Genomic DNA, 70,289 nt, shown 5'->3' with positions numbered 1-70,289 from the left:
ATCACAGCAGTGCACAACCAGGCACGAGAGTCAAGCACTGTGGGCAATAAGAAACGCAGCATAGCCGCCCCTGGTGGGGAGTCCGCAGGCAGATGATGCACAGGAGGGGTAAAAGAGCTGTGGTTTCGGTGGCCCCCAATGTGCCAGCCAAAGTCAAGGCTTTGCCTGTTATTTTAAATCTTGACATTAACAGTGTTACTACATTTTTAACAGGATAAAAAAAGTCATTTCTTTTTCCCAGGCTAGGGTTTATACCTTTTATAAAAAATATTAAAATGCAATCTGGGCTTTCTTTCCCAGGGCTATTTACACAGTGCCTATTTTAGTGTCTTAACTTTGAACAGTTCAGAGCCTAACATAATAAACAGCAGTAAAACCCTGTTTATTTTGGCCATTTAGGAATATCTTCCACTTCAGTGGTTCTGTCCTGGATTAACAACTTTTGGCTAATCTTCCATTTTCAGACAGCTCATACTGTAAAAGGCTAATTTTCCATTTTTAATGACAGTTTTTCCCTAAGCCACCGGCGCTCACTGGGAGGACAGGGCGTTCCCTCCTCCTTCACTGATGAAGTGACATGCAGGTGAGAATCCACCCGGGCAGCCTCTCTCCCCACTTCTCAGGGTCCCCTGAGGCCTCTAGGCACGAGGACGCCTTTCCAGAAACTGCCTGTGTGTCTCGAGGTGGGCTGCATGCTGCACGCACCCTCTGTACCTTGCCTTTCTCGCTTGCTCTGTGGGGGTTTAGGGTGGGGTCCTGGCCTCAGCTCTTCTGGACTGGCTCCATGCACTGTGACCAGGGCCAATGGAGGCTGTCACCACCAAACCCACCCCAGAGCAATGCAGCAAAAGTGTCCTCTAGACTGCAAAGACATGCACAACAGTGAGCAGCATTTGTAGCTGAAACGGAAAAATCCAGAAACTGAAAAGAAGCATCATCAAGATAATACCACCCCTAAGGACCAGACTCACTTGAGCAAGTTCAACATCCTCAGTGTCAAGATCTGAGACCATGGTAACAACAGCTTCTTACCATTTTTAATCAGCAAATGCAAGTAACCACTGAAGTCCCATGAACAGACAAGCTATGTCTCAAACCCACACTGCCATGTGGGTGACAGCTGTTTTTTAAAAACTAATTTAATACATCTTTCCTAACCTGTCTCCTGTCATCAAACCCCACTGTCAGGGACAGAAAAGCAAAGGCTGTGCAGTTCTAAATACCCTGTAAAAACCTGGTTGGAAGGGGCAGGGGAGGTGGCCTTGCTGGAATCCTAAGGAAAATGCCCTGCAGAGCTGTTTTCCAGCCCACCCGGTGTCAACTTCCCCTGGGTTCCCATGCTGACAACACAGTGCTATGACTGGACAAGGTCAGAGACCCTAAGTTTGGGTGCTGCTGAATGAAGAGCTTGCAGCAAGCCAGTGTCTGCTTAGAGGAGCCAGCTGGGGCCAGCCGTAGGCATACACCAACAGGCTAGAAAAGCCAAGAGGAGCCCCAACAATGTAGCATGTTCATACGACAACCTTGACAAGATCTACACTGTATGCGACAACCTTGACAAGATCTACACTGTATGCTACACTTCCTATCACTGATTTCTACTTCCACCAATGGACAGCTGAACACACGTTTACTTTAGATCCCAGGACAACCCATCTGCAAATAAAAATAACCCTGATGAGTCTTGGGCCCCACCTCAGAACGTGGAGGATTAACGAACTTTATTCCAGAATGTCTACCCTCTTGCTCAAGATCACAGGCATTTAAATGTACTGGGGAAAAATTCTAAGGCGCTGGCTGAGTCGTACCTCATAAGTCAAGTGGGCTATGGACAGAGTCTGAGCCACGGGACCTCATGGCCACTAAGTCCCTAACTGACCTGCCGGCCCATGCCTCTCTGCCCTTGTTTCCCCTTCCGCCATTCCTGTTCAAAGGGCTAGGAGAGAAGCATCTACCACAATCCTTAACAACTGAGGGAAAACCCAGGACACACAGTCCCAAGACATAGGTCCAAGGTTTACGGGCAAGCCTCTAAGGTCTAATGACTCTATAGGAAAGACCTAGACAGTTATCAGTTGTAGATTTGATGATAAGTAAGTAGGAACAGGAAAAAGCCCAGCCCAGGGCTCACTTCTTTCCCGACAAGGTCACCTGATGCCCAGCCCACCTGCTGCTTCCCAACAGGGTCAGACACTGGCTAAGTGTGGGCCCCACGACACATTTTCTACTCCCCAATCACCTGCTACAGGAGTCAAATCATGTATACTGATTGTGCTCAGGTGGTGTCTAGTTTTCATGAGAAGGCTTAACATGCCTGAGAAAGGCTAATATTTAATAACGATCATGAAAAATACCTCCACAAATCCCAAATGGCAGAACCCTTCAAACACACAAGCATCATCTTTACAACCCAAGGAAGGGCGTGCTGGGTGGGCTGGAAAACAGCGCTCTGCGGTGCCTTTACCTTAGGATTCCAGCGAGGCCACCTCCCCCACCCCTTCTGAACAGGTTTTTACAGGGTATTTAGAACCACACAGCCTTTGCTTTTCTGTCCCTGAAAGGGAAGTTTGATGACAGGAGACAGGCCAGGAAAGATGAATATAAATCCAATTCCCTGGGTTTAGAGAAAGCGGGTCTGATCTTGGATTGTGTTCTAACCTGACTGCTACTTACAGAGACGTTCTTCAGGCACTCTTCACAGGTTCTGTTTGTGTTCTGAGAACAAGCTGTAGGGGAAAAGACAAATAAATCACTGGGAATCATGCAATCTAAGTATTATAGCTCAGGAGGGCAGGGAGGGGCACTAGTAAGAGTGGCTGGGATCAAGAAGATGAATGCCATCTCAAGACTCTCCTGGTACCCAGCCTTCTTCAAGGCACAAGGAACAAACGTTCCCCAAACCCTGCTGCACACAGGGCACCAAGAATAGCAAACACATGGCTCCTACCCACAAGGGATCTTCTGGGGAAGAAGAGACCCCAAACACAAAAGGCTTTGTTTTACATCTCTCCTTTAGAGGAGATGAACACGTGGGCACAAAATCACTAACCACTACCTGGCTGAGACTTACCACTCATCAGCACTCACTAGGGAAGCAAAAAGCTTCCATCCACAGCCACAGCAATGCCAGCAACACTGCCAAGAAGCACACCCGTGTTGCCAGACTTAACCTATAGACCTCATGGGGCTAAAGCAAAATCTCAGCCCCCAGCCAGCCTCCCACACAGGGCTATGCTCCTTGCATCCAACAGAGATACACCACTGTATCGACCTATTCCAATCACAGGGAACACCCTGGGACTCTACCCACTACTCACAGCACTGCTGCTACTGGAAGGGGTCCAACTCCACACAGCTACAGCTTTGGAACACAAGCTAATCAGAAGTAAAGAACTACACTATGAATAAAGAATGTCTACCAAGCTGTCAAGCAGCTGCCAACTGCCTACTACTCACCATCCCTTAAAACACACACACACACACACACACACACACACTCTGAAGAGAGCTCTGGACTCCACATCATTAGTCACCAGGGAAATGCAAATTAAAATCCAAATGAGATATGACTGCTCACCCACCAGAATGGCTAAACAGACTGACAATACTAAATGCTGACAAGGAAGTACAGCAACAGGAACACTCATACAGTGCTGGTGGAGTGTAAACAGTGCAGCCATCTGAGAAAAAGCTCTGGCAGTCACTCACAAAATAAACATGTGCCCACCCTATGATTCAACAATTCTACTCTTACATATTTTAACCAAGCGAAATTAGAACATACACCCACAGAAAGACCTATGCAGGGATGTTCATAGCAACTGTACTTGTAATAGTTACAGGTTGTGGGGAGCACAATGGGGAAGGGGCCTGAACTTTCTGGACTGATGGTTCTGGGTCTGGGCAGGGTGTGGGCTACACAGGTGTAACTCATCGAACAGCACACTTAAGTTTCCTGCATTTTGTTGTATGAAAAACTTATCTTGTGCACTGACATCTGTTCGTGACTCAACGCATTCACGGAAGGCCACAGTGGACACTTGGACAGATGTAACAGCAAAATGTGGTGATGAAACCTAAGTGGTGGGTATATGAGTGTGCACTACATGGTTCTTTCAACTCTGCTGTATGTGTGAAGACTGTGATAATGAAATACAGGGGAAAGGAGCTTTAGCTTTAAGTTAAAATTTTATTCATTATGTTTACTAAGAGGGACTAATACATAGAGTAAACCAGTACTTAAGTTGAAATAGCCAGGGTCCTTCTATTCAAGTCTAGTTCTTCTACACTCCATTTTTCTATATAAAATCCCATAATTTATTTCATTTTATTTAAAATAAAATGAAAGCACATCTTGTCACATATTATTCTACAGTAATTGTTATTTAAATAGTACTCTCGGCACTATTACACTTATTTTGAAATTTCTTTTAAACCACTTTAAAGACTCGGAATGCAGCAAGGTAAAGAAAACTGACAACCACTGAAGTACCTCGATTTCTTACAGTGCTGCTTGGGAGGCAGGGTACAGTGGAACTCAGACTGGGCAGTGTGGAAGAAGGGAGCCACAACTGTGGCCAACAGAAGGCAGAGACCCCTGTGGTGGCGGGATGCAATCCAATACCACTGTGAAGTCTTGGTTTAAAAGCTCGATTCCTAGCACTGCCCAAAGAAAGGGCTGAGAACGAATCACACTGAGGGCAGTAGAACATGCTTAGTGCACAGGTCGTGGTTTTACATGCTGTTGTTCCCCAATAACAGGAACCAGGACTCTTTGTAGAAATGGCCGATTCCAGAACTGGGCAGGAAAGGTCAAGATGAGCCTCAGACAGGTTGCTGTGCCAAAAGGTGGCACAAACATACGTGTAAACAGCAAAAGGACCTGGTAGACAGCTTGAAGGTGGGGTCCTCTGGGCCCAATCTGGAATAATTTAAACATCAAAACAAATAACGACTGCCATGGAATCTAATCCCTTGAATTAAATAGTCCATGTTCATACTGACATGAAATAAAGAGAAGGCCAACTAGCAAATGTCAAAGAAATGATGAGTTGAGAAGTCTCCATCTTACAAACATCACAGTCAACACTGATCCAGGTCGAGACCTGGAGTGACAAGACACTGACAGTCTCCCAGTGTCTCCCTACAGGCTAATCATTACCTATGAAGGGAAAATGGCATCCTCAGGGTGATCAAAGTTATCACAACAACCTGTGAACACGAAAATGGATCAAAGTGGCCCATGTGCCTCCTGTGGGGATGCTGAGAGGGACACAGTCACACAGTTGCTGTGCGGTGCTTTTGTCAAAACACACCTGAATCAAATCAGAAGAACCACTGGGCAACACCAGATTGAGGGTCCTCCCACAAACTGACTTCCTGAAAACAAAGACTAAAGAGCTTTCCAAACCAATGGAGTGAAAGAGACATAAAATCTGTATATGAACTGTATATTAAATCAGGTATTCAAGTATCATATCAAAGTTAAGTCTCCAGATTTTGACAATTATATTTCAGTTTCGTAAAAGAATGTCCTTGTTCTTGGGAGATACACCCTAAAGAATTAAGAGGTAAAGGGCCACTTCAACAATTTATTCTCAAATGATTTGGTCAAAATAACACAACACAACTATAATATGTCAACTTACAATAAAAAAATGAAAAACAGAATACAAACTACTGTATTATAAATTTTAAAAATAACAATAAGCAGATAAAGATGGAGTGGCAGAGCAAGTGCAGCAAATGTCGAGAGAATGGAAGGGGGTTCAGGAGTTCATTGCACTGCTCCAGCTTTTCGGCAGCTTGATCTTTCTAAATAAAGTTGGGGACGGGAGGCACAGGGTGTGTCCAACACCCACCCTCAGTCCTTTCTAAAAAGTCACTTCCTCCTCCTCAGTCTGACGAAGTGGCCATAGGGGAGGAGGGGGGTGAGGTATGGGAACTCCTTCATGGGGATTTTCACTTTTAAAGCTTCTTTTTCATAACTGGTCTTGTGTGAACTCAAAGAATTGAGTTCTGAGATACACACCATGAACTAAGGCCACCCCTAGGCCTACGGATTATGGGCCAGTCTGAGTCCACTGAGGTCCCAGAGGAAGAGGCAGAGGAAAACTGCAGAACATTCCTCCTGCTCCCAGCCCACCAAGAGCAGGGAGGGCTTTCAATTTGGGGGAAAACATCAATGTTAAAACAGTCCTCACCAAAATATCTTCAAAATTGGGAACAGGTCTCCTTTGAAAACAACACATTATCTTGCCTAGCAGGAAAAGAAATCCATTAACCATTTGTTATTGTTTCAAGACAGGCAGTATTTTATTTCTCTGAGAAGCCACTGTATCTGTTATCTCATCACTGGGTATAGAAAACCACGTGCTAGACAGCCAGAGATAAGAAAACTGCCCTTGTACTTCTTAAGCCTAAAATTGCGTGCCAGTGTCTTGACTTCTGAGGTCCTATAACTGCAAGGCTTCAACTTAGGTGCTATTTATCAATTTTAAGACAACTTTCAATCTCATTCACTTCAGAAATTAAGTGAAAGTACCTGTCAGGATACACTAAACCACCATGACTTATTTTTGAGTGCTTCCTGAAGTTTAAGGTGAGTCAATTAACTCATCAAGTACAAAAGGATGCACTAACATGTGTTAAGAGATATACTTTTGAAAAATTAGAAAACAAGTATATCACAGTATTTAGCGTGCAACTGTTACATAGCCGGTTATGGCTGCAGTCAGCCATGCCCCTCAGTGGCAGAACAAGCCCCTAAAAGGGGTATTGTGCCCACTCTGCACAGTGATAGAGGCACGGAGAACACCTACATTGTTAACTTCAGGTGAGAAGAGAGGTCGGAAATTCATTTAGACAAAAAAGTCCTCTTCACCCCATTATTTCAGCAGAAAATGGAGAGATGAAGAGTGGTAGTATATATCAAAAGTACGTACCATGTGTATACTGTAACATTTTCTACAATTTACCTAGACAGTCATGGTTTTTGTGGTGGGGTGGGGGCAGAGGAGAACTGCAGATTCCCCCTCCTAATCGAAAATCCCCATGGTAAGGAGCAGTTCCCCACCCCCACCCTGTGCCGACCACCACTGCACGCCTTAGGATTTCTGTTTAGGACAGCAGACTGTGATCTATTCAGAGGTCGTCTACCCTCCTACATGAAGTTTTTGGATTGAACCTGACCCCATACACAATTAAAGTGGGGACCAAAAGCTCTGCCAAGTTTTCTTTAATTTCATGAATTTTGCGAGAAAGATCTTCAATGTATCATGGGTTCCTAGCGTCTTCTTTCCACCAAAACACACAAAAAGACATTAAAAAGTGTTAGTTTTCAATTGGTGTGATGTATTCTTTAAATTTACACAGTATCCTTGTAAAGAAGACAAAATGTTTTAAACATTAGTCACATTCCTATCATATGACAAGCAGTAAAAACCTCATAATAATCACATACTCTGTGGGAGGAGGGGGGCATCATCCTTCTCCAAGGGCAAGGCAAATGCAGACCCCAGGGCACCTGGGCGATAAACAACTACATGGTATGACATCATTCCTCCCATTTCAAGGTGTCCCTGATAGAGAAACAGCAGCCCACCGTCCAAGACTTGGTGATTATTACAATGGAAGCAAACAGTGCAGCCTCCAACTGCAGAAGGAAGTGCTTTTTAGCTGACACACTAGAATGACAGCTCTGGTTTAATTCCCAAACTGTCACAGTGCACCCCACTCACCTCACACCCATCTCTGCACCCTTCAGAATCCAGAACAGGATGAGAATCAGAGCAGCCAAACGACCCACTCTAATAATGCAAGCAAACACACCTCCGAGCCATTGATATAGTTTCTCATACAGTCACAAACCCTCTTGGCAGACACCTATTCTGTCTAGTGAAAAGTACTCTTCGCACATTTGTGCTTAGAACTAAATTTAAATGTTCCCTGTACAGTGCTATTCCTCTCCTTTATTAACAAACTTCAAGAGAGCTGCATTGCTAATGTCACAAACACTAAGCACACTTGGAAGCAGATAAGAAACTCAAAACAATCCTGCGCTGGCATAAACATTCAATGAGGTCACAAAGAAAAGGTGCTTTGCTAGCTACAGCTAAAGAGAACTTGACAAAGCCTGGGCTAACATGAGTTGTGAAAAATATGAGCCCCTCAAGCTGGGCCCAGGTCGACCCTGATTGAAAGGGCCATGATACTGAGATTAAGGGACCGCCTGTGGCTGATGACCAACAACTGGAGATCACCTGGACACTCCACACTCAGACGCCAGCACATTTCTGAAATAGTCCTATCACGATTCTCCCCAGCTTAAAACCTTCCAACCTCCAGGCAGGCCCCGGACGCCCAGCCCCGCCCAGCCCCGCAGGAAGCCTCCTTCCGCAAGCACTTCAGGACTCTGGAGATCTGGGGGCTTCAGGTCACGCACTTTGGAACACCCGAACTCCCCGACCAGCGCTCTAACTGCTTTTTTCTAGGCCGGTCTCCCAAGGGGTTCGGCTCAAGGACAGTTACTGTCTGTGTGTGGGTCACCGCCGTGCCCAGCTCCCTGTACCACAGGTGGGATAAACGAATGAAGAATGCCCACCTGCAGGCCTGGAGGGCGTAGGAACGGAAGCAGCTCACTTCAAAAGCAAATGCTAAGCAGTCGGTTTTGACAAGGCCTTCCCTTCGCGCCTTAAGGCATGAAATCGCCCCAAGTGTTCGCTGCTGTACCTGGAACTGCCGGCTCCGAATCTCAGCCTAGCAGGGCGACCACTGGTGCCGAGCTCGCCGAGGCGGGGGCCGCCCCGCATGCTCACGCGCGAGGAGCGGCCGCCGCGGCGGACGAAGCCAGGGGTCAGCCCTTCCCGCCGCCGGCGACCGCGCGCCCGAGCCGGCCTCCGAGGCCCAGGCCATGACCCTGGCCCCTCACTGGCCCGGCCCTTCCCGCTGCCCCGGCCCGGCGCCTCACCCGCTGCGGACGGCTCCTGCGCGGCGGCCGCCGGTATGAGCAGCAGGAACAGCGCGGCGCCGCCGAGGGATAGTCCCCTGCGCGGCGTCGGCCCCTGAGCTCCGCCGGGCGCCATGGCCGGTCGCTCGGTCAGTCAGAGCCACTCCCAGACTCCGACGCCAGCCCCGGCCGCCTCTGACCGGAAGTGGGCCGGCGAGGCGGGGCCAGGCGAGTGCGCAGCGCGGAATCCAGATCGCCCCGCCCCCTCGCCCTGCAGCTGGCCTCCTGGCGCGGATGCGGCTCAGTGCGCCTGCGCAGCGGAGGAGGGCTGAGGGGCTGGCTGAAGCCCAGCACGCCTGCGCGGAGACGGGCTGAAAGAATGGGCTGCGGCTCAGTGCGCCTGCGCGGCACAGGAGGGCTGTTAGGCGGCGGGACTGAGATGAGGCGCAGTGTGCCAGAGCGGGGCGGTGTTCCGGGTTGGGGCTCTGTGGCCTTGACCCAGGGTGGCAAGGGTCCCGTCGGCGGCCCCCAGGGCTGTTAATGCTGCCGACGGCGGGCCCTGAGAGGGACGCGTGGGGCCACCGTCAGCAGAGAAGGCTCCGTGCCCTTGGCGCTTTGCCGCGCGGCCGAGGCGAACGACAGGGTCTCTGCGGGCGCGAGTCTTCCGGTGGCTCTCGGTGTAGGGCGGGGACGGGCCAGTGGACGCTGGCCTCTCCAGCTGCCCATTCCGCGTGAGGCGCTTCGCCAGCGCCCCGGCCACGGATCCTGGAGCCGCGGGGCCGCGCCTTTGCCTTCCTGGCCGTTCCAAGACGGAGCCCGGCCGTTTGCACCTACTGAAGCGCTGCTGGGCGCCGGCCGGGCTCCGAGCCCTGCACCTTGGTGTTCGATCATCTTCACTGAGCTCTTCAGCTACCCTCACTTCGATCGTCCTCTCAGAGTTGTCCTGAGCTTGTGTGACTGAGACGATCACTCGAAGGCCTGGGCGGGCTCGGTCCTGTATGGCTGGGCCGACGGTCTCTGCGCCCGGCTCCTCCCTCACCCGCCGCGCTCTCCCCGTCCAGGCCAGTCTGGTGTAGAAGTCCGCACGCGGGGACGCTGTGTGCGGGGCGGCTGCCCGCCCCAGGAGAGCCTGGGCGCCCGCCCGCATCCGCTCAGTGTGCAGCTCTGCGCGGAGGCTCGCCAAAGTCTTTTCACCGAACCTGAGTCCGGCTGCCTGCCCCCCCACCCAAACAAAGGACCCCAAAATCAAATGCTGGTGAAAATGGAAGTCACCTTGAGTTCAGGAACACCGGTGACCTGAAGAGAGATGTTGGGTTGACCCATCTGTTGAGCTAGAGCTCAGACCCTTCAAACCCGTTGTACAGACTGGGTCACAGACCCCTCACATGCAGGTCATGAGCTAGGTAATTGGGAAAGATCCGGGGAGCCGTTGGCAGAGTTGACAGGTTCATTCCAACGCGAGCTCAGTCCTCAGCGTCCTCAGCTTCTTCAGCAGCAGCAGCAGCTTACAGCAGCCTCCAGCAGCAGTGGCAATGGCTTTCCAGGGGCACTGGCAGCAACAGCATCCAGCAGGTGTGGTGTCTGCCCAGGTGGGCTGTCTGCCATCTTGGATCTTTAGGGCTCCAACAGCATTGCTGGGTCGTGTTCCGTTGCTGCCCCACACCTACCTTAACCCTCGGGGAAGCATGTGGTGAACTCTGGGCAGGGGTTGTGGGCTCTACGTCCATCCTTCTGTTCCAGCTTGCTGAGAGTCAACTGTGTGGCCCGTGAAGCCATCTGTACTTCCTCTCTCTGAGAGGCTCGTAAGTGGTTAGAATTTAACCTGCTTGCACCCCCAGGGTCAGTGTGGACAGCAGTGTGCCCTGGCCAGGAGAGCACTGCTGGTCACTGTGTATTCCTGCCTTCTTCCATGTGCAAGGACCTAAGGCACCATCACCTCGTCCAGCCGCATCATGGCAGTTATGGAACACCAGACCCAGAGGGGTGCAACTGCCCAAGGTCACTGGGCCAGAGAAAGGCTCTTCAGGGGCTGTGCAGCTGGTAGACCAGGCTTACATCCCAACTCCATCAGTACCTACTTCCATGACCTTGCCAGGTACTCAGACTTGGAGATCAGCCATGGCTCACGTCACAGCTGAGGAAGCAAATAAGATCACAGGATCACACATAGAAACCACTGGTGGGTTGTAGGCCTGGCCCAGTGTTAACTTCCCTGTTTCTCCCCTTTAGGGCAGACCTGAACTAACAGAGGTCCCCAGAGTGCTAGGTGGACTCTCCTCAGGTCTGGCACAGAGGGTTAACCAGAAGCTCACATGACTGCCCTGCACAAAGACAGCAGGGTGTGGGCACATCTGTGTGCATGGCGAGTGTCTAAACAAGCAAGTCTTCAGCTTTGCTGTGCTCTGGTAAAGTGATGAAGTTCCTTCCTATCCGCTGTGAAGTGCTCTTAAGGACAGTCACCTGCGTGTCTGACCCCACCGCCCAGTTCAAATACTTTGTATCTTCATTGAGATCTTCTATTATGTAAAAAGATGTTTAAAAATCCATTTGCAGAAACAGAATAAACACAAGCCTGACTTTTAGACTATACCTCTGAAACATTTTTTTATCCTAATAATGCAATCACACAATTCTAATTTAATGATACTTGAAGGACCTTTGTAAACATTTTACTACTACATTTAAAACTATTACATTTTAAACAGTGCCATCAGCAATGGCATTTTAAAATACAACTGAATTTTGGGACAATTCAACAGCACAGAAGTTCAAAAAAATACTTAGTAATTATAGGCCAAGTTTCTGTTTTATCCACATAGGAGTCAAGATTTAACAGGAGGAGGAGGGTGCATCTGGAATTCACAGATATATGTTTAATTGTCAAAGAGCTTTGAGCTAATAGGAATGACCCAAATGGCACAATGGCACATTATACAGAAAGTACAAGCTATAATATATATATATATATATATATATATTTTTTTTTTTTTTTCTTTTGGCGGTTGGCTGGAACAGGGGTCCAAACCCTTGACCTTCGTGTTACAAATGGTGTTTTAACCAACTGAGCTGACCAGCCAGTCCCTAATGACTTTTTAGAGAAACAGAAAGATTACATAGAGCCATCTGGAAGTAAAGGCGCATAGGTTTTTCCAAGAAGAAAATGTTTAAGGAGTTAGATGGACAGACTCACAATGGAATCAGCTTAGGAAAAATAATAGCTGAACCTCAGAGCCATGGAAAGAGCTGTTCATTTGAGGTGAGGCCAAATTCCACAGTTCTGGAATTCCCAGCCCCATCCCTAGAATTGTGCATATTGGAGTCACCTGCTGAAGATTTTTACCAGAGTTTTTTATTTGGTGGTCAAGTGTCCATGCTGTCCGATTTTTTCATTGTTACGTGTACATTCTTTGGTAGGTTAGAGAATTTCTTGCAGCGGCTGCACAAAAAGAGCGAGACTTCTACCTGAGTGGAAATCACTTTAAACCACCAAGATCATTAACAATGGGGAGGACAGAGGGAGCACTCAAGGGCCTCAGATGCTGGACGTGCTTTGGAAGGGAGCTGGAAAGCTGGGGGTTGGGGTCTGTGGGAGCCCTTGGACAGGCAGGGTTTGGCAGGGCTCTAGGGCAGAGGGAGGGATAGAGGGAGAGCGGGCTGTGCCCACAGGCCAGAGCCCATTTTCCATGGCTGGATTAAGTGACAGTTTGGAACATGCATCCTGAGTAGACAGATGGCTCCGATGGGGCTGCAAGTGGCTGTTGGCTGTGTGGGTTTTGGATCTGGCCCCTGCCACGTGGGGCACCTTGGGTTCAGTGATTCATTCTTGACCAAAACACAAAAAACTGCTCACTCTTCCCTTGCAAGTGGTTGTTATTCTTAAAGTGCTTCCTGTGTCAGCCTCTCTGAGTCCTTCCAGGAACAGGGACTTTGGTGACCCCTCCACCCGTCCTTTTAACAAGACAGAAAACACAACTTGCTCAAGGTCGTGAAGCCAGGAAGAAATGGAGCTGAGGGTCTACCCTCGGGCTACTTCCTCCAGTGTTGCCACCAGCTCTGCTCAGCTCCCCTGGGACAAGGTTGGAAAATGTCAAGAGGATTGAGGGTAACTGTCAGGGTGGGTCCCAGACTCTTCAAACACGTTGAGCTGACTGGGTCACAGACCCCTCATATGCATGTCGTGAGCTAAGTAGTTGGAAAAAGATCCTAGGAGCCATTGGCAAGGTTGACATGCTTTATTCAGATGCAAGCTCAGCCCGCAGTGGATCAGAGCGGTTGTCTTTTATACTAGAGTCAGATAGCCACCTGGGCACACATGCACAGTCAGTGTATTTACATCAGACAGGCTGAATCATGCTCAGCTAGATATGAGGTGAGGGAGCCTGACCAGTCTGTCTCCATTTTCCTCATAGCAACTGTCCCTACTGTGCATCTTGGTGGAGGTCACTTCTGAGTGTCAGCCTGGGCCATCACCTGACTGGCTGGATCAGAACCAAGGCACACAAGATTGGTAGCTGATCTCTGCTGGACACCCTCCCTCTGAGTCAGGGCCTCTGATTATCTGGGAAGCCTTACCTGGGGTGACCTTCCCTTCATCCCCTTGCTGAGAGAGCATCACTACGCTGCTCATGCATAACCCCAGCAGCCTCTACTCACAGACCACACCTTTATGTTGACAATTAGATCTTCATTTTTTAGTTCATCTGGTGGTTCTCAAACTATAGCGTACATCAGAATCATGGGAGGAATCTTAAAACCCAGATTGCTAAGCTCACCTGCAGTGCCACTGATTCCGCAGGTCTGGGGCCAGGCCAATAATCTGCATCTGTAGCAAGTTCCCAGGAGGCTGTCCCTGCTGTCCAGACCAGTGGGTCTCACCCTGGCCACATAACACCATGGCCCAGGGAACACTGAAAACTAGCGATGCTATCCACCTCCACAGGGTGGGGGCGTCTACAGCTTCCCAGGCGCAGGCGGGGTTGAGGACCTCTGAGGTGGGAAGGTGTTGGGAAAATTAAGGTTTACAGTCTTGTTCAGGCTTCAGAGGCATTGCTAGGCCTCTGACCGAAGAATGACCCTGCATAGGCTATGTGCCAGACTCAGAAGCTGTGTGCAGGCCTCCGGGATAGGTGCTTGGTAACCATCTGATAAGAAGGAAAGTGAGTCCTGGAGCTTCTTGGACCTTGGGAACCTGGACAGTTCCCAGGGTTGAAGAACATCCCGAAGACTTGTGAGAAAAGATCCAAGCATTAATGAAATAACCACAGCTGCATGTTTGCATGCAGACTAATGGTATCAGTCTGCAGCTGAGTGATATAAGCAGGATTTCTCCAAACTGCTCTCTGAAGTCTCACCCGTGTAGGGGACGTACTGCCCGGGACAATCCCAGTTGGGATTTCACTGTTCACGGGGCTTTCCAGCACTGCTTGGATCTGGATGTAGGTGTTTCCCCAATTTGGTGATGTAAACACTGTTTGATTCTTTTTTCTCTTCTCTTTTTAACATGCCTGCACAATCTTGCTTTCTTTGCTTACTTGCTTATTGCTGTATCTTAGTAAATATCATAAACTGGCTTATTAGTGTGATGAGTGGTTTCTTTTAGCAATGAGCCGTTTGAACCTAAATGAAAGTAAAAACTTTCTGCAAAACAGAAGTGTCCCCAGTGTGGGCAGCGATGGAGCACCTGGCCACTTCTAGTTCCTCCCACCTGCCCAGGTGAAGGGTCCCAGGCCACATACAGTGAGTGGCCCTCACACAGTTAGAATTTTACAATAAAAGCAGTCGTCCCAAAGCAGATGCCTCCCACTTGTGCCCATTCCCAGTATGCAATGGCCCTGCTAGGGTGGCCAATGGTCCCAGTTTTCCCAGACTGAGGGGTTTCCCAGGGTAAGTGGCTTCTTGTGCTAACAGTGGGACATTCACCAACTGCGGTTGTGCTCAGCGGCCTGCTTGTGTCCTGAGCTCCCAGGTAGGACCAAGTGGAGCTCAGAACTGAATTCTGCTCAGGGCTGTGAGCTGCTTTGGCACAGCTCAGGGTTCTTTACACACATCCCTGAAAGTGGCCATTGTTCCCTCCCCTCTGAGCCCCACTCAAGGGAGGCAGAGGAGAGCTAAGTTTTGAGGACTCCAGGGATAGGGTGGTGGCCAGCTGGTCCCAACTGAGTGGTGGAGTTAGTAGCATCCTAAGACTAATCCAGGTCCTCTGGACGCTGTGACCAGACAAAGAAGAAACTGCTGAAAGGCACGAACAGCACACAAGGGAGGCTTGCTTAGAAATGGATGAAACAGAACCCACACAATGTTAGTTCACTGAAAGGTGCCACACTCTAAACACAAACACCAAGTTAGCTTAAATATGCTACCCTAATTAGGTCTCAAAGCCTGTCTTTAAAATAGGAAGGCAAGCTCTCTCTCACTCTTGTGAATCTTGTAACGTGATGCCCTGTGTCACTGTAGAGAGGCATCATCAGGAAGAAAGTCCTCACCAGATGCGCCCCGTGGACCATGGACTTCCCAGCCTAGAGAACAGCAGACACACGATGCATCAGACACCCGAGGAAAGAAACCACTCATCTCTGGGAGTCAGGGGAAGTCTCCCAGAAGATGACACTTGAACATGATTCTTGAGGAAATTCTGAACTCAAGCTAGCCAGGTTCTATAGCAGCTTGAAAACAAGATTGTTGTCAGTAATTTCTGCCAAGACATTGAGTCATTTACCTTCATCTGTCAGCAGTGAGAGGAGAAAAACCCTGCATCTTATATTATTATGTAATCAGTCAGAGCCAGATGGGAGCAACCAAGGTATCCTCATAGGAATGGATAAACTGTGGTACATCCGAAGAAACAAAGGGCAAATGAGGGTGCTGCTGAGGCTGGGAGGTGCTGCCAGCACTGGTTGACAGAGAGCCGACGTGCTCCAGCCAGAGGTATGGGGATAAGGGTGGGGTGGGCAGCAAGAGAGAAATCCAACCCTGTTTTGTAAGAAAGGGAAGTTTGTGCACCTGTGTTTGTGTAGACATTGCTGCATTGCAAAGGGGCTGGAGGTGCCCACCAAGGGGACCCCAGAGGAAGGAGAACAGTTTGGGGGAAGATACCAGGCTCCCCTTGGATGTGCTACTTCCACAGTGCCTGTGTGTAACAAGGGTTGGAGGCATCTGCAAGGGACTGGAGTCCAGAGAGTGGGGACTTGTGGCGTGCAGACCATGTGTGAGATACGCTCACCTGGGAGGGCACTGGTGAGAGAAAGGCTGAGACCAGGTACACTCAGAGTCACCAATGTTTACAGGGTGGGGAGATGAGGATAACCTGTGGCCCAACTTTGTCTGAAATGATTTGATTTTGTTCAATTGGTTTTTAACATTTCAGGTAGATAAAATAAAGTCTTATTCTTTTTTCAGATGTGGAAGGACTTGGCACCACTAATTGGACTGCAAGTTAACCTTTGCTTATTCTACTCCAAACATGCTTGTTTCCAAATAGGCTGTCTCAGTACCCTGGGATGCTACAACAAAATACCTTAGACTGTGTAACTTACAAACAACAGAAAGGTATTTCTCACAGCTCTAGAGGCTGGATCCAAGATCGAGAGACAGGCAGATGGGTGTCTGGTGAGGACCGGCTTCCTGGTTCATAGATGGCGCCTTCTCCCTGTGTCCTCACACAGTAAAGGGACAGGGGAGCTCTCTGTGGTCTTTTATAAGGACATGAATCCCAGTCAAGAGGTTCCATCCACCCTCATGTCTCATCACCTCCCGACGGCCCCACCTCCTAAAACCATCTCCCTAGGAGTGAAGATTTCAACATACGAATTTGGGGTGGGGGCACAAACATTCAGACCCTAGCATAGGGCGAGTCTCCAAAGTGGGGAATGAATGACACGTGTTTGCTGGCTGAAAGGTCTAAGCTGGGATGGGGGAGGTGGGGTGACACCAACCTTCTCCACACTCATGGCTGGGCAGAGGTAGAGGTGTGATGCCTGGGAAGAGGATTGCTGCCTTCAGTGGGATAGGCCGCTCAGGGCAGGAGGTGATGTCTCTGAGACTCACAAACAGGCTGCCGCTGTCAGAGCAGCTCTGAGCTGGACCAAGCGAGAGCCTCAGGTCAGCCACAGCAGGAAGAGCTTCCTCCCCACAGAGCGAGGTGGGCAGAAGTGACCAGCAGCAGTGCTAGCAATTGGAATTTAGTGGGTGAGGTACTCAGGTCTATTTCTTTAAATCTTGCTCTAAGTTACATGCCATGTGCTTGTTCTTGGCAGCACACACAGGTTTAATTGTGTCCTGGCCTGCATGCTTGTTTTGTGTAATCCCCATGAGAAACAGATCTATCCTCACTCTGTTTCATCCACACTGCCTGGCACATAGCAGTATGCCATAAGTAATTTTTGAATGAATGGATGTTGTTTAATTAATAGTTTTGCTTGAATTTAAACAAAGAATTGTTATTTTTTTTAAAAAAGGGAGGGCAAGTGTCTTCTGAAAATATGTTTACATACACAAATATAGACGCACAGAAAAGCAGCCACACTCACGTCTACTGGCCTGAGTCAATCTGTGTAATACAGACCTGAGACAAAAAGAACACCGTGGTGCAGAGCAGGTCAAACACTGCACACTGGGTACCCTGGGCCTCCCCACCCCAAAGGGCCCCCAGGCCCCGCTCATTCCAGGGCCTGCTTCAGCTGTTCTGATTGGTTGGCACACATACTGGCTAGTCCTGTGTAGGTTAGCATCACCCTCGGATACTGCCATATGCTGTAATTACACACGACTTTGGCTCATTCACTGATCACATGACATGGGATCAATGGCGACATACAGGTTGCCCCCCCAAAAATGAGAAAGATGCTTCTTTTAAAACTCTCCTCCTGGCTTGCATTCCACCCACCCTCCCATTCTCCCAGGAGCAGGCCTGCACCTGATGGGCAGGAGGAGACAGTGGCAGAGGAGAGAGAGAACCCGTTTCCCGGCTTGCTTTGGCCAGCGCAGCAGCAGCCCTCTTCTGTGCAGCTACCACCTGTTTCTGGGAAGCTGCCTAGGATTTGGGACAGAGAGCTGGGAGAGGGGATCTATATGCTTGAGCCAACAGGCAGGGAAGGAGAAAAGCAAACAGAAAGTGGCCTGTGGTCGGAAGTCCATCCATCTCCTCAGAGCAGCAGGCAGCAGGTGGGACAAGCCCACTCGCACTTAGCCCACCTTGCCCCTGGTGGAAGGGGAGGGGAGCAACCACAGAGCCCAGTTTCCATGGACAGCCTGTACGAAAGTTTATTTTATTTTTTTCTATACACAATTGGCTTACAGTATAATCAATGCAATGTAGTTTTGTACCCTGATTAGTTTAAATATAGATACATCTGTGCCACCTTTAATCCAACTCCTGTCCCAGCTTTCACACAGGGAAATGTGTATCTGCCTGTAGGACGTAAGCATTCCCTTCTCAAGTCTCTAGCGCAAGACTATATGGATGTCCCTCTTGATGAGTCCACGTGATCACCACGTGAAAGCACGGTGATTTTCTGGTTGATTGTGTTTATGTCAAGAGTGGTTAACCATGTCATGGTCGTATGGTGGAGAAGGTATGGTCCAGGGGTCCCATCTGGCCAGTCCTGACCGTCTGTCTTCCCCAAGTGCTCCTAACTCTCAGCAAACTTAGGGTTCATGACCGTCGTGGTGGCACTCTTGAAAAGGGGGTTATCCTGGTGGGAAATGCATACAAGGACTTGTTAGTGCAGAGAGATTCTCGGGAGCCCAATTTTTCTCCCTGAGGTCAATACAGAAGTATCACTTTGAGGAAGAGCCAGATTGGGGCGGCTTTCCCAGGGCTCTAGCCACGGTGACCATGCTGGTCCACAGCAGTGGACATGAGCTGTGGGGTGAGGTGGCCGGTGTGCAGCCACACACCAGCGTCCACAGCCTCCCGCAGTGAGAGGTTGCAAGGTACATGAGGCATGTGTCCCTCTGCCTGGGACCCCCAGGAACGGCCACTTACGTTGTTCCACTGGGACTTGAGCTTCTCCTTCTCGAAGCGCTTGTACTCCCGGAGGTCACTAAGGTGGGTCAGGGCCTTCCAGATGACCAGCAGGAGGACGCCAATCAGCACAATGCCTGCCACGGTACCCCCTACGATGGCGCCGATGTTGGGGCCCTTCACGCACTCTGAGGAGGAAGCACAGGCACCAGAGTGCTGGTCCCTCCCCGCCTCGCCTGGCTGGTGTGTGACCCCAGGTGCAGTCACCACACAATGCTCAGTAGGACAGAGGCTCCCACTGCCCAGGCTCATGGCGACGGGTTGATGAGAGAACCCAGCCTGGCCCCTGCTGGAAACAAGGACAGGCCCTGTGGCTGCGGATGAGACCCAAAGCACCTGGCAAAGCCCCTTGTTCACAAAGAAGGTGGGGCCCAGGTCACCGCCTAACCAGGGCAGAGGCTGGACGAGATACCAGCCTCCCAATTGGCGGTCACCACCTGCCAGGACAGCTAATTACCTGGTCCCCCAAACCCACAGATACTGCATTAATACTCAGAGCAGGAAATGGTTCCTGAGGAACCCCTCATGTCCCAGCAGAGTTGAGGAGCAAAAACTCACAAGGTCCCCGCTCACCCTGGTAATGGCGTCATGGGAGAGGCAGCTGCAGGATGAGCAGACAGAGTCCAGGGCCCACAGCAGTGGTGCTGGCCACCTCCTGAGCATGAAGGCTCTGGGCTGCAGTGGGCCGCGCCCCAGTCCCTGACCATGGCACAGTGGCACTAGTGCTCTGCACGAACCCGTTTGCCTGCCCCGCAGCACTGACTTTCTTGTGTGCCTTGTCCTGCATCCTGGCCTTTCCAGGGGGACTGTTGTGCTTGTGGGGTGAAGTAACTTGGCCAAGGCTGCCCCAAACCAGACATAAACCCACACCTCTCCATCAAAGTAACCCAGACAGGGCCATCGCCCTGGCGTGCCAGACTCTGCAGCCCCCAGCTGTGAATGAGCTGGGAGCTCTAGGCCCGTCCCCAGAGGGCCTGAGCCCCACCCGCCTTCCACGGTTTCCCAGGTCTCAGTCCTGCAAGGAGTCCTGGTGGGTCCTCCTGAATGGATTAATCCATTGATGGATTAATGGCTAATGGATGAATGGCTTATCATAGGAGTGGCACTAGTGGCTTTATAAGGAGAGGAGGTGCTCTTGCTCAGCCCTTGCCATGATGCACCCCTGGACTGTAGACTTCCTAGTCTCCAAAACTGTAAAAAATAAATTCTGTTTATAAATGGCCAGTTTCACATATTTGGTTATAACCAATGAAAAATGTACTAATACACACTCCCAGGACGCATGGGGCCTTGGCATGACCCCACCAACTGCCCCACCACACACCCTTCCAGTACCCCACTAGACACTCCCAGCCTTCCCCTCCTGGTGGCCTCTGACCTCTGGGACCACCCCTTTTCTTTGCCTCCTTGTGGCCCTGGCGCAGCCCCACCCCATGTCAGGCACTGATGCATAAATGATGCACCAGCAGCCATCCCTGGGGGTGGAACTGGGGGTGGGTGGTAGGGAAGGAGCAGAATGAACGGACAGACTCGCTAACAGCGACTGGGAGACAGCGGTGACTGGCTCCCCTCAGACCCTCCCGGCTGATCTGATCAGGTGGACTTCCGGATCCCCACAGGTGACCCTGATGCAGTCCTTGGGACCCGCGGATCCAAGCCTCTGTCCCTCGCTGTCAAGCGGGAACTAACACGGCCTGGCCGTGTGGACCTCCAGCAGTCCTGTCCCCCAGTGCTGTCTCCCAAGGAGGAGCCCCGAGGATGTCCCGGAGGCCCCCTGAGGTGGACGACAGACCCCTCCCCCGCAGCACCCTCCTCTGCGGAGACCCGGGGGCCTCACCTCGGCTCTCGTCCACGTGGATGTAGTAGCTGTCCTTCCCGTCCCGCTGCTGCAGGGTGTAGGTCATCCAGCAGCCCTCAGAGTCCCGCTCCTTGCACGTCCTGCCCCTCACAGGGCTGTCGCGCAGCTTCAAGGTCGCACACTCCGCGCTGCAGTTCTTCCCGAAGGGGCCCTTGTCGAATTTCAGGCACTCGGCGCAGGAGCTGCGAGGAGCCGGAGCCGCAGCCTGAGCTCGGGCGAGGCGCGGGGTGGGGCGTGCGGGAGAGGACGCGGGGGCGGGGACGGCGTGGGGGTCGCGTGGTGGCAGGAAGGTGCGCGGGGCCGCTGGGTTGGTAGGCCGGGGAGGGGGGATTTGGGGGGAGGCGCGCACCAGGTGGGGCCTCCCTCGGGGGCCTGGATGCGGTGGGGATGAGGCGAGGCTGGAGAGCAGCGCCGGTGGGCTCGGACCCCCGACCCGAGGGCTCCAGAGGACACGCAGGCCGGAGGCCCCCTCCCCCGCCCGGGCGCGCCGAGGGACCACGCGCGAGCAGTGGGTGTTGGCCGGGGACTCCCAGGTGAGCCGGGACGGGACACTTACATGTACCGGCCGCAGGGCGAGGGGCAGCCCGGGCACTCCGCGCACAAGGGCGGCTGGTAGCCCACGTCGCACTCGCACACGTTGCAGCGACACCGGCCGCGGCCGCTGCACTCGACGCGCCGCGCGTTCAGGCAGCCCTCGGTGGACCTCCAGCACTGGCACGCCGAGCCCTCGTAGTGCTCGCTGCAGTGGCACTTGCCACAGGAGCAGCGCCCCCTCTCTGGGGAACAGCGGGGCCACCAGAGACTCACCTACCTGCCGGGGCCGGGTCGCCACGAGCCCTGCGTATCCAGCCTTGCCCACCGCCCCGCTCCCTGCATGTCGCCCCCTCCTGCAGCCCGCGGGGCACCTCCCATAGGCGACCGGGCCTGAGCAAAGGCCACCGGGACCCCCCGCCAGGCCCTCCTGGCCCCCACCAGCGACATAGCTACGTCCTGGACGGTCTGGGCCTCCAGCTGCCCACTGTGACTAGGGGCCCCTGATCGGGTTGTGACCGCCGTTTCCGGGGGACCCACCCCATGAGGACGCCTGACCCTCACAGACAGTGAGGCGGCAGGGAGGAGGGTCGCCCCCGCCCTCGGTTGCACTGCCCTGCCCGGTCTGTCCCCGGGACGCTCACCCTTGCCGCCGCAGACCTGGCCGTCGAAGCGCTCGCAGTTGACGTTGTCACACTCGCAGTACTGCCCGAAGATCAGCTTGTCAGGCACGTCGCTGGCGTGGCACACGCACTGCCCGCAAATGCAGTCCCCCAGCCCGGAGCAGATGACGGAGTTGTTGTCCTTGCGGCAGCTGCCTTCCAGCTCCTGGCTGCTCCGGCCATGCGTCTGGCACTCACAGCTTTTCCCGGTGTAGCCAGCGTCGCACCTGAGGGCGGGAGGGGCTCCGTGGTCAGGTCCTTCCCCCGCGATGCGGGACAGCCACCCCTTCCTGCCGGGTCCCTCGCCTTGGTTGAAAACATCTACTGCTGCTCGCTGTGTTTTCTTTCCTGGAAGGTGCTCTGAATGCATGGTGTGAACTGAGTGTGGGCCGGTCCTGAGCATCCAGCCGGCAGAGAGCTGTGTCCCCTCCCCAGGACCTCCCCAGAGACAAAGCAGACTCTTGCCCTCAGCCCGTGAGTGGTAGCTCCACAGGCCCAGCAGGGAGCTGTGTTGTAAGCTCTGCTCATGGCCACTGCCTGCTCCCACCTGCCCCAGGGTCTCAAGTGGCTGGTGGGGACCAGGCATTGCCACCAAGCCACAGTTCCCTCCAACTCTTGTCTGCCGCTGCCTGCGTTTGTGCACTGACTGGGCAGGTTGGCAGAGGATGTGGGGACAAGGGGTTGAGTATGACACAGAAGACAGTAACCACGCCACCAGCATGCAGGCACCAAGGGCACTCCCAGGCATCCTCAGAGATGACCTGCGATGGGCTGTCCTGCCTCCCAGAGGAAGAGGTTGCGGGGCAGAGCGTTTGCGTGACCACTGCAGGGCATGTGCTGACCCACGGCCCGGGTGTTCCCAACTGTGTCATCCCCACAGTCCTGTTTGAGGCGCCCCAGGGCTGCACACTGGGACAACTGTAGGGGGGCACTGAGACAGAGCACAGGGACAGCCACAGAGAACACCACCATCACAGAGCTGCTGGGAGCCGTCAGCAGTGCGAGAAGGTGGCCGATCCAGCTGCTCTGGCCAGGCAGGCTGTGGCTCTGGGCTCCGCAGCAGGCGGGGCGAGGGCATGGGGAGATGGCTGTGCCCCAGGGCGGGCAGCCTGGCAGGGCACAGGGTGCGGGCTGGGGGTGGACATCACCAACAGTGCCCTGGTGTCCTGGGATGGGGCCATAAGGGTGAGGTCAGCTGCCTGGAGAAGTGAGCGCTCAGCAGGACTGTCCCATCTCTTACTTGGCCACCCCCTCCACACTTCTGCCTACTCTCCTGCAACCTCCATGTCTCTCTGAGCCTCAGTCTCCCCAATCTCTCAGATGCGGAGCAGTTGGTGGAGCTGTCCCAGCCGTTTAAGGGAACACAGTTGGGAGGGAGGCACCTGACCCTGGGTAAGTGGGTTAGGTCTTCACCGTTGCCACCATCACGTTTAGCAACAGTGCAACTGAAGGGGATCACAGGAATGTGAGGGCTGTGGGACCCCTGACAACCTCACCATGTGATGTCTGAGGGGCCAACGCCAGGAGAGGACCTTATAGTGGAGGGGGCGTGGGGACTGGAGGGAACAGCGATGGGAAAAGGATATTCCTAAGAGAAGGTGGGGCACATTCCTTTGTGGGTTCCTACTGGAGCGCCCCAGCCCACACTGTATAAATCTCACTGCCCGGCACATCCATGCCCGCCCTTCTGCCTGAGGTGGGGCACCCATGCCAACTGCACTCTGGGTCTGGGGTCTGTGCGTGCAGGTCCGAGGGATGGCCTACCGGGCCCAGGCTGCTGGGAGTGGTCATCTGTGCTGGGTGGTGGTCTGGCTGTGGAGCCAGCCTAATGGCCCTGGGTCACCAAGGTCAGACAGAGGCAGGCCCATAGGGGACAAGGAAGCCTGGGCAGAGCAAGTGACCTTTCCACGGCTACAGGCACACCCATGGGTACTCCTGGCACCCTGAGATGAATCTCCATTCTCTAGTTAAGGGTCCCCCTGCCTTGGACCACCAAGGCCAGAGAAATGGAGAGCCAGGTTGGCATTGCTGATGAATGCCCTGACTTGGGACCAAGAGCAGGTAGGGGCTTAGGGAGGGGCTCTGGGTTGGGGGTTAGTGCCGTGGCTGCCTGTACCTGCCTCACCTGAAGACACCTGTCCTGTGGGATGGGGGTGGGGTGCTGTGGCTGCCTGCCTCCGCCTCACCTGCAGAAACCTGCCTCATGGGGTGGAAGTGGGGTGCCTTGGCTGCCTGCACCTGCCTCACCTGCAGACACCACACTCCACTGAACCCTTGCCACGGCAGAAGCTGCGGGACTCCTGGTCCCGGCACCGGCACTCACACTGGGGAAGGACCCGCACAGTCACTGTGTCCGTGAAGCCCAGTGGCCGGATGACAAATGACTGCTCCTGGATGCACTCCGTGGCCGTGACCTTCACCTGGAAAGTGATCTGGGGGGGAAGGTGTGGGGGGCAGAGATCAGGTGGGAACCCTTGGGTGACTAGGGTCACGATCCTGCTCCCATTGTCCCCCCACCCATTGGCCTCTGCAGGGGCCCTGGGGGAGCAGATCAAAATGGGGCGGAGACAGAGAAAAGGGGAGGAGACCCGAAGCCCAGGGTCTGCGATGCAGGGCAGGACTCGGTGCAGCATGGCTGTGGGGCTCTGCCAGGTGCTCAACACTGGCCAGCACCGCGATCCCTGGGCAGCTCCTACTGTGGGAGCAGGAATGTGTTCAGAAGACCTTTTATATTTGGGCAGTAAGAGGGATTTTAAAGTGACTTTGTGGGGGACAATTTGTCTGTGTATTTTGTCTGTAAGTCCCATATACTATGATGCCAGACCCAACAGGAAGTCCTTGGTCCTGGACGTGGCACTATACCCTAATCCTGGGTGAAGGGTAAAAGTCACAGCCAGGGAGAAATCCACGCAGCCAAGCACATTTGGCCCCAGCGGAGCAGGTCCCTGCCGCACATGTGGTGCATGCAAAGCAGCGCCAGTGCTGGCTGCGGGGAGCACTGGGTTGTCACAGCCGAGCCACATCTAAAATAAATCTTAATGGATTTCTACCTGGTACCTTAAGATAGAGCAGAAACATCAGCAACATGCATGACCAGCAATCGGCAAAGTAGAATAAAATTGAATAGATTGCCATGTAGATCACTCAGTGTAAAGGGAATTCTTTGGTAAAAATTCACATGCAACATTTAGTAAGTAGCATGTTTGAAGGAATTCAAATGTCATGTTAAAAATGCAATGAGAGCAAGTATTTTTCTGAATATTCACAGCAAAAAAGAAAATTGAATCATTGAGTAATAAATTTAAACTTAAAATATTAGGGAAATAGCTTCATGCCTATTTCGGATCATCTGTGTGGTCCCTGTCTTAATGTTTTTGTGAAAAAACTAAAAGAAAAAAGGACAAAAATCAGGAAAACCAACCCAGATGTGTGGTGCGCCCTGCTCCATGTGTCCTACATCCTCCCCCAGGGGGCACTGTCACTGCTGGGTGGTCTGTCTACACTGGGTGCCTCCAGGAGCTCAGGGTGCTTCTGTTGTTGGAAAGTGTGACACTGCAGGCGCCCTTCCTGTGTCCTCTGCCAACATGGCCTCAGCGAGAGGACGTTAGAGGGAAGAACTGGCCACCAGGCATTCGTGAGCCTCGCTGGCCTGCGCACACCCTTCTCCAGGGTCGCCAGGGCTCAGGCTCACCGGGATGTTGATCTGCACGCCATCACAGTCCCCACGGGGCTGGCCCATGTGCCGCACTCCGTTGCTGCAGAAGGAGTCATAGGTGACTCTCAAGGTGTCGGGGAGGGTGCTGTGGTCCAGGAAGACCCTGGAGGAGAGTTTCTGTGGGGAGACGGGGCTTAGCTTGTTCCATGGTCCCCTGCCGGGCCAGCGTTGTGCACCCAGCTCTCTCTCTCATCACCCTTCCATCCCCAGCATCCCTTAGTGACATGCGTACACCAGGGGTGCAGGACGGTGGGTGGGCGGCCACTGTCCTTCCTCCAGACAGGCCAGCTGCAGGGCCAACACAGAGGACAGGGCATACGCCCCACGGGAATGGGGCTGGAACTGCTTCCCATCCCTGTCCCCAGTTCCCAGTGCAGGGTGGGAGCTGGGTAAATTGTTCAAGTGATGGGAGAGATGGAGACAGAGACAGAGAAAGACAGAGAGACAGAGACTTAGAGGGACGGGACAGAGACAGAAACAGAGTCAGATGGACAGAGAGATATAGAGAGAGACAAAGAGAGATACTACTCCCCAAAGGGAGTGGCCCTGGGTCCTCCTGCCAGGGGGAGGAGAGGGATAAGGGCTTCTCCTGGGCTTGCCCAGGATAGGTTGGGGGAGCTGATATGCAAGACACCCCACCTCAGGGTGTCTCTGTAGTGCCAAGTCCACCGTGGTGATTTCTGGGGCCTCTCCTACCCTGGGTGCATCCTCTATCCCAGCAGTCCATCCCCCCTTCTCCATGGAGACCAGCAGAGAAGAGCCCAGAATGAAGAGGGCCTGGAGTGTCCAGGTGGGGGCCTGGGGCAGCACGTGCCACGCCTTGTGGGCAGTGGCCAGGCCAGTGGGTCCAGAAGCCCTGAGGGTGGTCCCTGCAGGGGCTGCAGGAGGCTATGACTGCCCCTACCAGGCAGCCTCTCCTGGCTGGACAGCCAAGGGAGACTCACATTGTAGGCGTTCTTGATGAGCTGGACCACGTTGCTGGAATCCTCTGACAGCTGCCCGACGGCCGACTTGGGGATAATCTCAGTGAGTTTCTGTGGTGAGAAGACCCGGCATGGCTCAGCTGGAACCCGGTGCCATGGGAGGCTCCAAGAACACCAGGTTTATAGCACTCAGCAGATGTCGGCACCTGGGCTCCCCAGGTGGGGCGGGCTCACAGGGATGGCCGGGGCTGGACCCTATGGGGTGTCCAGCAAACCTGCCTCCCTTCCGCCCCCCAATCCCGCTGCAAGTCAACACAAAGGTAGTCTGCAGGGGAGAGCCCTGCCTGTCCTTGACATGATTTGTTTTTTACTTAACTACAAGAGCACATGGTCAGCGATGTGCTAGTGAATGTCTAACAATAGCTCTCGGAAGAAAAAGTCTGAGGTGTAACGTTTGCTTGTCTCTGCCGTATGAGTTCAAGATGGTGACATCACTGAGAGACGGTGTCTCACCCTGGGGCACCACAGTTGGAGACAGTCCCAAAGGCACAGATGGCAGCAGGATGTAGTAAAGCCACCAGGGCATGGCGAGTGCTGAGCATTCTAATGAGTTTATATTGTTTTATTTAGTGAAGCCTGTGTTACATGACACTGTGATGTGACGGTTGGCTCTGGCTGGCCAGTCCAGCTGGTCCAGCAGTGCCCCTGGTGGGCAGACTGGAGCACCCTGTGGCACAGATGGGCCTCGGCCGGCCTCTCCCACACCCGCCTTAGCACACTGCAGGGGTCACGCCGTGTTTCACGGAAGCTCCTACGAGAATCACTCATCTTCCAGGAGTGCAGAACTGATGGCGGGGCCACTTCCCTGCCCCACACCCCTCTATGACTCCCAAATGGAGTCCAGTCCCCTCCCCAGAGCTCACAAAGACTGTCACAGCCTGGCCACTACCCTCCTGGCCTCCACTGCCCACTCCTGAGGCACAGCAGGTGGCAGGGTTGGGATTTGTCTCCTGTCTCCAGCTTTCACCCTTGTCACACGCTGTCTCCTGCTACTAGTAGCAAAGTACTGGGACCTGCTACAACCCCATGAGGAGGGACCGATCATAGCCCAGTTACAGACGAGGACCCGGGGCTGCGCGTCCTGACCATGCAGCTGTCTTTCTGCCTGCTGCCTCAGCCACCAGCCCTGTGCTGAGCTGAACCACTGTCCTTGCAGCTTGGTCAGCTCCCGTGGCCCACTTGGGAGGGTCTCCTGGACACCTGCCCCTCCTCCTCCCCCTCCTGTCCCATAGGATCCTGTCCCTGCTCCAGAGCCAGAAAACTTGACAGCAGTAAGGGCTCTTCTCACCGGTGGCCCTGGCACATGGTGGGTGCTCAACAGATGTTTACAGAGTGGATGAACTTCTGCTTAGAGTGTGAGGCCACTCAGGAGCAGTGGTCCTCCAGCAGCCGGCTGTCAGTCATTTGAGGTAGTTTCAAGCTCATTCCTGTGATGTGAACCTGACACTCAATCCCTGTTCTTCAGTGTTTACTTACAAAAGCACTTGCCTTCTTAGCGCGTACTGTGTTTTTCTTCCCCAAACTCAGATCCACGCTCTCCTCTACACAGCAGCTGCATGCGTGGGTAAGGCTACAAGTGCCGTACAAAGCCACAGGCAGGAGGAGGAAGTCGGCCCAGGTTTTGTGTCTGTCCATTTTGATGAAGACAGTGGTGATAACGGCGAGGTGCAGGGTTTGAAGTCATGGCGGAGAAATGGTGGTCGCTACCAGATGGGGATGACTTAGACCTTTGGGGCAGCTGTTCACTCACTGAGTCCATTGGACAGGTGAGCTTAGGTATCCCCATGACGACCCCCAGTTGGGCCTCACTGCCCCTTTCATAGATGAGGAAACAGAACTCGTGTCAAGCAATGGGCCCAGGTCATCCAGTCGTAAATGACACAGCTGTGGCTTGAGGTTGTCCATCCAGGAACTCTGGGGACTCTGTAGAACCGGTCATCAGACTTTGTAAAGTGCAGTTATGAGCATCGTTTCCCTTGGCTTGGGCCTGCCAACGTCTTTGTCTTGTCTGGTTTCAGGACCCTGTGCTGTGCGGGCTGATGTGAGGGAAGGGCTCCTTCAGGGAGGGAGGAGCCATGTTTCCTTCCCTTTTAACAAATCCCTGTTGCACAGTAGAGGGTCGCTCAGCACACCAAAGCTGTCTACATCCTGCACATTCCACAGACAGGCTTGGCCCTGGGAGTGACCTCTGAGCCCAGGAACATCCTGCCTGACGGGCATGTCTTTGTTTACCTGGGGCTTGGGCCATGCCAGACAGCCCAACAATGTGATTTAGGGTAGGTTCTTGGACCATGCAGCATGAGCTCAACCTTTGGTGGGGCTGGAGACTGAGGTCAGCCACGCAGGTGGTCAGCTGTGTCTACGTGACAGACCCCAGTAAAAACCCTGGACACTAAGGCTGGGGTGGGCTTCCCTAGGTGGCAGTGCTCTGAGCATGATGTCACATGTTGTTGCTGGGAGAACTAGGCCCTGTCTATACCTTCATGGGGAGGGGATGGCCAGAAGCTTACTCCTGGTCTCTCTCCTGGACTCTGTCTGCCCTATGCACATTTTACCTGGGCTGATTTTAATTGGTAATAAACCATAACTGTGAGTTTAGTGACTTTTCTGAGTTCTGCAAGTCCTTATAGCAGATCATTGAAACTGAGCATGGTCTTAGGAACACTGACAACACCTGAGCATCTTGAATGAACAAACTCAGAGCCTGGAGACATCGTCCAAGCATGCAGCTGCTTTTCCAGCCAGGCCACATGCATGGCTCTAGAACCAGAAATACAGGATGATTGGCACCTGCCAGCACTCTACAAATAGCCTGTGCTTGCCTGGCTGCTACTGCTGGGACAGGATGATGCCCACAGGCAGAGGGAGCGAGGGGCTGCAGGGAGCCACCCTGACCATCAGAAACGTCTTCTCCCTGTCTAGTCCTGCAGCCACTTCACACTCTGACACTGCTGGATCTGATTGCTGCTCTCCTTGAAGATGTGTAGACAGAGGTGAGACCCTCTGGTCTGTGGGCTCAGGGGCTGAGGGCATCCTGACATCAAGGGTCAGACTCTGCCTTCCTTCCAGAGGACTTGGTTTCCACAACAGTAGAGTGGAGATGAGCTACCTGGACTCGAGAATTTGGGGAAACCAGGCCTGATTGTAACTGCATTTTCCAAACTTGAAGCACAGGGTACAGATAGGCAAGCTGCTTCCTTCCTCTGGGGGGATGGGCAGGGCTGTTTCAAAGCCAGAGCCGAGGCCCAGGCTGGTTGGTTTAGGTTTTGGCTCCTGCTAGCTGAGGCATTTATTGATGGTTTGTCCCCAGCCAACAAAAGGAAGAAGGACGTGTCCTTAGTGTGCCAAAGTAGTGGTTTCCCTGGGGAGGTGGCCACAGGGGGTCCAGGGGGGCTTCTGCCTATTGATGCAGAGGCTGGTTGTCTGATTTTGTGAAAATTATCAATCTCTACACTCAAGATCTGTGAACTTTCCTGCATGTGTCTTATACTTCATGAAAGCATTTACCTTCACACGTATGTGGGTATAAAACAAGGAAGTTCCCCTGAAATAAACAAGGAATTGGATATACTGATCCAAGAGACTTGCATGTCTAGCAAAAGCAGACTGTCACCACTGACACCAAAACACGTGCTGCTAATAGTGCCAGACTTCAAGGATGGGGAATTCCTTCTTATATCTACACATAAATGTTGTGTCACCCAAAAGGAAGCCCAGGCTCCTCGACCACGGAAAATGCTGGCCAGGGGCCAGGCCGGCTGCCCGCACGCCCCACAAATAGAAGCAGAGCTCGGACCTGTGGCAGTGCTGAGTTTTGTTACCTTTCCGCTGAGATAGTAGGTCCCACTTTGTCGATCAAGACCCTTGCCCCACTTACCTCGTAGGTTTTCACCATCCTCTCAGTCACTGCGAAGATGGGCTGGATGTTGCTTTCGGCCAGTTTGTGCGCCAGCTGGCCCACTGATGGGTAGTCCTGGAGAGAGGAGACGCTGGTCAGCGGCCCCTGAGGCCAGGGACAAGCCCTCCAGGTCATTAGCTGCTCCTGCCCACAAAGCAACTGCCCAGGGCCCTGCTGGCCTGGCAACGGTTGGGCTCAGCCCTTCCTGTGCTGCTGAGGTTGCGTGACATGAGAGGGTCATGTGGGAAAGAACTGATGCTAAAATACAGCGGAGAAAATACTGCATACTGTGAGGTGCTTCTAATTGACGCATTGACGATGAAATCCAGTGGCAAGTGAGCACTCCTGAACTTTCAAAGTCCATACCTGTGAGTGCCATTTTGAGGTGTCCATGCTGGGGAGATGCCTTGCATTTCTGTTGGGGCAGAATCTCCTGCCACAGTGGCACCTACTTTCATGAACCCTTGATTTTGGGCAGAGACTCATGTACATAACAGGTCACTCTTTTCCTGCCAAGTTCATGGACCCTGAATTCTACCCACCAACACCCCGAGTCTTTGGGCTGCTGGTGGAGGACCCTGAGTTGCACCATCTCTAAAATCCTTTGCAGCACTCAGAGTGTATGATTTCAGGACGCAAGAGCATCATGTCACAATGTCCAGGACACACCCTGTAGAAAGTGCTGGCCTTAGGCCTGTGGTTGCACGTGAGGAGCAGAGAATTCCTGCCCTCCCCGTAGTGCCACTGAAGTGCCTCCACTGGGGGAGGGAAACTTGCACACAGCAAGCTCATCCTAACTAACCCCAGGTGAGTTGTCAGCCCCTTCCCGCCTCTCTGTCCCTCCAGCTGCTTTTTCCTCAGCAGTTCCTGTGGCTCCTCTCCCAGCCCCAGCACTGGTGGCAGAACAGGGGCCCACACGGGAAAAGAGGGGACCACGGGGGCAGCACAGAGCCCCAGAGAGGAGATGGGTATTGGGGGTCTGGTGGGTGGGGACCCCAAGCACGTGGTGAGTGTCTAAGGAGGCCCAGCTGCAGTTGGGGGGGGGGCAGTTACTACATCTGACCCTGTTACAGACCCAGAGCAGGAGTGCCCCTGCCACCTGCCACCTGCTTGGGCCTGGGGGACGGGGCAGTGTGGATGGGAGACTGTCTGTAGGGTTCTGTCGTGTCCAACAGGGGTGAGGTGCCAGGCTCAGCCTGGCTGCCTACACCACCCCTCACCAGAGATCTGACACTGCCCTTAGGGCTTCTGGAAGTTTCTTCCTGAATGTGTTGTTTAGGTTGCAAGGAGGTGCCCCAGGCTCTGGCCAGGTGGCCCGTGGGTGAACCTGCCCTCCTGCTCTCCTCCCCTCCCGGCCGCAGGGCCATGAATGGCCTGGGCCATAGCTGCCTCCCCACTTCATGGGTTCCACCCCGTGTCCTGCCAGGGTGGCACCTCATGGGATGCCTGGGTGGGGGGCACTCACAAATTCATTGCTGCTTTTGTACATGTTGTCCTCCAGGTGGCAGCGGCCATCGTTGGGGGTCAAGATGGCACCCAACTTCCCGTCCCCGGCAAAGTGGAAGCCATCGTCCGTGGCAAACACCAGCAGCCGCGTGACGTTGCGCCAGCCGATTTCCTCCTGAGAAAACGATGGCTGGGTTACCTGCCTCAGTTTCCCCTGCTGGGCCCTCACAGAGCCAGTGGGTGGCCTCGAGGCTGGTGCCCGTGCCCCTTTCCTCCTGTGGTTTCTCAGCTGCAGGGACGGTGAGAGACAGGACCCCTCCAGGGCCAGCTTCTCGTCTCGGGTCCCCTGTCTAGCACAGATGCCAGCCCCAGGAGGAGCCTGAGAAGCCTCTGTTAAGAGGACAACTTCCAGCACCCTATAAATCTGCTAGGTGAGGGCACTGACTGTGTGTCTGGATCCACAAGGAGACGGATCCCCTGCAGCCCATCATTTCAGATCCTGAGGAAATGGTCCCGAAGAAGAAACACAGTTGTGGGAATGTCTACCACAGCCTGAGGCATTGCAGGTACAGAGGAGACAGGACCCGAGGGATACCATGCAGGGGAGTTTGGTGCATCATGGAACATTCCCTTGAAGGAGCATGTGCTGGTAACACGTGTGTCATAGGCTGTGACCTCACAGAGTGAGTCTAGCGGTGGCCACAGCGCACCAGCCTGCGGGAGGCTGGGGAGGAGGCTGCTGCGAGATGGCAGAGCCTGGCTGCGTCACTGTGACAGCCCTACTTCACATTCAGCCCACGGCAGACATGGGTGGGACACAGTGAGGGTGTGTGGGGGGCCACTCGGCCTGGAAGGAGCAGGGACGGCCAGGAGGGGGGCCACTCGCACCTGTTCAGGCTCCAGGGGATTTGCTGGTTACAAGTCCATGTTGAGATCTGTGGGGGATGTTCAGGGCCCCCTTGCCATCTTCCCTCCTGTCCTCCCTCACTCTCCTGGGGGCTGGGGACGACCCTCCCCAGCCCAGGCTGGCGGAGGGGGCCGGGCGGGCCGGGGCCCATGGCCCAGCCCTGACCGAGGCTCCCAGGTTGGGGCCCAGAGCCCCGAGCAGGACAGCGCCTCACCGGGCAGGCAGCGACTTGCATCATGGCATCCAGCCCACCCTCGGGTGCGTCCAGGTTTCCAGAAATCAGCTGCTTCCCGACCTCTGTCTGGAACAGTCTGGAGTCATCAGTCAGCTTCAGCACATGCCGGAAGGCAAACGGGGCCTGGCAATCCTTCTCCTTTTTGGGGCACGGGTTCCGCATCTTCTCAGGGTGCGTGTTGACGAAGGGCAGCACGGTCTTGTCCACGAAGGACCCGAAGCCTGAGGGGCACATGGGATGAGGCTGGGAGGAGAGCCTGGGGGAGCACGAGGGCAGAGCCTTGGTTTCCCTATCTCACAGCAGGGCGAGAGAAAGCAAGATAGTGCAAGTGGGAGTGTGTTAGCATATGTGTGCATGTGAGTGTTGTGTAAGAACATGTGCACAGGCGTGTGCTCATATGCGTGAGAGCCTGTGAGTGTGCTACCATGTACATGTGTGAGCAAGTGTGTGTTCAGGTATGCATGTCAGTGTGTCCATGTATGCACATGTGTGCTTTTATACATGCAAGCATGACTGTGTGTGCAAGCACACATGTGTGACCAGGCACGTGAACGTGTGCATGCGTGAAATCATGTACACGTGTGAGCATGAGTGTGTGTTGTGTGAACACATGTGTAATCTTGCACATGTGTGAGCACAACTGTGTGTGCACACATGCAAGTGTGTGAGCATGTGTTCATGTGTTCAAGCGTGCATGTGTGCATACAGTGTTTAGAGAATGGGGAGTGGCATTGGAAGGGGTGAGACGTCCCTTTGTCCCTTGCACACGTGTGTAACTGAGACTTGTACTTTCTCAATGCATCAGGGCTTGTCAGGTGCTGAGACCTTGCCTGGCCTGGCAGACTCAGTGTGGTAGTCGCTGTGGAGTCTGTATGCTTATGTGGGCTTTGTTTTTTAATAATTAGCACTGTAAGACTTTTGTCTTTTAAATATATCAAATAATAAAGAAAAGAAGAGGAAAACTGAGAGGAGGAGCTGGAGGGCTGGACGATGTCCACAAGTGACCAGCATGGCCCTGGCCCTGGGGACACTGTGTCTGGAGCCCTGGGGGCTGCTCTGTCTGGGGACATTGTGTCTGGCCTGTGAGGACCTGGTGCAGGTGTGGGCAGCAGGGTCCACGGGGCTTTGGGGAAGGACTGAGCCAGCTGGCTTTAGTGGCTGTGGCCTCACCAATGCGGCCCGACTCGGTGATCTCATTGAGGGCGCGGAGCAGGTCGCCACCCAGCTTCTTGACGTTGAGGAGGTCGTCGAGCATAGAGTAGGAGAGGTCCATCAGGTAGTACAGGTCGATGGGGTAGCCCTTGGCCCGCCGGAAGGTCACATTGAATGCAGCCGCCTGACCTGCCGCAGGACGGAAGAGAGTGAGCAGCCCACGACCCCATCTCCTCCTGACGTCCCTGTCATGAGGCCTGGCCCAGGAGGCCTGGATGAGGCACAGGATGCCCAGGTAGATTCAAACCTCAGATGAAGAGCATGACTTCCCAAATGCAGAAGATGCAAAAAACAGAAGGTGCCCATCTGTTGTGGGCTGGAGGCTCCTGTCCCTAAATTCATATTGACCGCAACGTGATGGGATTGGGAGGCGGGCCTTGGGAGGTGACTAGGTCGGGAGGGTCGAGGCCCGTAGGTGGGATTAGTGCCCTTATAAAAGGAACCTGGGCCCAGAGAGCTGCTCGCCTTCTTTCCGCCACGTGAGGACCCAGCGGAAGGCAGCTGAGGAAGGTCCTCACCAGAACCCGGCAGTGAAGCACCTGATAACCGACTTCCAGACTCTAGCACCGAGCAGTCAACATGCGTCATTGCAGACCCCTGTCTGCTGTACTCTGTGACAGCAGCCCAAGCGGAGCCACCATGAAATATTTGGGACATGCTATACTAAAAACTGCTCATCGTTTATCTGAAACTCAAATCTAGCTGGGCACCTGAGCCTGCGGTCCCCCTTCCCCATTAGCTGCCATGTAGACCCTGCACCATGTGAATCTGTCACATCCAGAAAGGCCTCCCTGGGCCACATCCCTCGCGTCTGTCCATCATCTTACTCACAATCTGATGCTACGCAGTTGCGTGTTTGCTCGTCACTGTGAGAGGCCTGTGACCCCAGCTCCCAGAACAGTGCCTGGTGCACAGTAAACACACGGCGTGAGAGCACATGAGCAAGGGAGGCCCTGGACTGGTCCCCTCTGTGCACCACCCATCCAGCCTCCAGCCCCTGCTGGGCTGCCTACCATGGGGGGGGGGTCGAGTCAGACCTCACCCCAGCCAGTCCTGCCCAGCTGCTGTGCCCTGGGAGAATGTGTACATGTGCGATCATGCACACATACATATGCACTCGTGCACAAACACACCACATGCGTGCACATATGCACTCACACATGGTACACACCACACAAAAATACATACACCACACATACACATATACACACCACATGCACACACATATGCACTCACTTATGGTGCACACAACACACACAAATACATACTATGCAATCACACACAGAACATACACATACCTGCATATGCACGTGCATTTGCACTCACAGTGTACAAGTATACATACACTGTACAAACCAAATGCACACACATACATGCACTCACACACCTCATGCACACAGTCACACATAGCATACACATGCCACATACACACAGACATCACATATGCATACACCACTTGCACACACATCGCACACATACACACACCACACGCACACACAGTCACACCCCCTTCATGCACATACACACACACTCACACACAGTGCACATACCACACATACATACACATACCACATGCATACACTCATACATAGTCACACATAGCTTACACACATACCTGAATATGCACACATGTGCATTCACAGAATTCATATATACACATACACACACCATACACACCAAATGCACACACAGTCACACAGCACACATACACCACATGCACGTGCACATCACACACACACATGCATACACACAGTCATACATAGCACACAGCACACATGAACACACACACAATCACACATAGCACATGCACTCACACAGCACACACATCATACACACAAATATACAAATAGCACACACACCTCACGCACACACAGCACACAACACACTACACATACCTGCATATGCATGTGCATGTGCACTCACTGCACACACACCACATGCACGCACACACACGTCTTGCACTCTCAGGTCTCACACCCAGCACTCCCGACCCTGCCCCGCTGTGCTGTGTGGCCCTCATTTAGCCTCTGGACCAAGGATCGCAGACATCTTCTGTAAAGGGCCAGCCAGTGAATGTTTTCGGCTTTGTGGCCCTGTGTCATCTGTGTTGACTATGCAGAAAGCAGCTGAGAGGATGCATCCAGAACTGGCATGGCTGTGCTCCACCCGCCTCCCCTCCCTCACAAACACAGGCTGTTGGTGGCTGACTGAGGGGGCCCCATCTCTTCCCTTCCAGAATGTGAGGCTCACTCGGTGAAGGGCCAGGGGCTGGGTGGGCAGTGCCAGGACCCCCATGTGGGGACATTCCCCTTCTTGATCCTATGGCTCTGCTCCAGGAGCCTGTGGCCCTGGGGTGCTGTGGTGCCTCTCCTTGGTGCTCATTGTGCTCATCTGCACTCACCTGAACTCACCTGTGCTCGCCTGAGCTCACCTGCACTCATCTGTGTCCTCCCTGTACCACAGAGATGCTTTGTCAAAACCCAGTCAGCAGCTTGACCCTCCCGCACAAGGACAGCCTGTTTCAGGCCAGCTGCTCCACCCTTGTCCTCCCAGGACAATCCTGCCTGACACCTCCACCACCACCAAGCTGCACAAGCTTGGGCCACGGGTGACACTTTTGACAGCCTCGGTTTCCTCACTGTGAAATGAGGCATGGCGACAATATGTCAGAGCTGCTCTTCAGGGGTCAGCTGGGCCAGGGCCTCGAGTGTGAGGTCAGAGGTGGAGGTCCCAGGACAGAGGGGCTTTGCCAGTCCCTGGGGCAGCAAGGGGCGAACTGGGCCCACCACCAGGGCAGGGCTTTGTGTCCAGGCTCCATGTCTGTGCGCACAGCTTGCCCTAGGCCCCCTCCTGCAACCACCACCCCGCTTGTTCTCCCACCCACCTCTCCTCCCTCTGGCCGCTGCTGGCTCTCCCCTGACTGTCATCACCAAGCCCACTTTGCCCCACATCTAACTCAGTGGGCCCTCTGACCTGGGCTTCCCCGAGGGGCAGTGCTCCTGAGACGCCAGCTCATTCCTCTATAGCCGCCCCTCCCTGTGGAGCTGCCCTTGGCCTTCTCCCACGCGGCTGTGTGCAGGCATGGCTGCTGCTTCCCTCGTGGCCTTGCAGTGGCCTGGGGACCTCATGGCAGCGGCCACTGGCCAAAGTGGAGCCACCCACACCTGGACTCCTGCTCCTGTCCACTGCGCCAGTGCACCTGCCCCCCTGGAGGGCATCTCAGGCACTAACAGGCTTTGTTCTGGAACAGGGCTCTGTGGTCAAGTCAGTTTGGGCAACGCTGGTTTAAACAGTTACTCAGGCTTCCTGACAGCAGGACTTGTTAGAACATTTACTCTGCCAAGAGTATCATGGCCTTCTGAGAGGGAGATAGAACAGCGTTTTCCAAATGGTGTGTTCTCAAGGTTCCAGTCAAGATGGCAGAATAGACGGTCCCCAGTGTCACTCTCTCCCACAAATCAACCAATTTACAACTATAAAAATGTAACATCAGCCAAGCTGGGGCCACTGGAGCTCAGGGGAAGAGGAGGAGAGACCTATGGAGCTCATGAAGGTGGGAGAAACAATGATGAGAGAAAGAAAAATCTGCTCTGAGCATTTTGGGCTGTGGCTGCTTTAATGCTGGAGCTGCTGAGCTCATGGACCAGGAGCCAGCAGAAGCTGCAGCTGTGCCCTTCAGATGGAGTTACTCAGAGGCAGCAGGGGAGAAGAGGATTTTGGTGGCCTCCAGGACAGCAAGACCACTAACAGGCTTCCCGTGGACCCACACAGGAGGAAGAAGCCAGAACAGCTGAGAAAGTGGAGCCATTCAGAGACCGGTGAATCAACGCAAGGGACCGGTGTAGGTCTGGACCCAGGGGAAGATTTTGGAGTACGGGCGGTGGGGAGATAGGCCCACCAGGAGAACACTGGGACACAGAGGGGACAGCCAATCTGCCCCTCAATTTGCGCAGAGCCACTTGGAGGAGACTGGTCGGGAATGCAGAATTTCATGGGGTACAGTCTGATGAAAAACTCAGGCCCAGATCAGGGTTTCTACACAATCCAGGTGCACTGAGTCTCTGGAGAGCCGAGGTCAACCATTAAGGTCAACCATTAAACCCTGAGCTGCACAAAAAACCTTCCCTAGGGAAATGGCAGCAAAGCAGCAATTTAGTTCAACCACACAGCTCAAGTACTGGTTCCCAAAGGAAGTAAGCAAAGGACAAAAAACTAGTTCCAGATCAGGCACACCACTAGCGCCTCAGGGCCTGCCCGGGGACCCGGAATATGGAGGAGACTGGATCCCCATCCCACAACCAGGCACCATGCCAGCATGGAGGCATGGATCCAGGGACCCCCCCCCCCCCCGACAACCAGACACACTGCTCCAGCACCTTGGGGCCTGCCCGGGGACCTGAGGCTTGGATCCAGGGACCACCCCCCCCCCGACAACCAGACACACTGCTCCAGCACCTCGGGGCCTGCCCGGGGACCTGAGGCTTGGATCCAGGGACCAGACACTCCCGACAACCAGGCACACTGCCAGTGCCAGAGAGCATGCCAAAAACATCACCTCCATGTGGGTGGCCCACTACAGCCACCACAATAACCATTGCTGCCGTGAAAGTGGCTAGACGCCACAACCACCACATAGATGGTCTGCCAGCCACTGGAGTGCATTGACACAGAGAGAGTCACCAGTAGAGATAAAGAAAAGAAGAGGACATCTCTCTCCATAAAGCCCATTCCAGAGTGACAGAAGAGGCATCTGCTCTATGATAATAATATTGGGTGACCTGACCACACCCCTCAGCATTGGACAGATCATCTAGGCAACAAATCAACAGAGTAACCATTATTCTTTCAGAAGGAGAGAAGAAATCGAGGGTAATTAGAGGGGGGATGAGAAGGGTGAGGGGGATGGGGAGAGACTGGACAAGGGGCATAAAGAATAATTACGATTTGTAACAACATATACACTAGTAATATTGATTTGATCAAAATATCTCAATGTTGAACCCCCAAAATATGTATAATCAATTTCAATTCAATAAAAATTAAAACAAAACAAAAAAACCCAATGGTTTATTCTCCCTTTTTAAAAAGGACGCAGAACCTGGGGCTAAAAGACAGCCCAGACACCCAGCCACAGAGGATGGGGGTCAGGGGATGTCGGCCCAGGGGAAGAGAGAGGAAGGCCGTGGTGGAGCTCAGACTCTGGTTGTGTGGTGCCCAGCAGTCCTTGGGCCTCACCCAGGCCCCTCTGCTGTCCATCCTGGACACATCTGTCTGCTCAGCCCTGGCACCTTAGAGCAGGCCAGGCTCCTCGCCAGAGCCCCAGAACAACCACCCCACAGGGTGCCTGGCTCCCCCACACCCAGCCCAGGCCAAGCCTACCTGGTCTCAGGTAAAGCGTCACTTTTTGTGGAGACAACTGCTTCCGGCCCCCCTCCTGGTTCTCCTGGGTTTCGGCGAGGCTCCTGGGGTCCATGATGTCATCGGCTGCACAGCCCCTAATTAACAGCTGCTCCCGGGTGTCGCAGCGAGTGGAGTCGGGCTCCCCTGGCCCAGTGAAGTTCTGGGTGAAGGGGAGCCAGGGGTCAGGAGGAGGGCACAGAAAATACTGGAGGCCATTCTGCAGGGGCTGAGGACCCAGCCCTGTCCCCTCCTCATCTGCACCGGGAATTTAGGACAATCCCCTTTGGGGATTGGGGGTGGAGATGGACAGCCAGCCATCTCCCCTGGTCTCCCTGACAGCCTCTTCCTGAAGGCTCCCAGACCACACCCAGAGCTGTGGGGCACAGGGCGCCACCCCTGCCTCCAGCAGCAGAAAGGACACAGGAACCATCCATTGCCTCCAACCCAAATGCTGCTCCTCAGACGCCCTGGAGCTGGGAGCAGCCTGGCATCATCCAGCAGCTGGCTGGGGACTTCAAGCCCTTCATCAGCAGAACCCGTGTCGGAGGGAGCTGCTCTGTCCCCGGGGAATGTGCTGTTCCCTCTCAGGCAGCGTGGCAGTCCTGAGGCACCCCAGGAACCCCAGGAACCCCAGAACATAGGCTGGAGCTCACAGCCAAGCCCCTCTCACTTCAGAGGGAAACGAAAGCCAGAGGGGAGTGTGGGGGTCCTGGACCCAGGGCACTTCACTCTCAAGCACTTTGTCCCCTCAGAGATCCCCTGGATTCTGACACAGCAGGGAGAAAAGAGAATGAGCCATGTTCTGCCATGGGGGGTTCTGACACTGGGCCAGAGCCTGCAGCATCCAAGGGAGGGCATGCCAAAAATATAGAGTGTTGAAAAGTGCGTGCGTACGTCCGCTCACTTTCACAAATGGACACCCAGGAAGAATAACCCCCAAACAGCAGCGAGGCTGGTAGTCACAGCAGGCTGGCGGTGGAGAGTAGGGGCAGGGAGGGGTGACTGCCTGAGTGCCCATTGTTATACTTTTTGACTTTTGGGAACATAGTAATGTTTTAACTACTCAAGAAATAAACCAGCAAGAATAGAGAAAGAAAACCTAAAATGTAAGCCATACAGAAACAAATGAATCTAACTGTATTTATTTCAAATGAATAATGTCGGGAAAGGGAAGAGAGAAACCAGCTTCAGCGAGAACGGGCAAACCCAGGGCCTTGGCCATACTCCTCAACCAAAAGACAAGAGGATACAAAGCACACGACTCCTCCCTTGTGGGTTTGCTGGGCACAGTGGCGTGGGCTGGTAACTCTGAAACCACCGTCCGAGCACCGCAGGGTTGAGAAAGGAGGAACCATCCTGAGGATGTCCACAGCCAGGCTTCTCGCCAGATGGAACCAGCAGCCTCAGGAAAATGTCTGATTCTGGGGCTGGGGCAAGGGGGGTACAGGATGGGCCTGGAGCATCCTGTTATTCCAGAAAGTAAGAAAGTGCTCAAAAAATAAAAATAAGAAATGATGGGGACATATCGACAGGACACAGAACCAGATCAGAGGGGGCTCACAATGGCCAAATTTAGAATAATTGGAGCATTCCAATGAAAAAAATGACAGCCATAGATTATAAGTTACTGAACAAAATAAAAATGTATGGATCCACACTGGAGAGAGAGAGAGAGAGGAAGGGAGAGAGACTCTTCCTTCATCAGAAGGAGTTAAGGAACCAGAACTTCACCATTTTGCAACCACTGCTGTAATAACTGATTCAGGCAAGGGTCGCCAATGGATGCTGAATGTTAGTTTGCTGGGAAACGGAGTGTTTACAAGTCTTGGAGCATCTCCCCACAGATTAGTTATTACCCGCCAGGAGGAAGAAGAGACATTATAGGGAGAGGCCTGGCACACACCACCCCAGCCGAGGGGTCCCAGGTGGCATCTCCAGTGCTGGCGTGGGTGGCGGCCTGTGCCACCCGCAGGGGCCCTGAGAGGGACGCAGTTGCTGTGCAGTGCTCCTGCCCAGTGCACGTGATGCAATCAGAGGACACACCAGGCAAGACCCACCGAGGGGCACCCACAGAACTGCTGTCCTGAGTTCTCTGAAATGCCAAGGATGTGGAAGACAAAGAAAGTTGAGGAATGTTCCAGACTCGAGGAGACTGAAGATACCTGACGTGTGAGTGGGACATGTGATCTTTGATTATAATGTCGGCCAGGAAAAAAAAAATGCAATAGAAGACATTGGAACATTTGGCCAAATTTGCATAAGGTGTGAAGATTTGATCATAGAAAGATACTGGCATTAAATTTCCTGATTTTGATAAATGTATTTATCAAGTATGAATATATATATGTTCATCAAATACATTCACGTGGCTTTGTAAGTAAATTTCGTGGTCCTAAGAAAGATCCTTGAAGTACGAAGGGACAAAGGGCCTCACATCTGCACCTGCTCTCAAATGGTTGAGAAGAAATCACAAAGGGTGAGGATTTCAGAGTGTGTTTCCACGCAGACCTGCATGCTCAGAACTTGGGGACCCCAGGGAGAGGGTGTGGTCAAGATCTGGGGGGCCTTTGAGGAGGAGCCCTCTACAGGAGGAGGAGGGCGTGTGTTTGGGACCTGGGTGCCCCATGAGAGGAGCCCTCTACAGGAGAAGGGGAGTGTGTGGTGAGGACCTGGGTGCCCCACAGGAGGAGCCCTCTACAGGGGAAGGAGGGTGTGTGGTGAGGATCTGGGTGCCCCATGGGAAGAGCCCTTTACAGGAGGGTGGGCTGTGCCAGGAGGCCACTGGCTTAGGAACCAAAAGTTGCTGCTGATCCCTGGCTGTCTGGGCCTTTGCCTTTCTTTCCAGAGGGAGTCAAGAGTAAAATATAAAATAACTGAAGACAAGAAGGGGGCTCAGTCCCAGACAGGGAACTTCTCGCATTTTCTCCATATTCCGGAGGCTAGGCTGCTTCCACGTGCCGGGTGTGGCTGGAGCACCGCCGGGCACACAGCTGCCCTCCTTTGGGAAGGGTCTCTTCTGGGGTCTCTGACCAGGGCTCCCAAAACAGTTGAGGCACAACCTGGGTGGTGATGAAGCCTCTGGGCTGCTCCTGCCTCCCTGGCACAGGCTGCACTCAGGGCAAGGCTGGCCTAGGGGCAGCCCATGTCCTTCTCAGATAATCCGGTGGCCTCTGGGCTGCTCCTGCCTCCAGGAGGAAATGAAGTTGCTGCTCCCTTGGGTGCTGCTGGCTTCAGAGGCAGGGAAGGGACCTGGCCCAGGAGATGGGAGAGCGGGAGGGCGGAAGGGTGGCCGAGTGGCCCAAGTGGCTCTTACCAGCTTGTGGCACCAAGCGCACCCGGGCCCCGACTCGATGCAGTCCCGGCAGGTGCTGACCTTGTACTTGGGGCACTCCTGGGCTAGGACTGGGGGACAAGACAGCTCAGTGAGGGGAGCCCGCTCAGGCCAAGCCCACCATGGGGGTGAGGGAGGAGGCGGGTTGGGGGAGGCTCATGGGGAGAAGGAGCCGGCTGTGTTGCAGCCTCTCAGGAAGGGGCCTCCAGCAGGTGGTGTCCTTACAGCCCTGCTGGAGGTACAGAGCAGGGCACTAGGCCTCCCGACGGTGGGGAGACCAAGGCCTATGGCTGGGAGCTGCTCCCAGTGGCGCAGTCCTTCCTAAGCCACCAGGGAGCTTCCATCCAGGGGGACACGGGGGTGGGCCCTGTACCTCCCCACCCAAACGTCACCCATGGAGTAGTGGCCCCACACTGCCCGCTGCAGAACTCACCGGACCCAACGGACAGCAGCCCTGCCAGGGCGAGCAGCAGGGGGTGTTGGCCTAGCATGTCCTGTGGAGGAAAGGGGGCTTGGTGAAAGGGTCCTGGGTCATATTCTAGGGGCTGACCACCCACAGAACCCCTCCTGGCCAGCCTGGGTCATAGAGCTGAGTTGTGAGAATGGGGCATGGCCTCACAGTCAGTCACCCTGAGTCCAGGAACAGAGGAGGACCAAGAGGGTGGCACAGGCTGCACCCGCTCAGGTGGCTGGGCCACCAATGATGGCAGACAGTGGTCCCTTGCAGCAACACAGACACACATGCTTATGCACATGCCACACACACACACCACACACATGCTTGTACACACACTACACACATGCATGTACACACACTACACACATTACACAAGCACATGCGCACAAATGTACACATGCACACAGCACACATGCATGTACACACATGTACACCACACATATGCACGTACATACCACACATGCACGCACACACAGCACACACATGCATACACAGAATACACATGTGCATGTATGTACATAGCACACAGCACACAGCACACAATGCATGCATGCACATGTACAGAACACACATGTACGCACATGCACATTACACAGACATAAACACATGCACATCACACACACAAACAAACGTGCCACACACTGCTGAGGGCGGGGCCTCTGCTCCTGAGTCCTCAATGACTTGAGCCTGAGCTCAGAACAGAGACTGGCCCGGGTCTCAGAGTGGGCAGCAAAACTAGGAAAATAAATGACCCTTGAGCACCTGTGGAGTGGGGCCTTGCTGGACCTCTGCTCGGGGCCCTGCAGGTGCAGTGGGAGGGGCTGGTGGACTTGCCCGAGCCCTTGCTGCTGTTTTGTTTTTTAAGATCCACACACACCCACCCTGTTCTTAAAAACCCGGATGTCTACAGCAGTGGAAGCTGATCAGTGGTGACTCACGGTTCTGATGCTCCCCGAGGCAAAATCACTGGGGCAGGACTCGAAGCTTGGTGTGCTGGGAGGCAGAGGCAGCGTCTCCTAACCACCGCCCACTTGGGGCGGAAGCTGGCGCAGGCGGCTCCCCCCTCTGCCTGGCACCTTGGCTCCCCCTTCTGCTTGGGCCCCTCGCTGCCTCCCCTCCCTCCTCTCCCTCTTCTGTCCTGGAAGCCCAGTGACCTTGCAGCCAAGGCAGGGACTGCCCCGACCCAGCCTGGCCCCAAAGCCGCTGAAGGGTCAGCTCCTGGGGAGGGCACCTGCACATCCCAGGCAGGGGGTTCCCCAGGTCTGACTTTCCCAGGGTGGGAACTTTGTAGCTGGCTATGACTTTTCCTTCCGGCACGAGGTAGGTACAGAGGGAGCTGAAAAGCTCCATTGCCAGGAGGTGGTGGCAGGAAGCCCTGGTTCTCTCACCAGGGGTGGTGTTATCAGAAGCAGAGATCAACACGCCTCCCCCAAGCAAATGCCAACTCCTCTCACAGGACAGGCTTTGAGGCTGCTGGGCCCCTGACCCACCCTACACACACTGCCCTAATGGTGGTGGGCTAACAGGGTCCACTCGGGGCCCCCAGGCTGAGTGGGAAGACAGGCCAGCAGAACCCCAATCCAGGGCCTATTCGTTTGAGGACAGTGCATGGTCCCATGCTGTGGCCTGCAGGGTTCTGGTTGCACAGGCCAGGGGTTCCTGCCCTCGCCCTTGATCCCCAAAACCCTGACATCTATGTCTAGGGATGCTGGGGTTGGAGGAGTACAGCCAGGGGCTCCATGGGGGATCCCGTGGCTTAGAACCCGACCAGTCCCAAGTTCCTGTCTTTTTGGAGGTGACCCTGTTCACTGACTCCCAGCAAGATTGTTATCAGGATCCAGACATGTCAATGGAAGGAACCCCTGATCCTTCCTATTCAGGGGTCAGAAGCAGAGCTGGCACTCTGGTCTGGCTTCCTGGGTCACAGCAGCAGGGCAGAGGAGGTGGGTCCTTTTCACTGTGGGCCCACCCTGTCTCTGAAAGCCCCCATATCTCCCCGTCACTGGGCAGGAAGTGGGGCTCAGGCTGAGGCTCCTGTGGCTGGTTCCAGCTCCCCATCTGGGCCACCTCAGCAGACCTGGAGGCCCCTGCACTTGTCCCTGGGACCTGCACGCTGGTGCTGCCCCAGGTCACAAGGTCTAGACGGCCTCAGGTAGCACCCTTCCCCCAGGCCGCAGCAGCTCCAGGCAAAGAGCAGGCAGCAGCCTGTCCCCAGGCCGCCCAGCCATGCAGGTGGTCTGGTGGGGTGTGCAGACTGGACTCCCCCACCCCCAGCCCCAAACACTCTTGACAACCAGCATGTAAACTCAACAGATGCATGAATGGGGAAACTGAGGCCCAGAGCAGCAGCAGGACATGGACTGGGTATCCAATTATACTTGCGCACCACCCCCCTGAGAAAGGGGAGGAGGCCTTGGTCACAGCAAGACCCGCCCACAGACCACAGTGCCCTGACCTTGACCACAGGAAGCTGGATGGGGTGGGGAGCCACCTCTCTCTCCCCCAAATGTTGCTCCTCATGCACTCAGCACTGCCACGGCCACCAGGGACAGCCCAGCCCTGGGGAGGCTGGGAGCTGGGGGCTGCAGGCGGAGTCAGGCCCCACCCAGCCCCCTACACCCCACAGCTGAGGCCAGATCCATGGTGGCCCTTGGAGCTCGGAGGGCAGATGGACGAGGGCCAGGCTCCGGGAGGTGAGGCAGAGCCCGGAGCCTGAAGTTTGAGCCCCGGCCCTGCTGGCCAGCCCTCCTCCCTGTGCAGGAAAGCAGTGTAGGGCAAGGCACCCACCCTCCAGCAGCAGGACTGGCCTTCAGAGCCCAGGGCCCTGTCTGAGAGAGCAAGGCCCCCAAGGGCCACTCTGCTTCAGTTTCCTCTGTGTGACTGGAGGTCAAGGTGTATGGAGGGCACTCAGTATGGGCACATGCAGGCCCTCAGGTAGGAGGCAGCTGGCAAAGGGAGGTGCCTGCCATGCAGTCCCTGTGCCCAGGGCTGAGCCAGTGGGGTCTGCAGGGCAAGGAGGGAGGAACGGTGCAGGCTGCTCCCAGGTCACCTGAGCCCAGCCCAGCGGAGCTCTGGCCTTGAGGTGGCAGTCCCCGACAGTCGCCTGATGGGCCGTCGCCACTGCCCTGCTGCCCGAGGTGTGGGCGCCCTTCTCCTGCAGCCTCTGGGCCTTGCCAGGGGCTCCCTGGATCTAAGGGTGGGTCCCCTTACCAAGACCTAAGGTGCAAAACCCAAAGTGGGGTCACGTAAGAAAGCCAAGGCCCCACAACCAATCAGAACTTTGATCAGTGCGGCCCTCAACCTCAGCCCTGTCTGCTGGGGGATGCTGGCGCATAGCTGCAGGAGGTGGCACGGGTCACCAAGTCCTCTGCACGGCGGGGCCTGGGTCATCCTTTCCGGGGAGTCCTCAGGTGCCGTCCCCTCCCCTGGCACCAAATGAACGAAGCTGACCAGGGTCCTGCTTCACGAGTAAGGCATTGAGCACTCAGAGCCTTTCTACACCCCGCTCATGCTCACACAGAAGGTCGAATTCAGGTGGTAAAAGACGGAAGGACAGAGGGGATGCTGAGGAAGGAAGAGAGTTTGAGCAAGCCAGCACGGGGACGGTGAAACTGAGTGAAGGCGATAAGTCAAGCTGGATCAGGCTTCCTCCTAAGTCAGAGGTTTTGCAACATTGAGAAACCCTAACCCGAGGCTGCTTGGGAAACTCGAGGCCCTGCCAGCCGCTCAGAGCTGTCATCAGTGCCTGCCCTGGCAGTCCTTGGCAGAGAGTCAGCCCACGTGCACGACTCAGGAGAAACATCCTGAATCCAGGTGAGGCAGCGCTGAGCAGAGAACAACGCAGAGGGCCTGGGTAGTGCCAGAAGGAGGAGGGGTGGGAGCCCCAGCGCTCATCCTGGATCCGTGGGGTTCACGGGTTTTGTGACACATTCACAACGATTGTGAACAGGCGTCAACTTTGTCCATGCACTCTGAACACCCAACCCTACGACAGTACGTTCTTCCAAGTGTGTGAGACATGTTCACACTGTTAATTCCACCTTTGATGAAATCTCACTGCAGAAATGTTAAGGGCCAGTTTCTGACCAAGTGGGATAAAACGAGACTCATGCACATACATTAGAAATTTTAAAACACTCCACTAAATACCTCTTAAGTCAAAGGGGAGACCAGATTGCATTTATAGACACTTTAGAAAAGGAGACAACCTTATGTGTCTAACATGATGGAAACTTCTGCCCTTGATGGAGACATGAAGCCTGAGGCCCAGGATGCTTTTGTTGTGGACAGAAGAGACTGATGACAAACGTGTGTAAGTTTAGTTTTAGGAAATGAAACAATAAGAGAAATAGAAGAAGGTATATCTTGGAGCAAAGAAATTTAAGCAGAGAAAACTAAGCAAGGAAGAAAATGCCAAATTTTGTGCATAATACATCACATAGAGGAACATATTTAATATCTGTCTAGTGCAAAAGGTGACTGGTCACCTCTAAAGAGATCTCAGATATTAATGACAGAAAGGCTAGTACCCCGTGGAAAACACGTGGGACGTGAGGAGATAAGTCATGAAAGAAAACGCTGCTGGTTAACCAGCACAGAAGAGTCGGCCTTGCCAACCAGGAGTTGGTAACCAGGAGTGCCAACCAAGATTCTAGGCTGCCCGCAGGGCCGCCACGTCAGAGTGTGTTGTCACCATCCCCGCTGCCCGCCCCCGGGATCCTGCACAGCCATGGAAGTGTGTCAGCAGCTGCTCGGGGCAGCTTGGTTTCAGGGAAAAGCAAATGTGTTGGCAAAGGTAAAAGTAAGTGCACTGAATATTCCATGTTTCTCTGGGGGGTGGCATTACTTTCTTCATGTTCCTGTTCGTATTTTCCAAACTTTCTATGGTAAACATATAGAATGACATTTTAAAACTGAATTCCATGGAGGCTGATGAGCTGCCCCGACATTGCTTCTCCAGATTCCAGAAGCCTCGGCTCTCTGGCATTTCTGAGCACAGCTACTTCCCGGTGACAGGAAGCATGAGCTCCCACCTCAGGCCTGCTACAGGGTCTGCCGCTAAGTCACGCAGTCACTCACATGTCCCACGCGTGCTGTCAGCTTCCCCGGCGTGTGGCTCGGGGCGCCCAGGCACTCTCAGGACTCCTGGACCTCTGCTGAGTTCTGTAGCACCCCCTGCCCCCCCACTTCCACTGAGTTTCTGTCACAATGAAACCTCCATCCCTCCAAATGCCAATGCATGGCCACAATTACTACTGTTTAAAAATCAACCGGGCAGGAAGCTGTTCCATGGGGCTGGCTCTCTGCGTACCCTCAGCTCCTGGAGCGTGGGAGAGAACCAGAGTCCCCTGCTTGGATGAGATGATCTCTCCCTGAAGCTCCCAGTGCAGCAGAATTGTGCTACTTGGGCATGGCGATCTCTACATCTCACATTGGCCAGATCCAAGCACCCCAGAGGCCTGGCCCCCCACTCAACCCCCACATCTCATGCCAACAGGAAGCAAGGCCATGACATGCTGTGACACTCCTGGGAGAGGGTTGTGGTGGCAGGAGGCCCAGGCCACAGCACTAGGGATCAGGGCAGGGGTCCTCTGGGAGCAGGACAGGGAACTGACCACAGCGTGCACCCTGCCACCCAGCTACACCGTGCATGCACAGCCTCAATCTACTCTGCATCCACAGGGGCTGTGCCTGACCCTCATTCTGCTAGGGAGGGGTGGCTCTGAGAGGCTTCGTCTATCCCCCATGATACACAGCCAGGACAGAAGCCGGCCCTGCAGCTCCCATCTGCCTGACCCCAGGGCTGAGACCCTCAATCCTATACCCAGCTGCCAAGCGATGGTGGACAGGTCATTTCAGCCTCTGGGCCTCAGTTTCCCCTCTTATAGAGAGCAAAGGGTCCCTTGGCTGGGTCACAGTACCCAGACATTTGCTCTAACACCAGCCTAGGTGCTGCTATGAAGGTAGTTTTGGGTGACATTAACATCTAGATCAGTGAGTGGAGAGCAAAGCAGACCACCCTCTGCGATGCCTCGTGCATCACTGAAGGCCACGTGTCCTATTGGTCTGTTTCTCTGGGAACCCTGGCTACTGCAGACCCTGAGGCAGGGACCTTGATTCAAGGGGTAGCTGCTGGAAGTGCTTTTTAATAACACTGCAGAGCAGGGCAGAGGGCAGCGCTGTGGTTTCCTGCTCGGTGTGTTTGCTCATGTGGCTATTTCTCCTTTCCCCTTATCAGTGCCAAGTGGCACTGGGAGCCTTCCCAGACCTGGGCAACATGAGCCTTCCCAGACCTGGGCAACATCTGCACTGAGCAGGACCCATGCAAGGGGCCCCCGCAGAAGCCTGGGGCCTCCTGACCCTGCTGCTGCCTTGACCGTGGGGAGGGTGAGCTGCCTGGGCACCTCAGCCTTCAGAGGAGGGCACCTGGGGCCAGGAGGGAAGGCCTGCCTGGGGCACCTCTGAGCAAGCTCTGGGGCTGGGCCTGGCCCGCCAAGCCTGTCTCTTGTGGGCCCTGCTCCTCACCACGGGGCCTGCTCACGGACAGTGGGGGTGACTGGATGCCACCAGCACTGTCCATGGACTCCACCGGCCCTGTCAGCAGCCTGCCCTGCCCAGGAGAAGGCAAAGGGGGCTCTTTCCTGCCCAGGAGCCCGAGCAATGATGTCCCCTCATCCTCTGCCCCGACCCTGCTTGGTGGGGTGGGACAAGGAGCTGGGCCCCAAGTCATCTGGCTGGTGGCTGGCACAGCTGGCTGCAAATTCCCACAGGATGGACTTTGGGCGAAGCCCACAGGTGGAGATAAGGCCTGGTCCCCACAGCAAAGCCAGGAGACGGGCAGCCAGTGTCAGTGACACCTGCTCCACCAAGGACAGCAGCGCCTGCTCTGCTAGGACAAGCAGGAGTCACAAATTGCAGGGCCCCACCACACTCCTGGGCCTGCCCTCCCTCAGCCCTGCTGCTGCTTCCATGACATGCCATGTTTTGGTAGACGTCCACGCTCATGGCCTCAGTCCACACCCACAGATGCGGAGTCTAGGAGTGAGACGACCATAAAGTCAGCACTCCCATCTTAGGGACAATTTGCACCAAGAAAAATGGAGAGTGATCATAGCATCTGGCCCCATCCACCTGAGGGGTGTCACCACTGTCCCCTGAGACTGCCCAACGCCTGGGTGGGTCCCCTGAGTTGGGGCTTCTCAGCCTGTACCCGCTGGTTGGACTCAAGCGTTACTTAACCCCTCGCAGCCAACATCCACACCTGTGATCTGGAGCCAGCCCTGGTTACATGGCCTCAGACAGGAGGTGTAGTTCACTCACAAAGTGACAGGTGTGCAGAAAGAGGGGCAGAGACCCTGAGTCTCCAAAAGCCCCCACAGGCTCAATACTGCCCATCCATGGAGGCAAACACCTCTTGGCAGCCCTGTTACCTGCCGGCCTGGCCTGGCCTGAGTGGACAGAGCTGGACCTAATGGGAGCCCAGATATCCCTTACAGCTCTGCCCTAGGGAAGTGAGTTCCAAGTTAGACATCTGACTATAGAGTCAGTTGGGGTTTACACATTGGCCATCCCACCCCTCCCATTTCAGGTGGAGAAACTAAGTCCCAGGAAGGCCAAACAGCCTGCTCACCTCACACCCCTTCCAGACAGGGTGCAGACAGACCTCTCCCTTACCCTGGATGGTGGTGGCCCCTGTGCAGAAATTCCTGCAAAGGCACTTCACCATATTGGGGTTTCTTCCCCCATGAAATCTCCCATGATAACTGTAATTTGCTGCACTCCTACTGTGCACCAGGCACATGATATCTGGATGCCACCTGCGCAGTGGGGGCTACCACCCCGCATGTCAGCTGAGAAGCCCAAGGCTCAGTTGAGAGGTGCCCAGCTGCTCAGGACAGTGTGTCAGCCCTAATTTGCTCCTGCTGGAGCAAAGGCCATAGGCAGACTGAGGTTCCCCTCTCTCAACCTCTGTCACGGGCACCTCTGCCAGTTGCTCCTCTGTTCATTCACCGCTAGAAGCAGACACGGTGCGTGCTGTGCTGCAGGGACACACTGCAGAGCTGAAACTAACCTCACAGAACGCCGCGCCCACGCCTAGCCAGCCCCGCCCTGTCACTGCCTCAGCCGAGGCCACAGCCCGGAGATCAGGCAGCCATGGGGGTCTGGGCCATGTAGGGCATCTGTCCTGTGGCCCTGCTTAGGATGTGGCACCATCAGGCACTGGACCTGGGGCCTGAGGTGTGGGCTTGGCCACTGCCACACAGGGGCCTCGGCCTCTGACCTCTTCCCAGCACAGGGACTCCCTCCCTGGTCCTGGGAAATCTGCAAAGCACAGCAGGCACCAGGCAGGCATGGGTCCCGTCCCAGAGATTTGGCAGTGAGCTGGGGGTGGATTGGAGGGTCTCCTTCTGAAATGGAAAGTCCTTATGTCGCTCCATTATAAAGTGGCTGGGTGACAGTTGTCCCAGAGCTGCTTACAGCTCTCCTCTCTGTAACTCCCCAGAATCTGGCATTAGTCCCCAAGCACACAGTCATTGCTCCACTGTAATGGGGAAGGTGGGTGACAGCCTGTGGCCCCCTTTGCCCATGGCTCACCCCCAGGCCCTCGAGTCATCTCTGTCCCCCTCCCCCTCTCAGCTGCCCCTCCATCACTCCACCTGGGTGTTCCAGGAGGAGAGGGACTCTGGGCCAGCCTCCCACTCCAGACAGTGACAGCAGTGAAGGATCCCAGCCCCAGATCCAGGGGAGGGTGAGGGCTGGGTGGAGGGGCTTGGTGGTGACAGGTGGAGGCAGTGTGGGGGAGGGGCTGGCCCAAGAGTGCAGTGTCAGGGGCATCCAGGTGGACCCCAGGAACAGGAGCCTGGCTTCAGGCCCGGCCCCAGAGTCCTTGGGGACAACACGGTGGGAAGCTTGGTCTGTTTGCTGAGCCTTAAGCCATTTGGACCAGAACATACACTGATGCCTGTTCTGCTAAAGCGCAACATGCGCCAGCACTTATGTGCACCAGGCCCGTGCCTCTGACCCTCGAGAGTCTGGAGGAATGACAGACCAGCACCCAGAAGAACGCACCACGGACACACATGCACACACACACACACCCCTATGCACTACACATGCCGCACACCACACATGCACAATACATATACACACCAAACCCAAACACACACACACACACACACACACACACACACACCAGATGGACAGACAGACACAAGCAACACACCCCATGAACCACACACACACACACAGTTTGGTATGAAAGACAGGTCACCACGGCTCAGCATGGCAGCATGCAGAGAGGAGGGGCTCCCTTAGGCAGGAAGAGGCAGGCACAGCTGGTCCATGGAGAAGACCCCAGGACCCTCCTGCACTGCCCCACACCAGCAGCTCCACCACCCGCTCAGGGAGTTGTGTGAGCTCCTGGCCTCCTCCTGGCTCAGCCATGTCTGTGGCTTGTCAGGAGACCCCAGACCTGGAGTCTGAGGCCTGGCGACTGGGCCATGTCTTCCCGCCCAGATCCCATCCCTCAGCTACAGACGCTCCCAGTGCTCCATGTCGTTCTGAAGTGGATGGCACAGCATGTTCACTAGTGGGTCTCAGTAAAAAGGGGGCTGGAGCAGACGATCCCAAGACCCCCTTCCTGCTGGACACACCTGGGCTGGTGGCCACCAGGGCCACTCCAGGACCAGGGTCAGGTGGAGGTGCTTGCCTTGGGAAAGGCAGCAGCCACTCCTCACGGAAAAGCTGAGGCCAGAACTGCTCCCTTTAAAATTCCCATGTGGACCCAGAGGGGCCTCGGTGCTCTCACCTCACGCAGTCCCGGGAGGCTTGGTGCTGTGCGACCTGCTGTCTGCCAGTGGCCTTGCCCCGCTCCACAGGCTGGCTCTGCGCTCACGTCTGGAAGACGCAGCCCGGGCCCGGGCCGTGAAGGCACTTCCTGCTCTAAGTGAGCTCCTTGGAGGAAGTAGAGTGACATGTGGCTGACTGCGCCCCGTGGGGCCCGCCACCCCAGCCCCTCTGTGCTCCACCCACTCCCCACCGTGGTGGATGGTGGGAAATGAGTATGGAGACAGCGTGGACACGCCAGTCACTACATGCATTTTCAGTGAGAAGAGGGTCAGTGTGAAATGAGGAGCGAGTATTGGGGACAGAGCCTGTGGTGGCACCAAGGGACCCCCCTGCATGTTGAAGAGGGGCAGGGACCACGGAGAGCAGCAGGAGAGGGGCCCAGCCTGCAGACGAGTGGCCAGGAGTGGAGAAGAAGAAAGCAGGCCCCACGAGGGGAAGCTCTGGTCCTGAGAGGTGAAAGGCAGCACCTCCCGTTGAAGAGCGTGACTAGAAGAGCTGGAGAGCAATTCTGGGAGTTGGAGGTGGGGACTGAGCACTGGGCTGAGGAGGACGGAGCTGGGAAGAGGCAAGGAAAACTGGGTGCATGGTCGCAGTGATGTCCGTCCACCACAGGCGTTCCCCAGGCAGGAACAGCAGACAGAGAGGAGGAGATGCTTGAACAGCAGCAGAAACATCCAGGATCTGAGAGAGGACCCAGACGAAGAGGCCATTGGGTGCCCCAGGGTGGAAGGATAAGGCCCCTGACTAGGTGCATTATGATGGTATTGCAGAACATGAAAGATTGCAAGAAAATACTAGAGTCTGTGAGGGTGGAGAGAGAGGAAGGAGGAGGAGAGACCTGTTGATTACACCTAGGAGGAAACAAAAACCAGACGTCTTCAGGTGAGCAGGGATTCAGAGACACTGCTACCCTAAACGCTATTTGAAAGATGCACTCTGGAAATAAACAGGCAGATGAATAAATCCAAGAGAAACACAGGGCAAAAATACAAAGTTGGGAAAAGAAATAAACAAATATGACTAAGTCTATGACCTACTGATTCGAAAAACAGTGGCAAAAAAATCCACAACCTGAAACAAAAATCCTCGAGGACCAGAACAGGATGTAGGCAGGGGAGCATGCTGCTGTTTCGTCTCACCTGAGAGGAACCCAGATGCCCATCAGCGGGCGTTTGGATGGAGCATGTTTAAGTGTAGAGTCTCCTCAAGAATGTAAATAGGATGCACACAACTGAAAAAAAAAAGAGAGAGACAAAATTTTTTTTTAAAAAGAGGCAAGGGAAAATAGAACAAGAAATGTAAATAAAAACATACAATAAGATGTTAGGAATGATGTCGAACACATCAGGCATGGAGGGCATCCCCCTCTTCAAACCAACAGATCTTGCACGGAGTTTTGAAAGTAAAGAGACAAAACAAGTTCCAATTAAATGTTCTCTGTCAAGGGCATCTCCTCACTGTAGACTTATTCTGGAAAATAATGAAGAAGGAAGGATGGGATGAGAATACCATCCCATCACACCCAGTGATGGTTGGATGGGCAGCGACCATCAACCGCTAGTGTCATGGAGACACACCAGGCATTATGCTCACGTCTTTGATGAAGTAGTCTTGATGAAATAACCATGAAAATTAAGATAATAATAAAATAAAAACAACAATTATTATTACTGAACCAGATCAAGACTTTAGATCTAACTACCAGTTGCTAGGAAGGACAAGGCACAGAGGTGTGTGTTAAATGACACCTCAGGGATGCAGTTGGGAGAACCCCGGCTGGAGCAGATCCCACAAGACAGACAACAGATTGCAAAATGAGAGAGAGAAAGAGACAGAGACAGAGATGGAGAGAGAGCCTGCAGAGCAAGAGACTCAAAAGAAACGACCAATCACAACATTTGGACCATGTTAAGAAATGATTGTTACTTTTTCTAGGTTTGATAATGGTTTTGTGGTTATGTTAAAGTGTCCCCATCTTTTAAAGTTACATACTGAAAAATTTACGGATGACATGATATGATGTTTTGGATTTGCTTCCAAATAATCAGGAGTGGATTGGGGTCAGGGGTGAGTGGCTAGAGGTGCAGATAAAATAAGATTGGCCATGAGTTGATAATTATTGAAGCTGGTGTTGGGGACATGGGGGTTTATTAAACTATTGTCTCTACTTCTCTGTGTGTGTGAGATTTTTCTGTAGTAAAACTAAAAATAAAGTGGGTAGCGGAAGTAGAAAGTTCTTGTGTAATGGGTGCAGAGTTTCAGTTTTGCAATATGAAAAAGTTCTAAATCAATGGCTATTAGAGGGGGGAGGTAGAGAGGGACGGAAGAGGGGGAGGGGGAAAGGGAGAGATTGGATAAGGGGCATCAAGAATAAGTATGATTTGTAATAATGAATACTCTAGTAAAAAAAGAAATTCTGGGGTCTACCCCTTGGCGCACTCGGGAGAGTGCAGCGCTGGGAGCGCAGCGACACTCCCACCGCAGTTCAGATCCTATATAGGGATGGCCGGTGCGCTCGCTGGCTGAGCGAGGTGCAGACGACGCCAAGCCAAGGGTTGCGATCCCCTCACTGGTCACGAAAAAGACAAAAAAAAAGAAAAAAAAAAGAAAAAAGAAGTTCCGGAGATGTTGGTGGTGATGGCTACACAACAATGTGAACGTACTTAATGCCACTGAAATGTTCACTTACACTAGTCAAAATGGTAAATTTTATGTTACACATATTTTATCACAATTGAAAAGAAAAATGTGTAAAAAATGCTTTTAATCAGATAAACTGTTAGAGAAACCACTGAAGCCTGAAAATAAAGATATGAAAAAATATATATCATGTGCTAGAAAATATTAACAAAGATAACGTATAGGAATAATATCAAAAAGATACAATTCAAGGCAGAAAGCATTAAGTGGACAAAGAAAGTTGTAATTAATGAAAGTTACAATCCCCAAAGAAAATTTAGGCATACGGAGAATTTGAGGAGTATAACCCTGTCTCTCTGACTTGTATACAGTCATGTCAAAACATACAGGGCAATAATAAACAGGCCGTTTACTAGGCCACAAAGGAAATCTCAACACATGCTAAAGCACAGAAATCATAAGAAGGCCAAATTCATGGACACAATATAATAAAATTAAATACTGACTGAAGAATAGAATTAAAGAAAAATAACAGCACCCTGAAAAACTGGAAACACATCTGACATAGAAAGAATAAATATACTGTGGCACATTCATGTAGTGGAACGATCAGCAGCATATAACGTGCTGATCTGGAGCTGTATGTGTCCATCTGTGCGTATCCATTTGAGATGACACATCTCAAAGCCACAATGCTGAGATTCTCCTTAGAAGCAAGCTGCAGAAAGGTACATAGTATAATACCATGAACGTCATCCCTGACTTCAAGAACGACATCTGTAGACTCATGAACCCCAAGTTCAGGATGGTGGTTACCTCTGAAGACAGAAAAGGCTGTGGACCTGGGACACAGATGCAGGGGGCTTCCATTTTAATTGTGAAGTCTTATTTATTAAAAAGAAAGCAGAAAAAGTCCTGTACAAAGTAAGGCAAAATGTTAAGCTTTGATAAGATGGGATGGTGGGTGTGTGGGTGTCGGTAATGGTGCTCTCTACACTTTTCTGTATCCTTGAAAAATTTTATTTTTATAAAAGGAACCAGGAGGGACTGAGTAGGAGGATCTTTTGCAAACGAGTAGGAGGATCTTTTGGGGGTGATGGAAACATTCTGAAGTTAGATTGTGGTGATGATCGCACAACTCTGTAAGTTTTACTAAAAATCGAGTTGCACACTGAAAGTGAATGAATATTGGCATGTAAATTCTACCTGCACGATGCTGTAAAAAATAGAATGAATTTAAAAGTATTTAGAAGAGGAAAGCACCAGCAGCTCCCGGTCCCAGCTGAGACAGAGTGAGCACAGCGCTCTACCTCAGTCAGTGAGCAGAAGTGAAAACACCACACAGAAGAAAACAAAGCAGCAGACTGGGAGGGGAAAGCAGAACTTGAGGAAAGACTGCAACCATAGAAAGGCTCTTTTGCCCCTCCCAGACCTCCTGGTTCGATTCCAGGCAGCCTGACCCCAGAACAGCAGAGTGGGCCTGATCAAGAGAAACCCTCCCTTCTGGCCAGTAGACTGGGAAGGTGGGTGCCCAGAAGGATGAAGAGACTGGAGGAAATGCCCCACCTTGTTTTTTTCTTCTGGTCTTGCCCAGAGGCAACCCCCTGTTCTGAAGCTGCACTCTCATGGTGGCAGAAGCAGCAGAAGTGACTGCAGTTGGCACCTTGATCCAAAGGTGGATCCAGTCACAGGAAGAATGTGACAGTGCAAGGAAGCTAAAGCCCTGCTTTATAGCCAGACGACCAGGAAAAGGGGCCCTCACAGCCAGAGAATATGGGAGGAATCAATAAGAAAAACATCGAGAGGGACCCCATCCTCACCTGGGCATGTGTGGGATGACCACAAGGAGCTCTGAGAATTGACCCACAGGGTGGACCTCTGCCAAGGCCACAGACTGGGCCCAGAAGAAGCAGGTGTGAGGGGATCTAAGCACACTGCAGAGGCTCTGAAGATGGGGCATGCCCTGGAACACAGCCCACAGGAGGCAGGTCTGGACTGTGGTCTGAACTGTGGTCTGAACCTAACCAGACTGACTGGCAATGAAGACAGAAAGACCAGGCTGCCCAGGGGATGTAAGCGGGATCCAGAGTCTTAATAAATAATATTATGAATGTTTAGGATAGAACTCAAAGTACTCGGGCAATAACAACAAAAAGAAAACCTTGAGAACTTGTAAGAGAAAAGATAATTAACAGATGCCATCTATGAGATGATCCCAATGTTGAACTGATGGCAAAGAGTATTTAAATCAGTGATTACAAACATACTCCATAAAGTAAGTACAAACACTGTTAAAAAATGCAAAGGTAAAAATTCTCAGCAGAGATATAGAAGCTCTAAGAAGGAACAAAATGAATATTAAAAATTAAAAATACAATAATGGAAATAAAAATCAGAAACTCACTGGGCTCAATAGAAGGATGGTGAAGACAGAGGAAAGAATGAGTGAACTTGAAAACCGATAGAAATTATTCAATATGAATGACACAGAAAAAAGGATTGACAAGAAAATCACAGAGCCTTAGGGACCTGTGGAATAACATCAAGAGGTATAACATTGGTGTCATTGGAGTTCCAGAAGGACAGAAGTAAAGGGCTGACACAGAAAAAGTATTCAAAGAAGTAAGGGCTGAAAACTTCCCAAGTTTGGTGAAAAATATAAATGTACAGATTCAAGAAGCTCAGTGAACCTGAAAAAGAATAAACTCAAAGAAAACCAAGCCTGTTGATATCACACTCAAACTGTGGAGAACCAAAGAAGAAAGTCTTAAAAGCATAAGCAAAAAAAGAAAAAAAGAAAAAAGACACATTACATACAGAGGAACGATCACCTGAACTGCAAATTTCTCATCAGAAACCAGGGAGGCCCGAAGATGATGGAGCCACACTGTTCAAGTGCTCAAAGAGAATAACTGTCAGCCCAGAGTTCTGTACCCAGCAAAACTATTCCTCATGAATGAAGGGAAATACAGACATTTTCAGAGGAAAGAAAACTGAGAAAGTGAGTCCCCAGCAGACATGCTGTGAAAGAAATCTTAGGGCAGAAGGGAATCAATACCAGAGGAAAACTTGGAAGCTCAGGAATGAAAAAAGAGCAACAGAAATGACAAATGTCTGGGTGAATGGGGTGGACTACTTTTCTCCTCCTAAGTTCCTTCTAATATGTCAAAAACAAAAACTACAACATCGTCTGGTGGGTTTTTGATGCATGCAGGGGTAAAATATGTGACAACCACAACAGAAAGAGGAGAATGTATGGTAAAGGAACTGTATAGGTGTAAAGTTTCTCTACATTTCTCTGGAAGAGGTAAGCATTGAGTATGTGTCCTGTAATCCCTAGAGAAACTACTGAAAACCTGTGTGAAGAGAGACAGTCAGAAAGCCAACCAATAAATTAAAATGCAACACTAAACACATTTATACAACCTAAAAGAAAGCAGGGAAAAGGAAAGAGAAAAATCAAGAACAGAGGAGACAAACAGAAATCAAAATTTAAATGACAGACCTAAATCCAACCATTTCAATAATTACATGAAGTATAAATGGTCTAAGCACACCAGTTTCAAGACAGAAACAGATAGGTGGGCTTTTAAAAAAATCACCTAAGTCTAAGCTGTCTTTAAGAAACCCACTCTAAATATGACACTGTAGGTAGGTTAAATGGGAAGGAATAGGAAAGGTATACCATACCAGCACAAATCAAAGAATATTAAAATGACCATATTAGTATTAAGTAAAGTAGACTTCACAACAAGGACAGTTACCAGGTGTATTGAGGGACTTTAATGAAAAATGGTCAATTCAATGCAAGATACAACAGTCATAAATGTGTATACATAAAACAATAAAACCTCAAAATGCATGGAGCAAAAGCTGAAATAACTGAAGGGATTGGAGCCTTCAATACTCCTCTCTCAGTCATCAATAAAAAAAGTAGACAAAATCAGGAGTACATGGAAGATCTGAAAAACACACCAACCAAAAAAGATCCAAAGACATTTATAGAACACTCCACCCAACAACAGCAGCAGCAGAATTTGTTGTACGTACATGATAAACTATATCTTGGGTCATAAAATAAACCTTCACACATTTAAGTGAATTGAAATCATACAAAATATGTCCTCTGGCCATAATGGAATTAAACCAGAAAACAAGCAGCAGAAAGATACTGGGGAAATCTTCAAATAAACAGCATGCTTCTAAATAATCCACTGGTCAAGTGGAAGCCTCAGGGGAAATTAGAAACTATTTTGAATGGAGTAAATGTGAAAACACAACATATCAACTTTTGTGGGATGAAGCCAGAGCAGAGCCCAGATGGGAGTTTATAGCATTAGATGATGCATATGTTAGAAACTCAACAGGAAAGAGTCTCAAGCATTAAGTTAATAGGTGTGGAGGATATTGACTAAGAAGATCTTAATAAATAGAAATAAAGCAAATGTATTTCATAGGATCAAAGTCCTTAGCATAGAAAGCCAAAGCCTGCAGTTTAGAGGACCAAAGTCCTTAGTTAGGGGTGCCAAAGCCAAACTCTTTAGGAAAACATGTAGGAATGCTAAGACTGAAAAAGACCAAAAAACTTTCACAGGATTAAAGCCTTTGATGTAGATAAGAGAATTGAAGCACAGCGAAAAATGATTGCTCTGGGGGCTGTTGCCCTTAGTTCAGCTAAACCTAAATGATGGGAAAGTATGTGAGCTAAAAGCTTCAAGGATATTCTGCTAGTTAGTGCTTGGGGGATGTTTCACATCTTGCCCTAAACTGTTTCTTTGAGTTTCTTGGGGAGATAGGTGCTTTGGTGATTATCTCATTGTTTCATTTTGTACGTCACATAGCTTAGTTTCATGACTCCTTTTGATGTTAAATTGCTCGAACTATTTTAAACTACACCTGCTCAATGAAGATTGTCATGTAGCCAGTTTGTTTATGTTTTCACTATGATTGATTAACCACTTGTTTTTCTTCTGTAACTTTCTTGTCTTTACAATAAAAACTGAAGCAAAAACTGACTTGGGGCTGTGCCTGGGCTCTCCTCTCTTGAAGGAGATTTTCCTTGGTGTGGTCCCTTCGGGCTTCTCATTGCTCTGAATACAGGGACTCTGAGTAATCTTTTGCACCTCCATCACTCTGCAAGAGGTGACAAACAGGAAACACGGAAGGCCAGTAAGACGGAGGCTGGACAGACTTTGGGGAGATACACATCCAAACTACCTCAAGATCCCATTTCCCCTTGGGCAAAGTTTAAAAGATCAAGAAAAGATGATGCAGAATTCAAGGAGCATATGCCCACCATTTGGCTCAGCCCCGCGTTTCCTGGCATCTACCACCAGGGGTACGGATGAGTTTATAAGCCTTTCTTGTGGTGTTGTTTGGATAAAATGGAATCACATCTACTAAGAGGGAAACGGCTGATCAAACCATGGTGCGTCTGTTCTGTGGGATGCTGTGGTGTAGCTGAAAAGAATGAGAAAAGGTATATGGCCAGGCACCAGATCCTAAAGACACCACTGAGTTAAGAAAATCCATTGCAGCATGATAGTCATGGCTACACTGAAAAAGTCACAAACAAAAAGCACATTTTGTGTATCCATGTTTGTATTTCTAGAGACGGATAGAAGATATCTAAAAGGTACACACCAAATGACAGTAGTGATCACTTCTGGAAAGCAGACTGGGAATTGTCTGCAGGGCAGGAGGGACGGCTGAGACCTCATCCTGTGTGAGCATTTGAATCTTTTGGAAAGAGAACGTATTCATTGTCACTGCTTAGAGAGAAAGGTATCTGACAGTGGTAGATGAAGATGGGGACAGGGGACCTTTAGGGGCTTAAAGGACTGTGTGACGATGGTGCTGCTGTGTGGAGCAGGAGGAGGGAGGCCGTGGAGGCTGTGGAGGCTGCTGGAGAGCCAGGGATGGGGTGGACAGGGGAGGGGGTGCGGGGTGGGGCACAGCTTGGGGCCTGGATGGAGGATCCAGTGACAGGGATGCAGGGGTGGCCTCAGGAGGGGGGGACCAGAAAGGCTGGGGGGGGTGGGGCAGGGAGGGTCTAAGGACCTTGGGGCTTCCGGCAGGGCCGTGACCCTCCAGTGCGGGGTCTCCCTAAGGGCACGCGTCACGCGTGCGACCCCGTGTCCATCAACAGTCCTGCACTGCAGTGACCCACTCAGCGCTTGTCTTGTACCCCCTATTTGATGTGACCGGGTACGCAGGGTGGGACAGCAGGGACCCTGCACTTGCCCCTGTGAAGGACAAGCAGGTGCTTCATGCATCTCACGCGAGGCGCTGGGAGTGGCCCCGCGAGTGACAGTCTCAGACTCAGAGCAGCGGGGTCTGCCGCCCTGTGGCGCCAGGGACTGAGCCTGCGGTCCTGAGCACAGTGGGGCGACGCCGCCGGGGCCGGCCCCAGACCTCGCTGCTGGGCAGTCGCTGTGGGTCCCATGCTGGGAGCCATAAATCGGTCTCCCAAAGCTAGGGCGCTGCTGAAATAAGGGCGACTGAGCCGGCGACGCGCCCGGGTGCCGTCGCCGGTGACCCCGCATCTGCTCATCCGCGCTCCGAGCTCTGAGGCCAGGGCCGCAGGGTGCAGGGGTCCGGGGGTCGTCTTCCCACGGTCACTCTCGTCCACACCTTCCAGAACGCTGCCTACCCCTCGGGGTCCGGCCGGGAACCCCCCTGTGCCGGCGCAGAGCCGGCCCGAGGACAACCCCGCCCCGCCCGGAGAGCCGGCCTGGCCCGGGGACACGCGTGTCACGGCCCGCGCGACGCTGCGCAGCAGGGACGGCGGCCCGGCGCGATCCGGACAGGACACGACGCAGCCCGGGGCCGGAAGGGAGAGCGCCCGGGGTGGGTCGCCGTCCTCCGCCCGGCCACCGCGTCCCCCGAGCTCGGGCGGGCTCCTCTGCGGCAGGGACGGGGAGGGACGCGTTGGCGACGGAGTGCGCGCTGCAGGCGGGAGTGCGCCGGTCCCGCGACACCGAGCGGGCGGGGAGGGGACAGACCGTTAGCCGCGGCGGAATCTGCGCCAGTCCCGAGCTGCCCGCACCACCCCTACCCCGCACCTCCCACGCGCCCTCTCGTCCCCGTCCCCGCCGCCTGTCCCCGCTGCCCCGTGTCGCTTCCTGACCCTCCCCCTTCTCGTTCTCTTTAATTTCTTCCCACCAGTGACTTCCTTTCGCGGTGCTGATTCATGTGCTGCTGCCTTTGCGGGTGAGGTGGGGGCGGGGCGGAGCTGGCACAGGGGAGGGTGAGACTCGCTCCCGGGTGGGGTTAGGGAGGGCGACGGAGCAGGAAGCCAAGCCGCAGCTCTTTCTCACTAGATCCCCCAAACTCACAGGAAGGGCGTGGGGCTGGGTGCAGTGGAGACCCCTAAGTGTAATCCAGGCTGCCTAGGTGTGGGGTGGGTTGGGGGCAGCCAGGTGAGTGTAGGAAGCAGGAAAAAAAGTGAGAGGCTGGGCTGGACGCTTGCCCATGTCCCCCAGCATGGCATCCCCCCCAGCCACTGCCCCCGTGACACACGCAATCTCTTCCTCCTTAGCCTTCCTCTTTGTGACTTCCCCCTTTGTGGGAGGGAGCTGAAGAGGTGGCATTCCTGCCTCCCTGACTCACCCACAGGAAAATGTCAGAGCACCCAGAGGGACTGCACAGTGGCCAGTGGCTGGTGCGGGGGCTGCAGCCATCTCACTTCCCAGCCTGGTCAGATGGGTGGATTAACTGACAGCTGACAGCCCTGAGCATGTGGAGCATCATGCTGAGTAGCATTTACAGGCCTGAAGGGTGGGAACACCTGGCTCTAAATTCAAAACAGATTGAGCAAAGAAAAGTTAAGCAGTTATCAACACCAGAAAGTTGTACAATGTCATCACAGCACCTCCACTTGGCTCAGTGGTGAGTAACATTTGCATGCCTAGAATAACACAAGCACTAAGCACAGACTAAAAAAACCATGATGCAGCTCTATGGCAGGGGGGAGGGAAGGAGGAACTAATGCCCTCATCTTCCAAAACAGGAAGGTTGTCCTGCCTTCCCACACCACTGGAATCGATTCCTCCATCCACCATGAAGGCCAAGCTGATCTGTGTGTGTGTGTGGGGGGGGGGCTCCTGGGGGTCGGGTGGGGGACACCCCAGGTCCCACCTGGATTCAGGGTGCCTGCTTGCCTCAGAGCACAGCACTCCTTTCTGGCCCTTATGGAATCTCCATTTTCTGTTCAATTTGTGGTTTCCACCAGTGTCCAAAAGGAGCCACTCGAGGACATCTTCAGGGACAATGCCTGCTGGAAGTCTGGCCACCTTCATCACAGCACCTCCCCCCGCATTCCTGTGACTCGGTTTCCACAGCACTCTTTAAGCTCTTTTTGGCCCATGGGCCTGGTTTTGGGGTGTGGAGGCTGAATTAGGAACAGAGCTTGGCCTTGGGGTCTGAAGGTGGGCATGAGCAGTGGTGGCACCTTCAAGACATTTGGTGCCTTTCCTTCCCTGGGCCTCAATTTCCCTCATCCCCTGGAGTTCTTAAGACAAATGAGGACAGTGAGAGGATCCTGCATAGGGCCAGGCACACAGCAGGTGCTCAACAAATGAAAAGATGTGGATGATAAAAGGGTGGATGGGACCTGGTCCCAGCGCTCATGGAGCTTTTGATAGAATTACAGTGGATTTTTCTTTCTAAGGGAAGGGTCCATATCTGGACTTAGAGAAGTTTCTTCTCCTTGAGTTTTCTGCTTCCACCTTTGAGCTTTTGAGCCTGGAAGAGTGATTTAATTTTCTACATCTGTTTCCTTGTACGCAATGAATGAATCAAATTCTTTCCTCTCGCCTCCCAGAAGTGTGGTGTGGATGTGAACGTGGCCGCCCTGAGCTGGAGGATGAAGTGAGGTGCGCAGAGGAAGGCCTGGCGGTGGGGCCTGGGGGCACCTGCTTCTCTCTGCCCTGGGAGAGGGTGGGCAGGTTGGGACTTTGGATGACCAGTAACGTCTGAGAAGCTCTTTCTCACTTCACTGCCCACTCCATCCCTGGAAAGGCCTGTAGAATAAATCCCACACTTTCAGTCCCTGACCCCACGCTCAGTGCTTCAGTCCAATCTAATTACCTGCCAGGTCCCTGAACACACCTGTGTGGTCCCTGAAACCCCTCCTGCCTGCCCACACATTTCCCATCCTGAAGGGCCCAATCCAAATGTTGTCCCCTCATGTGCCCGTCATCTCTGCTACGTCCCCAGCTGGTAGGGAGCTGTCCCTTCCGGGCCCTAGTGTGGTACTCTACACAGGAATGTGTCCTGTGAGTTGTGTCAGGTGTAGATGAAGGCCTCCCAGCTCCCTGGCTGTGTGGCTGTGGCTTGCTCAGCCTCATTGGGCCTCAGTCCCCTCCCAGTGAGGGTGATGACCACTGTGCTGAGGTCACCTGGTGTGAAGGTATGGGCTGTGAGCTGGTACAGGACACAGAACACTGCTTGGCACAGGGAAAGCACTCAATAACCATTAGCCGTGATGACTCCCTAGGCAAGCTTTTCTGTGAAGAGCAGATAGTGCATGTTTTGGGCTTTGCTGGCTATATGTTCTCTGCCAAGACTACTCAGCTCTGCCATTGTAGCAGCAAAGCAGCCATAGATCATCTGTAAATGAACAAACATGACTATGTTCCAATAAAACTTTATTTACAGAAATAGGCAGAGGGCTAGCCTGTGGGTGGAAGTTCACAGATCCCTGCTCTAGTCATCCTGGAGGGGAAGGGACATGGGAGTGAGGACAGTGTAATGGGGGAGGGGGCTGCCTACAGGAATGTGGAAATGGTACAGACATGGAGGAGGACAATGGAGGTAGGGAACAGAGCTGGAGACCAAGAACGCTGATGCCGGACCCTGGGAGTCTCCTCTCTCTCCCTCCCATGACCTTCTCTCTTGGCCTCTCCCATCAGTTTTAGGACCTCCTTGTCTGAGGGGACTGAGGCTCCCCATCTGGCTCCCCAGTTCCCACTGGAAACCTCAAATTAGGTGTTCTAGCCTCTGCCCCACAGGGTCACCCTCGAAGGCAACATGGCCAGGCAGGGGCCTTTTCTGCCTGCCCCTTCCCCCTCTGTTTCCCGTCCAGAGTTGACGTCTCAGCCCAGAAGGGCCTGTCCAGAATGGTCTCGCCATCCTTGGCGCAGGAAGCCCCTGCAGGCTGGAGGGCAGCCTTCCCTCTGCAGCCTCCTTTGTTTTCTTTCTCATAGGAACAGCAGCAGCTCTCCTGAGTGGCCCCCATGGGTCATTCTGGCTTCTCGCATACAGAGGAGCTGGGCCAGTGAGTGGTGGTGGCCCCATGGCTGGGCTCCAGAGAGCCTGGGCTGCCGTCCAGGGTACCCGCTGGGCAGGTGGCTGCACGGCCTGAGGTCAGTTCCTGAAAGTAGTCTTTTCCATTGGTAAAATGGGGCGAGGGGTCTGCCTTCCAGGGACAAGAAGATGAATATTGGAAGCTCCCAACAGAGCCTGAAACGTGGGAGGGGGTGGGGCTCAGAGAGGCTGGTGAATGAGGTAGGGCAGAGGGGTGGGGAGGCTGCAGATGAGGAGGGCTTCCTCTTGGGGGCCATTTATTCTGGGTGTGACCCCGTCCTCACAGGGAGCGACTCGCTGAAGGTCACCCGTGGTGGGCACCAGGGAGATGTAACCCTTTCACCTGCCAGCAACAGTGAAAACTCCACGTCAAAAAGGGTTGCATGACCCAGGGAGCCCAACCCCCGGCGGGACTGGCCACCAGGCTCTGTGTCGCACCTCTGGGCGGGAGCAAGAGTCTAACTTCCTAAACTAGTTTTCTATATTTCCCAAGTTGTCTACGGTAGCCAAGTATTAACTTTACAATCAGAAAAGGATGTTACTATAATCAAGTTAGTCGGACCACAAGACAAAAACAAAAAGACCAGACCCCCAGAAGCCTGCTCAGAAGAGGGTTGAGATGAAAGGAAAAGAACGGAGCTCAGGAAGGACAGGCGCCTGCTCTGGGACCCGCGCCCGGGGTCGATGCCGCGGGGGCCACCGTCAGGGTCCCTGGCCGCCCCTTGCACCGAGCCCAGCGCCCTTGCCGAAATCGCCACTTGGGCAACCTCTTCCCCGGCCTCTTCCTCTTGCCCCCCCACCCCCCAACCGCTTCCTCTAAATTGAACGCATTATTTTACCCCAAGAGTTTCCAAATGTGTGAACTCCACAGCCCCAAATCGTTTGCATCTGAACTTCCTGTAGCACCCCGGGCAAGGACGGGCGGGGACCTGCCATCCCTGATCGCTGAGCGCAGAGGCACACGGGTGGGTGGGGGGCGGGGAGGCCGCGCTGTCCCAGGAACCAATTGGGAGGCGTGGGAGCCCACTTCCCGGAAATTCACGCAGTTCTGGAGATGCTCAGACGACCAACAGCACTGCAGAAACCCAAACGATCATTTTAGCCCCAGATGTTCCTGAACAAAAGCAGAGGCCGCAGGTCACTGAGGCAGAGGCGACCCCCGATCCAGCTGTCCCCTCTGGGCCCAGCATGCCAGGTCACTGCCCGGCCAGGCCTGGGGACGCCAGGATCGAGTCGCCTCCGTTGGGCAGGACAAGCGACTGGAAGGCGGCTGCCCTCAGGTGCCTCTGTGTCCACTCGGCACAGGTGACCCCCGTCCCCAGTGCGCAGCCCCTCACCTCCTCCACATACCGGGCTTCGGGGAACTACCTGGACGAGCTGGGGCGTCCCTTGCAGAACCAGGCCTGGCAGAAGCTGGGCGGCGGGATTTCATGCCTGCCTCAGTCTCCCAATCCGTAGCCCTGCGGGTGGAGCGCCCACTGCTGCGCGAGGCTGGGGCAGGTCTCTGGGCATGCCCAGGAACGGTGCGCCTCCTTTCCAGACCCCCTTCCTTGGACACCAGAGTGTGGGTCCCAAGAAGCGGGGAGAGGGGGAAGCCACCACTCCCCATTGCCCAGAGCTGCTGGGCGACTCAGGAAGGGCTGGCGTTGGACTCAGGATTTTGGCTGAAGGACACGGGCCTAAGCTGGTGTGACCGGCCTCCGCCTGCCACGGGCCGCCCTGCCCAGTGCCGGCTCCGACACCGCTACGCCGTGACACCCCGACATGGGAGTCGGCTCCGGGACCTCCCTACCCGCTTCAGGGCCTGGAATCTACTGAGCACGGCTGCGAGCAGGCGCTTCCCGGAGCCTCGCCTGCGCTCTTCCAACAACCCCCGTGGCAGCCCCATGGTAGAGATGGGGAAACTGAGGCTCAGGAAGTTCAGACCCTGCCCACGCCACCGGCGGTGCGAGGTAGAGCAGGGATCCGCCCTCCAAGCCCGGCAGCCTCCCTGGGGCAGGGAAGGGAGCCTCCCTCCCGGGAAAGGCGGGGCGCGGAGACCCGCACTCAGGCCAGGCGGGGTGGGGGTGGGGGGGTGGCCGGCGGGAGAGGGGCGACAGGACGCAGCCTGGTGGGGCCGAGGAGGGCGGAGGGAGGCCTATCTGGAGCCGCATCCACCCGGATGCGCCCGGGAGGCTTGTGGCAACCCCGTGACCACCCATGAAGGACGTCCCAACGCTGCGGAGGAGAGGAGCGGCCGGAGCCGGCGCGGAGGTCCCCGGAGCACGCGGCTCCTGCGGCCCCGACGACGCTGCGAGGCTGGGGCCCCCCGGGGAGGGGAGGTCCTCCCGGCCCCGCGCGCTCGCCTGGGTGCCCAGAAGCTATGCGGGGCGCTCGGCCGGGCCGCGCAGGGGACGAGCGCCCTCAGGTGACACGAGAACGAATCAGAGGGAAGAACCCAGAGAATTAACTGGCGACACCCGCGCAGGCTCCGGGACCGCGCTGGGGCCGGGTGCAGGGACCGCCAAGGCCGAGGTCCTGGCCACGCGCAGTCACGGTCGCAGGGAGGCAGACGACACCAGAGGACCGACCCGAGGACAGGACTCAGACGCAGCCGGGGACTGGGAGGGAGGAGCGGCGAGGGAGGGCGCCTGTGGCCTGCATGGGTGGTCGAAGGCCCCTCCGGGAAGATAAAGGCTGTGGGAGCAGTGGGACTCCCCTCGGCCGCGGGTGGGGAAGGGGCTGTGCAGAGCAGGGGACAGGGGACCAGGGGGGAGGCTGGGGGAAGGGGGCAGAGCCCAGGTGGGGGAGGGCCCTGGGGGCAGCTAAGGGGACCAACCCAGTTGGGTTGTATGTGACAGGGAGGTTTTGGCTCAGGCCACTGCGCGGGGGACAGTGTCTTTATTCTGAAGGGAACATACTGCTGGGGGGGGGGGGAAGAATTCCATTTCCAGATTTCCAGAAGTTTCAGGTGGAGGCAGAGAGAGGTCGGGCTGCAGATGACAATGTCAGAGTGGCAGAGTGCAGGGTGGAACGCGTGGGGAAGAGGAGGTCACCGAGGAGACGATGGGACAGACAGAGGGGGCCCAGGATTCTCAGTACTCATAACAGATGCATTTGGCAGTGGTCACCGTTGTTTTTGTTTTGATGAGCAAACATGGACCGCACAAAGGAGGCAAAAAGCGACCCGAGGTCAAGGTTGTCCTGCACGCCCCCCCCCCCCCGGGGGGGGGGCTGGCCACCTGCTGCCGTGACCGCTGGGGCAGGCAGAGGAGCATGTCCTCAGGCCAGGGGCAGAGCAGCTCTCCCTGCCGCAGACGCAGGCGCCCCAGAGAGCCTGGAAATGTGGTGCATACAAGCAGTTTGCAGTGGATCAGCCCCAGCGAGACCGTAGAACAGAGCTGTTTCCAGAATCATCGTGGCATCTCAGCCCAGGCTGTGTGCGAGGGGGATGTTCCTAATGCCCAGTGGAGTGTTATCTGTGTGCCATGCGTGGTCACCAATGCAGCAGTAGCTACCTCTGTGTTCTTTTACATCATGCACCACTCCGTGGCCTCGAGCTTCCCTCACAGCATCTTATGACACTCCTTTAAATAAATGCCACAGGATAAGTGGGGACATGATGGAGGGTGGGGACAGCCTTCTTCACACTCCAGAAAGCTCCCTGCTTCAGAAGTTCTGTGTCCTTGCTCACAGCCCTGGAAAGGGGTTCTGGAAGTTTCCAGCGGTGGGGGAACCACTGCTGGTTCCTTCAGGACAAACTAGGCTCCCGAGGCCCCCCAGCCAAGGTCTCCTTCGGAGCAAGAGGGAGCTGGGCTGTCCTTTCGACCAACCTGGTCTGGCAGGTGCTGGTCAGATGTCCACCCTCACCTCTGGGCAGGGGCTGGCAGCGAGGCAGCTGTATACTGTG

At 53.9% G+C, this 70,289-nt stretch overlaps 2 protein-coding genes and 1 long non-coding RNA gene across 8 annotated transcripts in view; 1 reads left to right on the top strand and 2 right to left on the bottom strand.

The window, feature by feature from the left end:
* Positions 1 to 9,137, bottom strand: part of PTTG1IP (PTTG1 interacting protein) — a 19,531-nt gene extending 10,394 nt beyond the window's left edge. Inside the window, exons 1-2 of the mRNA XM_063101667.1 lie at positions 8,969 to 9,137; positions 2,674 to 2,726 (exon numbers count right to left, since the gene is read on the bottom strand). Coding sequence (XP_062957737.1) covers positions 2,674 to 2,726; positions 8,969 to 9,083 — 168 coding nt within the window. The 5' untranslated portion in view covers positions 9,084 to 9,137. The remainder of the gene's footprint in view (positions 1 to 2,673; positions 2,727 to 8,968) is intronic.
* A 9,099-nt stretch (positions 9,138 to 18,236) lies between these two features.
* LOC134370392 (integrin beta-2) lies at positions 18,237 to 53,540 on the bottom strand. The gene is made up of 16 exons (XM_063087528.1): positions 53,412 to 53,540; positions 43,580 to 43,640; positions 43,129 to 43,217; positions 39,795 to 39,975; positions 34,374 to 34,544; positions 33,183 to 33,424; positions 32,081 to 32,236; positions 30,595 to 30,690; positions 26,679 to 26,768; positions 25,711 to 25,851; positions 24,267 to 24,451; positions 22,002 to 22,246; positions 21,383 to 21,602; positions 20,806 to 21,008; positions 18,930 to 19,096; positions 18,237 to 18,636 (listed from the first exon to the last, which is right to left on the bottom strand). Exons 2-16 carry the CDS (start codon positions 43,635 to 43,637, stop codon positions 18,574 to 18,576), a joined length of 2,307 nt encoding a protein of 768 aa, XP_062943598.1. The 5' UTR covers positions 43,638 to 43,640; positions 53,412 to 53,540; the 3' UTR covers positions 18,237 to 18,573.
* Positions 53,541 to 62,863: 9,323 nt separating this feature from the next.
* Positions 62,864 to 65,438, top strand: LOC134370403 (uncharacterized). 6 transcript variants are annotated; one of them, XR_010022671.1, is made up of 5 exons: positions 62,880 to 62,941; positions 63,260 to 63,304; positions 63,633 to 63,982; positions 64,326 to 64,521; positions 64,917 to 65,438. It is a non-coding gene; the product is annotated as an uncharacterized LOC134370403 (long non-coding RNA). The 6 variants fall into 6 exon arrangements; XR_010022675.1 differs by lacking the exon at positions 64,917 to 65,438 and having other exon boundaries at positions 63,710 to 63,982; positions 64,326 to 64,904; XR_010022669.1 differs by lacking the exon at positions 64,917 to 65,438 and having other exon boundaries at positions 64,326 to 64,904.
* Positions 65,439 to 70,289: the final 4,851 nt, after the last annotated feature.

The sequence above is a fragment of the Cynocephalus volans genome, chromosome 1, assembly GCF_027409185.1.
Source record: "Cynocephalus volans isolate mCynVol1 chromosome 1, mCynVol1.pri, whole genome shotgun sequence".
Taxonomy (NCBI): Eukaryota; Metazoa; Chordata; class Mammalia; order Dermoptera; family Cynocephalidae; genus Cynocephalus; species Cynocephalus volans.
This window is presented reverse-complemented; position numbering and strand designations above follow the sequence as displayed.

Bases quoted from the DNA above. Each gene is read 5' to 3' on its own strand.
- LOC134370392 (XM_063087528.1), bottom strand. From the start codon at position 43,637: ATGCTAGGCCAACACCCCCTGCTGCTCGCCCTGGCAGGGCTGCTGTCC. The intron at 21,603-22,001 runs GTGAGCGTCCCG...GCTGTTCCCCAG, and splicing joins CCAGGTCTGCGGCGGCAAGG to AGAGGGGGCGCTGCTCCTGT. The intron at 18,637-18,929 runs GTAAGTGGCCGT...ATTTCCCACCAG, and splicing joins TCAAGTCCCAGTGGAACAAC to GATAACCCCCTTTTCAAGAG.